General features: G+C 48.5%; 4 protein-coding genes across 8 annotated transcripts; all 4 read right to left on the bottom strand.

Moving 5' to 3' along the window:
• Positions 1 to 12,645: 12,645 nt before the first annotated feature.
• On the bottom strand, positions 12,646 to 21,094 carry COX6B1 (cytochrome c oxidase subunit 6B1). Its single transcript, XM_059999516.1, has 4 exons — positions 20,960 to 21,094; positions 19,078 to 19,194; positions 17,801 to 17,901; positions 12,646 to 13,153 (listed from the first exon to the last, which is right to left on the bottom strand). The coding sequence occupies exons 2-4, from the start codon at positions 19,181 to 19,183 to the stop codon at positions 13,100 to 13,102; spliced, it is 261 nt and encodes an 86-aa protein (XP_059855499.1). The 5' UTR covers positions 19,184 to 19,194; positions 20,960 to 21,094; the 3' UTR covers positions 12,646 to 13,099.
• A 1,990-nt stretch (positions 21,095 to 23,084) lies between these two features.
• ETV2 (ETS variant transcription factor 2) lies at positions 23,085 to 25,428 on the bottom strand. Of its 2 annotated transcripts, none has more exons than XM_059999454.1 (6): positions 25,356 to 25,428; positions 25,148 to 25,261; positions 24,818 to 24,877; positions 24,103 to 24,561; positions 23,545 to 23,657; positions 23,085 to 23,295 (listed from the first exon to the last, which is right to left on the bottom strand). In XM_059999454.1, the coding sequence occupies exons 1-6, from the start codon at positions 25,423 to 25,425 to the stop codon at positions 23,095 to 23,097; spliced, it is 1,017 nt and encodes a 338-aa protein (XP_059855437.1). In that variant the 5' UTR covers positions 25,426 to 25,428; the 3' UTR covers positions 23,085 to 23,094. The 2 variants fall into 2 exon arrangements, with proteins under 2 accessions (XP_059855437.1, XP_059855438.1); XM_059999455.1 differs by having other exon boundaries at positions 25,362 to 25,426.
• Positions 25,429 to 29,276: 3,848 nt separating this feature from the next.
• On the bottom strand, positions 29,277 to 36,822 carry RBM42 (RNA binding motif protein 42). Of its 3 annotated transcripts, none has more exons than XM_059999439.1 (10): positions 36,608 to 36,822; positions 36,228 to 36,372; positions 34,841 to 34,925; positions 34,671 to 34,745; positions 33,089 to 33,154; positions 32,836 to 32,990; positions 32,005 to 32,337; positions 31,569 to 31,686; positions 29,612 to 29,806; positions 29,277 to 29,520 (listed from the first exon to the last, which is right to left on the bottom strand). In XM_059999439.1, the coding sequence occupies exons 1-10, from the start codon at positions 36,733 to 36,735 to the stop codon at positions 29,408 to 29,410; spliced, it is 1,413 nt and encodes a 470-aa protein (XP_059855422.1). In that variant the 5' UTR covers positions 36,736 to 36,822; the 3' UTR covers positions 29,277 to 29,407. The 3 variants fall into 3 exon arrangements, with proteins under 3 accessions (XP_059855422.1, XP_059855421.1, XP_059855423.1); XM_059999438.1 differs by having other exon boundaries at positions 32,836 to 33,011; XM_059999440.1 differs by lacking the exon at positions 33,089 to 33,154.
• An 8,115-nt stretch (positions 36,823 to 44,937) lies between these two features.
• Positions 44,938 to 54,507, bottom strand: HAUS5 (HAUS augmin like complex subunit 5). 2 transcript variants are annotated; one of them, XM_059999388.1, is made up of 19 exons: positions 54,386 to 54,507; positions 53,596 to 53,658; positions 53,471 to 53,503; positions 53,314 to 53,338; positions 52,616 to 52,721; positions 52,377 to 52,536; positions 51,205 to 51,274; positions 51,031 to 51,113; positions 50,472 to 50,529; positions 50,200 to 50,324; positions 49,932 to 50,013; positions 49,700 to 49,830; positions 49,308 to 49,470; positions 49,010 to 49,090; positions 48,763 to 48,908; positions 48,391 to 48,502; positions 48,181 to 48,313; positions 46,788 to 46,920; positions 44,938 to 46,617 (listed from the first exon to the last, which is right to left on the bottom strand). In XM_059999388.1, exons 1-19 carry the CDS (start codon positions 54,481 to 54,483, stop codon positions 46,500 to 46,502), a joined length of 1,920 nt encoding a protein of 639 aa, XP_059855371.1. In that variant the 5' UTR covers positions 54,484 to 54,507; the 3' UTR covers positions 44,938 to 46,499. The 2 variants fall into 2 exon arrangements, with proteins under 2 accessions (XP_059855371.1, XP_059855372.1); XM_059999389.1 differs by lacking the exons at positions 53,314 to 53,338; positions 53,471 to 53,503; positions 53,596 to 53,658; positions 54,386 to 54,507 and adding an exon at positions 53,159 to 53,300.
• Positions 54,508 to 64,028: the final 9,521 nt, after the last annotated feature.

Consider the following 64,028-nt stretch of genomic DNA (forward strand, 5'->3'; position numbering starts at 1 on the left):
CGGGAGCAAAACAGCCACAGATAAATAAATAAATAAATGAATAATTTAAAAAATACCCAACAAACAAAAAACCCACACACATGTCCGCAATCCCAGAATTGCATCCTCTACAGGTGGCTCCACCTCTCCAAGGCTGGGAGCCCAAGGGGAGGTCTAGGCAGGGACCCAGGCAGGCAAGGGCAGCTGGATGAGGCAGGGAGGTGGGAGGAGACGAGGCAAGTGGGAGGGATGATCGGGATGCTGGTGCTCGGTCTCTGCGCTGAGGGGATGGATGGAAGGAGATGCGTGTGTGACGGGATTTTGAGATGAGTGTTCAACGAGCAAGCGGGGAGAGGAGTGTGCAAGCAAAAGGGAGGGGCACCCTGAATGGGCTTGGTGGGAGGCCCCCCCCACCATCACCACACACGCGCGGACAAAGCAGGGTCACAGCGAGGTGGAAATGTCTTCAGTTGGCGGGATCGAAGAGACCTCGGTTCAAATCCCAGTTCCGCCTACTCTGTGCCGCGCGACCTGGCGTGTGCATTTGCCCATCTGCAGAATGGGTACCATCAGACCACTTTCCTGGGCGGCGGTGGGAACTGAGGGCGGGGATATCTGCAAAGGGTGTCTTCGGGCCTGGTGTGCAGTGGGCAGCCGCGCCTCACCAGCAGTGCTCCGGAGCAGCCCACGGTCTCTCCGGTGGCGCCCCCTAGTGGCAAAAGGCTGATCCTGCAGGCGAAAAGGGTGACTTGGGCCCGGCCTTCCCCAGAACTTTTCAACCCGGAGAGCTAGGGCATTTGCTTGGTTTTCTCTCTGTGCTTTGGCTTTCCCCAGTGAGAAATGGGCAAACAAATGGAACTTAAAATTCAATCGTCAAGATATTGGCTTCGTAATAAGACTCATGAGATGTTTTCCGATTAAAATGGATAATTTGATTTTTAGTCAATCCACTATACATTTAAAATAGTTTTTCTAATAATGTATATAACCTGTCAAATACATTTTATAAGTTTTAGCTAAAGTAACTTGCAAAATAATAGGACCATGCTAATAATATGAAATATTTTTATTTTCAAATAGTTGATAACTATAAGCAATTGGAAGTTATATAAAATGTCTTTTTCATCAATGGAGGCATATGTCACCTGTTGTAAAAGGGATTCATTTTGTTCTGAAACAAGAACCCAGTGTGTTTTGATGTCAAACTTGAATTTTCACTATTCTTTCTTACTTTTATATAAGCTAGTCTTCAAAACAATAAAATTTGAAGTGCTAATTACTCAGATGCTCAGAAGGTTGATGATAAAAATCACAACGCCAAGATCTCCTAAAGATGACATATGCCTATGCTATGATCCGGCCATTTGTCCCTGGAAATTCCCCTACTTCCGTCTACCAAAGGCTGTGAGTGTATTCATAGCAGCCCCACACTGGAAACCACCCAAGTGTCCCTTAACAGGAGGATGGATAAGTCCATGATGGTACATGCATATAATGGATACTATTCAGCAACAAAAGGGAATGAACTATGGATACACGCAACCACTGGGATGAATCTCAAAAGCATTACGCTAAATGAAAAAAAAGCCACTCAAAAGACTACCACTGTATGATTCTAGATAGGAAGTTCTAGAACAGGCAAAGCCAATCTAGAATGATAAAAGTCAGGTAGTGGTTACCCTTGGGAACATGTGACTAGGCGGGGGGACAGGAAGGGGGCTTCTCTTTCTTGATTTGGACACTGGTTACACAGGGGTATTCAGATTGTGAAAATTCATCAAGCGGCACACTCACGATAAGTGCACTTTTCTGTATTTTTTTTTATTCCAATGCCTTATTCTAAAGAGGGTAGATCCTTTCAAAAGAAATATATTCAATGTGTTAAAAGTGGTGTTTTCGAACGAGGGCACATGAGATAATTTTAGACATCCCATGGACATGAGATGAAATGGCATGAAATGATACAAAATTCATATGACGAGAAGATGAGCCATTTCTAACCAGTCCTTCAGACGGTGCCATGGAGAAAGGCTCAGTAATTTCAAGCTACTGTGTCCTAAACATCTCCCCTTTCTCGCTTAGAGCAGGTTTCAACAGGCCTCAGTGTCTCACTAGAATTTAATAGTAACATATTTTCATTGTATTTATTCTTAAGATGTTTTGTTTTCCATGGGCAGTGGTGAAAGGAAAGTTTTCTCAAACTTTTTAATTATAAAATATTTCAACTGGGCTTCCCTGGTGGCGCAGTGGTTGAGAGTCCGCCTGCCGATGCAGGGGACACGGGTTCGTGCCCCGGTCCAGGAAGATCCCACATGCCGCGGAGTGGCTGGGCCCGTGAGCCATGGCCGCTGAGCCTGCGCATCCGGAGCCTGTGCTCCGCAACGGGAGAGGCCACAACAGTGAGAGGCCCGCGTACCGCAAAAAAAAAAAAAAAAAAAATTTCAACTATACAAGAAAACGTAGGGATAATGTTAACCTACACCTACATCCTTACATCCCAGCTTTGTCAAATCTAAGTATTTTCTGTATTCACTGCAGATTGTTTTCTTAAGGTGCATACATTGCAGACGGCATTTGAAGCCACCTGATCCCGCCCCAGAGACAACTTCACTACTAAATTTGGGACTCGGACTTCCCTGGTGGAGAGGTGGTTAAGAATCCTCCTGCCAATGCAGGGGACATCGGTTTGATCCCCTGGTCTGGGAAGATCCCACATGCCACGGAGCAACTAAGCCCGTGAGCCACAACTGCTGAGCCCGTGTGCCACAACTACTGAAGCCTGCACGCCTAGAGCCTGTGCTCCGCAACAAGAGAAGCCACCGCAACGAGAAGGCCGCGCAGTGCAACAAAGAGTAGCCCCAGCTCGCCGCAACTAGAGAAAGCACGCGCACAGCAATGAAGACCCAACACAGCCAAAAATAAATAAATAGATAGATAGATAGATAAATAAATCTGGGACTCATCCTCCTCCACACCCTTCCTTGTCTTCCTTTTCAGATCACAGGTGTCCTGGATTGCGTTAATCCCACACCCTCAGTTTATAGTTCATTATCCCCCACAAGATACTTCTTGATTTAATTTTTTTTTAAGTGAATGGTTTTTTTTTTAATTAATTAATTTTATTTTTGGCTGCATTGGGTCTTTGTTGCTGCACGCGGGCTTTTCTCTAGTTGCGGCGAGCGGGGGCTACTCTTTGTTGCGGTGCGCGGACTTCTCATTGCAGTGGCTTCTCTTGTTGCGGAGCACAGGCTCTAGGCGCGCGGGCTTCAGTAGTTGTGGCTCGCGGGCTTAGTTGCTCCGCGGCATGTGGAGTCTACCTGGAGCAGGGCTGGAACCTGTGTCCCCTGCACTGGCAGGCGGATTCTCAACCACTGCGCCACCAGGGAAGCCCTCTTGATTTAAATTTAATGTATTTCCTCATATCTCCATATCCTAGTCTCTTTCGGTGCCCCTCCCCCCACTGGCAAACATTCTAATATTCTCATATGTATCTTTTTTGGTTGAGTGGGTTCTTGCAAAAGGGATCCCAGTATTTCCTGCTCATGTCTTTTCTAATTGACATACCCATGATTGTGTTAAATAGCTCATCCTATTCTTACTTCTCTTGCTGAGCACCACAGTTTTATTAAGGTCCGTCCATGTGACTCCGGGCACACTGAGTCCATGGCGTCTGAGAGTTGCTTGGGGCCCTTCTGGTGTGCATCCTCCACAGTTTACTGTCTCCTCCCCAGAGAGGGCAGTCAGGCTACTTCCAACTCCCTCACCACACTACTCCCACTGGTAATAATGCTGCAATGAACCCCCTCATGCTTGGCCCGGTAGAGACTTGTGTGTCTCTTTCTTAGGGAGCAGAATTGCTGGGTCCTGGATATGTGGCAGTTTGCTTTCCACAAAGGCCGTCCCGTTCCACACTCCAACCAACAGTTCACGGGGGTTCTTGTATCCTTTCTTCAGCACCCACCCTTGATATTACTCAGTTTTCTAGTTTTTGACAAGAGTAATTCAGTGTAAAGTGGCACCTGCTGTTATTTCAATTCTCTCTTGTTTTATTACTGATGGTTTTGAGCATCTTTTCGTATGTCTGTTAGCATTCTGGGTTTCTATTCCTATGCACGCGTTCGTATTTTTAATATATATGCATATATTCATTGACAACGTATAGAATAGTTTTAGATTTTTTGGTAAACTTTACGTAAATTGTATCCTACGGTACATGCAATTGAGTTTTGCCACCGCAGCACTATGCTTTTTAGATTTATCCATCACATATGTGGCTCCACTTCATCCAGTTTTTTGCAAGAATACGTCATAGGTTGTTTCCTTTCCAAATGAATTCATTTTATCAGAGAGGATATAGAAAAGTGCCGTCAGTGGCAGCCCAGAGGTGTGCAGACTTGGCAACGCTCTGAAACCTGAAGTTTGGGTGTCAAGGTAATAGAGAAAGGCTGAAATCCCAGGTGCTCCTTTGGGTCAGCTGAGCAAGGGAGGGCCTGAAATTCACGGGTAGGGGTGTGAGAGGTGGGCATCACACCCAAGAAAGGGACGCTTCAGAGCTGGGTGGGGCCAGTGTGATGTGTGGCTGGAGGAGAAGAGAGGAAGGGAGGGAGAGGGAGAGGGAGAGAGAGAAGTCGGGGAGACAAGGACGTGGTGTGAGGTGGTGAAGCAAGGAGGAAAGCACTAGGGTGGGACAGTCAAAAGGCCTTCTTATTTCTTTCTCAGATTTACTGAGCACCAAGTATGTGATCAGGCCTGAACTAAGCATTAAGGGTCTGATGCACGTACTGAATTTTCTCATGCCCAGCCCTGTGGGGCGCGATGCTGGGAACACAGTGGCAATCAGGCTGGCTCTGTCCCTGTCATCACAAGCTCACGGAAGAATGGGGGGGGACAGACACTCACCAGAGAGTGACAACTCAGCATGGTCAGGGGGATGCTGAAGTGACCAAGGCATTGAGGGAGGAAGCACAGGCAGAAGGGTCAGCGCCACCATGGGGAAAACAAAGGAGAATGTGCGAGCCCAGAGGAAGTGCCTGAGCCAGCCCAGGGCGTACAGGAAGGCTTCCTGGAGGAAGGGACGTTGGAGGAGGAGACTGAGGCTGGCAGTTAAACAAAAGGCAGGAAAGAACATTCCTGACAGAGGGAGCGTGACATATACATACAAGGGAATATTGTTCAGGCTTCGAGAAGTAGGAAATCCTGCAATAGACGACAACATGGATGAACCTGTAGGACATGGTGCTAAGTGAAATAAGCCAGCCACAGAAGAACAAATAGTGCATAATTCCACTTATAAGAGGTGACAAAAATAGTCAAACTCATTAAAGCAGAAAGTAGAATGGTGGTTGCCAGGGGCTGGGAGGGGAGGAAAATGGGGGAATTACTAATCAATGGGTATAAAGTTTCACTTATGTAAGATCAATAAATTCTAAAGGTCTGCTGTACAACATTGTGCTTACAGTTAACCATACGATACTGTACACTTAAAAATCTGTTAAGGGGGGGCTTCCCTGGTGGCACAGTAAAGAATCCGCCTGCCAATGCAGGGGACACGGGTTCAAGTCCTGGTCCAGAAAGATCCCACATGCTGTGGAGCAACTAAGCCCGTGAGCCACAGTGACTGAGCTTGCGCTCTAGAGCCTGTGAGCCACAACTACTGAGCCTGCGTGCCACAACTACTGAAGCTCGTGTGCCTAGAGCTCATGCTCCCCAACAAGAGAAGCCACCGCAATGAGAAGCCCGCACACTGCAACGAAGAGTAGCCCCCGCTCACCGCAACTAGAGGAAGCCCGTGCGTAGCAACAAAGACCTAATGCAGACAAAATAAATAAATAAAATAAATTTATTTTAAAAAAGTAAATAAATAATCTGTTAAGGGAATTCCCTGGTGGTCCAGTGGTTAGGACTCAACGCTTTCACGGCGGAGGTCCTGGGTTCAATCCCTGGTTGGGGCACTAAGATCCCGTAAGCCGTGTGGTGCAGCTAAAAAAAAAAAACCAACTGTTAAGAGAGTAGATCTCATGTTAAGTGTCCTACACACACACACACACACACAAAGACAGTGAGAAGGAAAAATTCCTTGATGTGTCCACAGCCCAGAAAGGAGACCAATGTACCAGGAGCAAATCATATCTAGAGAGCATTTTCAACACACAGGGCACTGCTCTAAGCACTTCACATATAGTATCAGGCACTGTTCTAGGCACTTTACACATAGCATCCCATTTAATCTGCACAACAGCCCAACGAGGAAAGTGTCATTAACTTCATTTTACAGATGAGGAAACCGTGACACAGAGAGGTCAAGTAATTTGCCCAAGGCCTCAGAGCTAGTAAGTGGTAGAGCCTGCATTTGAACTGAGACAGCCTAGCTCTAGTGCCCACTCCCTTAACCACTACACTACACCATATGGCCTCTCTGGGTGATACTGACTCTGCTGGAATATTTTCTTTTTTTTTAAGCCAAGAAAACGTATTCGGGGAATTCCCTGGCAGTCCAGTGGTTAGGACTCCTCGCTTTCACTGCCAAGGGTCTGGGTTTAATCCCTGGTCGGGGAACTAAGATCCCACAAGCCACATGGTGTGGTCAAAAAAAAAGAAAGAAAAGAAAAAGAAAAAAGAAGAAAACATATTCATGCATTACTTGTACAATTTGAAAAAGTTCAAGAATATCAGATTGACAAGGAATGATTTCCAGATACTATTATTAATGGAGAAAAGCAAGGTTCAGAACACCAGGAACAGCAGGCTACTATGTTGGGTAGGCAGATAGGAGGGAGGATCTGCTTGCAAATGCATAAACTATCTTTGGAAGGACACACAAGAAACCAGTGATAGCAGTCACCTCGTTGTGGCTAGAGGACAAGGTGGGGAAATGACTGATTTTTCCTGCATATTTTTGTACCTTTGTAAAAGTTGAGAGAGTGATGTTATCAAAATGGTGAAATAGGAGTTTTTCTACCATCGTCCCCCAAAAGTGATTTTGAAAATCACTCACAGATGAGAAGTCTGGGTATCCAGCACACTGCTGGGGGAAATAAAAAATCCAAAGTTCGATGCTCTGAAGAGGAATACTGAGTTTTGCATAACTGGGGGCGGGTGGTGGAGCAGGGAGTGGCAGGGAGAAGAGCAGCCAGGGCTCTCAGAAAGCATCAAAGGGACTCGGATCCTAGTAACCACATCACAGACAGTGGGAAGACTGCGCATGAGCCACTGGGGGTGCCTCGCCTGTGGTTCCCCCACAGCTGGCCCACAGCACCTCCAGTGCTCTGCGTGCCCCATCCACACACATTCCCACCTCACGACCAGCTCCCCGTGCACACTCTTGAGGGCTGTGAGAGTGAGCCCCTGCAGATGGCTACTGAGCGCGTGCAGAAAGTCAGCCATCTGGGGGATTAGGAGAAAGCACATGAACTTGGGCATTCAGCACAGTCCTAGGGAAAGCAAACAGGAGGTTGTCAGCTTTCAGTCTGGCTTTGCAGCGTTGATAGAAGGCATACAGTCTTAAGAATTCCCCCTCAAGCGGGAACAAGAAATGATGGAGCAGGGGTATCCACAGAAAAGTCCTGAGAAAGCCTCAGAATCCCTGCCAGGGCTGATGGAAGGTATTGTTCATCTGAAGCCAGCCAGTAAGACTGAAGGAGGTGAGCAATTCTTCAAAAGCAAAGGAAGCAATGCAAGACTTCAAGGAACATGAAAAATCAAGGAAACATGACACCACCAAAGGAACACAATAATTTTCCAGTAACCAACCCCAGTGAAATGGAGATCTGTGGTGTTCCTGATGTGGAATTTTAAATAATTGTTTTAGGGAAGCTTTTCTTGAGCTACAAGAAAAGACAATTCAATGAAATCAAGAAAACAATACAGAAAATGAGAAGTTTAACAGAGACACAGAAATTATAAAAGAGAACCAAACAGTTCTGGAGCTGAAGACTACAATGAATAAACTGAAAAATGGAGTAGAAAGCATCAACATAGCTTTGATCAAGTAGAAGAAAGAATCTGTGAAGTAGAAGAAAGTTCAATTGAAATTTCCAGACAGAACAAAGAAAAATGAATGAGAACGAGTGAAGAAAGCCTGTGTGAACTATCGGATACCATTAAGAGAAATAAATTATGCATTACTGGAGTCCCAGAAGGAGAAGGGACAGAGAAAGGGGGAGAAAGCTTATTAAAAGAAAAAAATGGCTGAGAACTTCGCAAATCTGAAGAGCAATTTGGACATTCAAATTCATTAATCTCATAAGCTTCCCCCAATTTTTAAAAAATACTTTATTCCAGTACAGTTTATTTTTTTAATCTTTTTGGCTGCGTTGGGTCTTCGTTGCTGTGCTTGGCTTTTTCTAGTTGCGGCGAGTGGGGGCTACTCTTCGTTGCAGTGCGCGGGCTTCTCATTGCGGTGGCTTCTCTTGTTGCAGAGCACAGGCTCTAGGCACGCGGGCTTCAGTAGTTGTGGTGCACGGGCTTAGTTGCTCCGCGGCATGTGGGATTTTCCAGGACCAGGGATCGAACCTGTGTCCCCTGCATTGGCAGGCAGATTCTTAATCACTGCGCCACCAGGGACGTCCCTCCCCAAAAATTTCAACTAAAACACACACTCACACACACACACGCACACGCACACACACACACAAAACGTCTCCCAGACACAATAAAACTGTCTAAAATGAAAAACAAAGGCAGGATGTCAAAAGCAGCAAGAAAAAATACCCTTACCTACAAAGAAACTCTCATAAGGCTATCAGTGGATTTCTCAGCAGAAACCTTACAGGCCAGGGGAGAGTAAGATAATATATTCAAAGTGCTGAAAGAGAAAACTGCCAACCAAGAATACTTACCTGGAAAAGTTGTCCTTTAGAAATGAAGGAGAGATAAAGACTTTTCAAACAAACAAAAGGTGAGGGAATTTGTCATCACTAGAACTTCCTTACAAGAAATGCTGAAAGGAGTTCTACAAGCTGAAATGAAAGGATGCTAACTAGTAACATAAAAAGATGAAAATATAAAACACACTGGTAAAGGTAAGTATATAGTCAAATTCAAATACTCTAATACTATAATATAGTGGTGTGTTAATCACTTAACTCTAATATGAAGATTAAAGGACAAAAGTATCAAAATTAACAATAGCCAAAACAATTTGTTAATGGACACACAATATAGAGATGTTAATTGTGACATCAAAAATATAAAATGGGGGTGTACAAGGATAGTATATGTAAGTGATTTGAAGTTAGCAACTTTACTGAATTTGTTTCAGTTCTAACACTTTTTTGGTGGAGTCTTTAGGATTTTCTACATACAAGATCATATCACGTTCAAACAGAGACAATTTTACTTCTTCCTTTCTGATTTGAATGACTTTTATTTCTTTTTCTTGCGTAATTGCTTTGGCTGGGACTTTCAGTACTATGTTAATAGGAGTGGTGAGAGTGAGCACCCTTGTCTTGTTTCTGATCTTAGAGGAAAAGCTTTCAACCTTTCATCATTCAGTATGACGTTAACTATGGGCTTGCCATATATGGCCTTTATTATGTTGAGGTATGTTCTATGTGGGGTTATGCTGAGTTGAACATGATGAGGGTATACTATATCCAAATTCATATCATCACATGGATTTATTGTACCAAATTTCTCCTATTAAATCCCTTTCTACTTAATATGCCTTGAAAGGCATAGTGTTTTCTGCACTGAACCCTCTCCTATATAGATACACTAAAGGGAAACCCACAGCCACATGGACTGGCAGGGGAATAGAAGCCCCAGTTTCCTCACTTACAAAATAGGGGTCATAATCACACATGGCTTATTGAGTTGCTGGAAGATCTGTGATAAGGCAGGTAAGGTATCCAGTGGGGTAGCTTCAGAGTAGTTTTACAGCCTGCAGCTATACCCTAAGGAGGAGTGAGGTGGAAAGTCCTGTAATCAACTGAAACAAGGGAGCTGGGTGAGGAATGGTGTTGAAGCAGTCTCTGCAAGAGGAGGCGGGTGAGAAAAAATGCCTCACGGCAGCTCTTTGCAAGACTGCTTATCTCCTTTTGTTTCAGGAGGAATCACCAGGAGTTCTGTTGTGGTTCGGGTCAGACCACAACTAAGTACTGCTTATGTGGCTCATGTGGAGATGTGCAAGGTTGTCGTGGTGGAACCATTCCCCATAGTATCATCCCACAGGTCATCTGCCAGATATTTCCAGAGGACACGGCTAGTGGCCCCTCCTCTGGGGCAACCTGGCATCAGGTTGGGAAGCAATAAGGAAGATACACACAGGAAGAATTCTTGCAAAAAATACTTAATCTGCATCTAATCAAGCCTTTAGAGCCAACTTCCAGTTTATAAGAACTACAGAGGGTGGAAGAAGCTAAATGACACCATGAGGAAACAATTGGACAGATCCAGAATGGGGAACATTTTACAAGACAGCTGGCCTGGCCTCTTAAAAAATTCCACTCTTATAAGAGTGGGTGGGGTGGGGGTGGGGCTATTCTAGAACTGAAAAACTACTAGACCTAGAGATCAAATGCAGAAGGTGAACCTTGATTGGATCCTGGTATAAAAAATAAACAACAGGACTTCCCTGGTGACGCAGTGGTTAAGAATCCGCCTGCCAATGCAGGGGACAAGGGTTTGATCCCTGGCCTGGGAAGATCCCACACGTCACAGAGCAACTAAGCCCCTGCACCACAACTACTGAGCCTGCACTCTAGGGCCCGCGACCCACAACTACTGAAGCCCACGCGCCTAGAGCCCGTGCTCCGCAACAAGAGAAGCCACTGCAATGAGAAGCCTGCGCACCACAATGAAGAGTAGTCCCCGCTCACCGTAACTAGAGAAAGCCTGCGCGCAGCAACGAAGACCCAACACAGCCAAAAATAAATAAATAAAAAATAAACTAAATTTAAAAAAAACAACAGAAAAAAGATTTTGGGGTATGATTTGAGAAATATGAATATGAGATGTTAGGCAATCCGTGTTAGTTTTTCTTAGGAGTGACAACTGTAGTGAAGAAACATGGCATTTTTGAAAGATACATGCTTAAGTACTTATGAGTGAAGTTGTCAGCATGTTTGGAAAGCACTTTTAAATGATTCAGGAAAAAATTACATGTACACATATACAAAGTAGATATGACATAATAGTAACAACTGTTAAAACTAGGTGGTGGGTATAAGGGCAATTATTGTACTATTTGTCCACTTTTTCTGTATGCTTGAAAATTTTCATAATAAAATGATAAAAGAGGGAATATATATATATATATATATATATATATATACACACACACATACATATATATATATATATTTTTAAATCCCTGTCCTCACAGAAATTACATTCTAGTGGTGGGGGGACAATTATCAAGGATGAATAAATAAAATACAGGAATATTAGTGTAAATACTTAAGAAACCAAAGGGGTGAGGGCTGCAAAGTGTGTGTGTGGAGTCGAATTGGTAGGTCAAGTGGCCAGGGAAGGGCACACTAAGTTGTATTTGGGGAAGAGCTGAACGAAGGAGGGAGTGAGCTGTGTGGCTAAGCCTCGCAGACAGAGCAAGCACCAGTTGCACAGGCCTTGAGGCTGGAGCGAGCCTGGTGCGTTGACCTTCTCATTGGCTCACAGGGTTCCTGTCACAATGAAGAGGTCAGTGTGGGAGGAACTGCATGAGCAAGCGAGCAGTGGGAGAGCAAAGAGGAAATGGGAGAACCATATCAAATCCTTATCAAATCAAATAGACAAGATAAATGCTTCTAGATGTACAGGCTATCTCTATAACTGCTAATGGCGGCAGCCTCTGGGCAGGACTGGGTGACAGGGGTCAAAGGAAGTCCTATATCTTTTCACTGGACTTCCTGTTTCATTTGAAATTTTCACCATGTTTCTTTCCTATTCCTGACACATGCCAGAAGCTTCTACAGTCCCTCAAAGCTCCTAAGCATGCACTAGGCTCCTTTTTACAGCGCCCCTCCTCATGGGCGGCCATTTCAGAAGAGCCCTCCCTAGGCCCATTTTCCCTCAATACAAAAATCATCTCTCTGCTCTTTTGAACATACTTTAGATAAGTTTGTTACACAACCATCTGAGTGGTCTTGAGGAAACACCAATTTGGCCACAACATGGTACTCTAGCTGGTCACACTGTGTCAGGAGTTCCCTGTTGACAAGTTTGCGGTGGATGATATTTTGTACTGTTATTGTGTGGCAATTCCTTTGGGGACATCAAGAAAGAACATTTCTTAACTTGGCCTACTTAAATGACTTCCAATTGTCACCATGATCAACATGATTAAGAGGAGGCCTAGAAAATACGGAGAAATTACACATTGCACAGAAGACTGCTTATTAGATGATATTAAGAATGTATTAACTTTTAGATGTAATTATATGATTATGTTTAAAAGTAAACCTGTATCTTGAAGAGATACATATACTTACTTATTTCTGGATAAAATATGATCTCCAGTATTTGCTTTAAAATTACCTAGAGGGGTAATTCCTTGGTGGTCCAGTGGTTAGGACTCAGCACTTTCACTGCCAAGGGCTCGGGTTCAATCCCTGGTTGGGGAACTAAGATCCCACAAGCCACGTGGCGTGGCCAAATAAATAAATAAGTAAAAATAAAATAAAATAAAATAACCTAGAGGGAGAGGGGTGTTCACTTGTTGATAATTGTTGAAGCTAGGTGTTGAGTACATAGGAGTTTTTATTATACTATTTTCATGTGGTTCAAAACATAAGTTTTTAAAAATTATACAGATAATAAAGGAGAACATACAGATAAATTTTAGCACATACAGGAACATGAGGCTATTTTGTATAATCACTCACTCTACTGTCTGGTAAAGAAGAGGTGGTCAAAGTTTATGAAAAGAAAAATTTAAAAAAAGAAAAAAAAAACCACCCTGAATTCAGTCTCTCTTACTGGTCAAGGTACTAATTCCGCCCCAGCTTCTGGCCCCATCATCCAGCTCTTTTACATATACACAGCCTTACACTCTTCCAACGAGTATTTATTATTAGTTAAGCCATGATTCAGGACCCCAGGGTGGGGATCACTATGTACCCAGGTCCCCCTTCACCACCCTGGGGAGAAGGACGGAGGACAGAGAAGGTGGGGCGGAGCCAGTTCAGATCTTCCCAGGAAACGTGCCTTCTGCCCGGCGGTCGTCCCAGGCTGACACCTGTGGAAAGACAGCCAGTGTTACTCCCTTCCTCCACAGGGAAACCAGATGGGTGAACTTCTTTGTCTTCCCCACTTTGCCTACCTGTTCAGTCAACAAGTAACCCCAGGACCTGCTATGTGCCAGTACTGGCAACTGTTCCAGGAGCCGGGGAACCAGTAGTGACCCAGAAGGACAAGAATCACTGTCCTGAATGAGCTGACATGAACTGACCCACTGAGAGAACAAGGGGTGGGGTGAGGGGTGGGGTGGTGGTGGAGGAATAATAACAGGCAGACTCACTGCAGAGCTGTCTGTGGGGAGATGTGTGTAAAGACCTTCAAAAGTGTGACCAGGGCCTGCTTCAGGAACCCCAGAGTCAACCCTCAATGATGTCTGTCAGAACAGAAGAAAGAAGGAATACTGGGCAGCTGTGAATAAAAATGAGGCTATCTATGCTCCAGCAGGAATGCATCTCTAACGATCAAATGCACAATCAAGTGAGAAAAGGTCCAAACCGGCTACAGAGTGTGATCCTACTATTGCTCACAGATGTATGCGTACATATACAAAACGATGGACAGGCCCATATCGAACTGTTAACACTCTCCCGAAGTAACACTCTGCAACTTGTGGACCCTCTTACAGGCAGTCAGAGCACATTTATTTTTATATATACACACACATGCACATTTACATGCTATACATTAGAGGCAATGGATAAATGCCTGGATAAGGAAGACAAACTGAATCCCTGCTCCATCGCTTCCTAGCTGTAATTTCCTCATGCAAATTACTCAACCTTTCAGGGCCTCAGTTTCCAATTTTGTAAAATGCGGATACTGATAATAGTACCTATCTTTTTTTTTTTTTTTAAGCATGTTTGCCCTTATATGACATAAAGCACTTACAAAGTAGCCGGCCCATAGCAAGTGCCTACTTTATTTACACACATACACCACACATCACAAATACTCGTTACTTAAATTGGGCCATACTATACAGACTTTTTCCCCCCATACTATACAGATTGTCCTGCAACTTGCTTTTTCCATGAGTCTTAGAGCTCTTTCTGTATTCTGTCACATAGATCAAGATGAATATACCATCATTTATAACTTGTTTCTGAACGTTCCCCATTACAAACAACTCTGCAATGGTTGTCCTTGTACACAAACATTTTTATAGGATGTGTAGATGTGCAACTGCCACATCTAGAGTATGATTTTTTTCATTTTGAAAGATCCTGTCTCAGGATTGACCTTAACAGTGATTGGACCTGGGCTTCCCTGGTGGCGCAGTGGTTAAGAACCCGCCTGCCAATGTAGGGGATACAGGTTCGAGCCCTGGTCCAGGAAGATCCCACATGCCGCGCGAGCAGCAAAGCCCGTGCGCCGCAACTACTGAGCCTGCGCTCTGGAGTGCGCCAGCCACAACTACTGATCCCACATGCCACAACTACTGAAGCCCGTGCACCTAGAGCCCGTGCTCCACAATAAGAGAAGCCACCACAATGAGAAGCCCACGTGCTGCAACGAAGAGTAGCCCCTGCTTGCCGCAACTAGAGAAAGCCCGTGCACAGCAACAAAGACCCAATGCAACCAAAAATAAATAATAAATAAATTTTTAAAAAAGTGATTGGACCAATCTATAGAACCATCAACACTTAGTACTATCTTCCACTCCCCATCCCTTTTAAGTTAAAGGATCAGGCTGGTCTGATCCTCTGGCAAATTCGTCTTTGTCCAATAATCCCACTTCATGGAAAGGAAACCAAGGAAACCATTCAAATAGAAGGCAAAACATTTCCTGCAGTGGAATTGTACACTGCAGTATCATTTAAAATAGTGAAAAAAGACTGAGTCCAGCTAAAGGGGAAGGGACTATTTTTTAACTATTAAAGACAATGGCTACCCAATAATTGAGCAGGTTGTACTGACATGAAAATAGGTAAACAATGCAAGTAAAAAAGCCAAGGATAAACAGTATCTACAGTATGATCCATATCTATATTTAAAAAGTACATAGGGACTTCCCTGGTGGCGCAGTGGTTAAGAATCCGCCTGCCAATGCAGGGGACATGGGTTTGATCCCTGGTCCGGGAAGATCCCACATGCCGCGGAGCAACTAAGCCCATGCGCCACAACTACTGAGCCTGTGCTCTAGAGCCCGTGAGCCACAACTACTGAGTCTGTGTGCCTAGAGCTCATGCTCCGCAACAAGGGAAAGCACCGCAATGAGAAGCCCGTGCATCACAACGAAGAGCAGCCCCTGCTCACTGCAACTAGAGAAAGCCCACGTGCAGCAACGAAGACCCAATGCAGCCAAAGATAAATAAATAAAATAAAATAAATTAAAAAGAAAAAAGTATATAAACATACACCAACACCTACTCACACATTAGCACACAGAAAAGGAAGTGGAAGATTTATACCAAATTTCTAAGGGAAGTTAACGTCGGACTCAGAAGGGGGTGACTTAGGAGTTTTTCACTTTTTACATTATAAAAGTTTCACTTTGAAGATTTACTGTATTTTTTATGAAGAAACTAAAGATTTTTTAAAATGGGAAAATAAAAGGGAGTTCCTTGGTGGCCTAGGGGTTAGGATTCAGAGCTTTCACTGCTGTGGCCCGGGTTCAATCCCTGGTCAGGAAACTGAGATCCTGAAAGCCTCGCGATGTGGGAAAAAAAAAAAAGAAAGAAAAAGAAAAGATGATTGGAAAAAATGTTTTAAATGCTCATATAGGATAAGTGCTGGACTCCCAGCCCCACTCCTCCCCAAATACACATACTGGGATTAGAGACTAATTTTTAAAAATACACAGGAAACACCTGGAAGATGTTACAGTATTATCAGCCAGGTCAGGAGGATGAGAAACAATTTTTTGCCCCTTCCTCTATTTCTTAAGTTTCTGTGAAGTGGTTATATTGCTTATAAAAAAACAAAAACGAACGATAGCAATAACAAAACACTTATTTTTACTTCACCAAATTTCTGGAATAAAGAAGCCAGGGCTGCTGGGTATAAAGGGTGTGTTCACATCCAGCCCTCAGAAGGCAGTGACAGCAGGCACCCGAGGGGAGGAACCACAGAATCTAACGCTCCCCAGGTAAGGGCAGGCCCAGGTCCCAAAGGCTGGGGTGTGGGGCAGCACCGGGACTGGAAGCATGTTTCCTAGCACCCTGTCCAGCACTCACTTAATGCAGGCCCTGAGGCTGGAGGGCGGATATTATGGGATCATGATGTCATGGCACCCAAGATCACTCAGGGACAAGGAGAAATCCTGGGAGGGGAGAGGGTACTCAGACACTTGAGAGTGTGGCCACAGAGGTGGGAGGCAAACCAAGCAAGCTGAGGAAGAGTGCATTAAGGCAATCTGTTCTCAAGAAACAAGCCCCAAAGATGTACATCCAAACTAGAACACAATCTCCATCAAAGGGGACCAGTTAAATAAAGCATTTGTAAGGTAAGGACTTCCCTGGCGGTCCAGTGGTTGAGACTCCGCGCTTCCACTGCAGGGAGCACAGGTTCGATCCCTGGTTGGGGAACTAAGATCTCACATGCTGTGCAGCACAGCCAAAAAATTTTAAAAAAGAAAAGAAAACAACAAAAATGAATGAGGTAGATCTATACGCACTGTCATAAAAAAGGCTCAAGACACACTGATAAGTCAAAACAAGTCACAGAACAGACTATATAGTATGACCCATGCATACACAGAAAGTTCCACAGGCTTATATATGATAAATGTATATAGAGAAAGATGAATCGGTTAACAGTAGTTACCTCAGGGGAGGGGGACTGGGGAGCGAAAGGTGACGTCTGCTTTTCATTTTACTGTACTGCTCTGTGCTGTACTGTACTGTTTTATTTTTTTAAATGAGCACTATTAGTTTTGTAATAATATCATATTTTGATTTTAAGACATATGATTTTTTTCATTTTAACATCTCTGAAAATAGCATGCTTGTTACATCCATTTCTGGCATTAAAAAAAAAGATTTAAACATCTCTCAGTGTTTCTTGTAGTCGATGGGGTCTTTGACTTGATGCAATAAAGTAATATTTTATTTAAAAAAAGAGGGTATGGCAGAAAATTAAATAGTAACAACGGGTCTGGTCAGATCAGGCCTAAAAGGACTGCCTTATTGCATCCCTGTTTTTTAGAAATGCATGTGGAAGTAGGTAGGGGTGAAATGACATGTCTGGGATTTGCTTCAAAATACTTCAGCAAAGGAAAGAGGAAAAAGAAAAGGAAATGGAGGAAATGTGGAGAAATCTTGAAACTATTCAGTTTGGGTGATGGGTATATTTGGGGCGTCACTGAATTATTCTACTTTTATGTATATTTGGAAATGCTCATATGAAAAAAGGACAGGATTCCAAAAGATGGTGAGCTCCACAGGGACAGGGCATTTACTTGTAGAGTGTCTGGGTGAGACAGATCTGGTTGCCTTGGCTGAGAGCCTGGCTGGTTGAGAGAACCGGCGAAAGGAGGAAAGGGAGGTGATTCTCGGAAGAAGAAAAGGCCACATCCATGCCCAGTGTGATGCCTTGTCCTCCCTTTGCCTCTCACAGATGAGCTCCCATGAAGTCATCACACGCCCCTCTGCTAGGACCCCACCCTCACCCCAGCAACCCAAGGGCCCCAGGAGGAGGCACATACCCAGGATATGGGGCAGAGGGACTTGTACACACGCCGGTACCATTCACACACGGAGACGTCACCCCCTTTAGCAGTCATTGCCTTCTCACAGCGGTGGAAGTCTGTGAAGAATGGGGATCAGGGTCAGCCCAGACCAAGGGCTGGAACACATTTTTGATCAAAATTCACAGAAATCATTTTTACTTCACAACCAGTTACACAAATCCCCCCTACTCCCAAGTTTCACAAAGAAAGCATACCCTTACAAGTGTAGTACTCATAAGGGCTAGACACACCTCGCTAAGCTGATTTTGCAACCCCTAAAGAATGACAGTTGTACTTGAAAATTCTGGGGTCAGGAAAGATAAGGCAACCTGAGAGGTGTGTGTGGGGATTATGGAAGTCCAGAACCAGGGCAGGGGAAGGGGACAGTGGTCTCGATGCTAAGATGCTGGCATCCTGGAGAGGAAGACAGGAGGGGGATAATCTGGTTTTTAATAGTAGGAAATTAATTCAAAAATTACTCCAAGTATTACACTCCTGGGCACACTCCCTAGAGAGAAAAGCATTCACATGGACATCAAATTACATTTATAAGCATGTTTATAGCAGCACCATTCATAAGGGCCCCAAACTGGAAACCAAGCAAGTGTCCATGAATAAAATGTGGAAAACTGTACAGCAATAAAAATGAGCAAAACACACATGCCACAGCATGGATGAATCTTCAAAACTGTTGAATGAAGACATCCAAACATAAGACAACACATACAGTATTTATAAAGATCACAAAAAGGCAAACCTCACAGCGGTGATAAAACCAAAGTGTGACTGCCCTAAGTCTGCGGGGTTACATCTCTTCTGGGGAGAGTAGAGTGTTGTTTTCAAGACAGGGCGTGCAGTAGGCATGGGAGCCCAGAGGGCTGGCAGTATCTAGTTTTGTATCCAGATTATAGTTACACGGGGGATGCACTTTAGAATTATTCATTTAGCTGTACATTATGTTTTATGTACTTCCTGTACGTATGTCACATTCCATAAATACACACACACACACATCTTGGGGGAAAAAAAAAATCACTGTGGGAACCAAAGTTTGTGACCCTGGGCCAGATCTTAAGCACAGGTGGTGATGAGGGGCACAGACCCTGCGAGGTCAGATGATTAGAATAAAAGAGAAGAGGCCTGGGATGCATAGGTCCCCTGCGAGGAGCCAAGAGGCAAGCGACTTGAGGTGTGCGACCAGGGGAAGGTCAACACTGCCCCCCGCGCCCCCTGCCCCCCCATGTCCTGCTCACCCAGGTAGTTCTGCCAGCAGTTCCTCGTCTGGTTCTGGTTGGGGAAGCGGCTGTCAAAAGGAGCAGTCTGGTAGTTCTTGATTTTGGTCTTGATGTCCTCTGCCATAGTGCTGACTCCTGGAGGCAGAGAATGGGTGCTGGCAGGGGTTCTGGGGCTGGCAAGGGGCTGTCAGTCCACCCAGGCCCGGTGAGCCACAAGCCAACGCCCCTCCCGCTCAGTACACACAGAGGCGAAGGCAGGGCAAGAACACATTAAGGGTGGAAGTCACAGCAGGGTGTCTGGGGGAGTCAACTCCTTGGTAAAATCAGGCTTTATTTGTCCCAACATAACACCAGCTGACATTCACTGAGTGCTTACTATAAGCAAGGAAGCTTTATTCCTACAGTCACTCTACAAGGCAGAAACTATTACTATCACTGCTTCACAGACAAGAGACAGGGTGTTTAAGCGACTTCCCAAGGTCATTCAGCACACATGTGGTGGAGCTGCACTCTATCACTAACTTAACCTACACTGCAGAGGTTCTTAAGGTCTACTGACGCCATGAACTCCTCAGGGGTCTAATGAGTCCTTTCTCAGAATATGTTTAAATGCATTTAAAGGGGACTTCCCTGGTGGTCCAGTGGTTAAGAATCCGTCTTCCAATGCAGGGGACGGGGGTTCGAACCCTGGTCGGGGAACTAAGATCCCACCTGCCCCGGGGGCAACTAAGCCAGCACGCCACAACTAGAGAGAAGCCTGCGCACCTCAACGAAGATCCCGTGTGCCGCAACTAAGACCCGACGCAGCCAAAAAGAAAATAAATAAATAAAAACTTAAGAATGCATTTAAAAATTGCATAGGATCACAAAGAAAACCAGTTACTTGTAGCTGAGGATTTATTAACTTTCACAATTTCAAAATAATCATGCCTGAAAATGATATGTTGTGAAATCTGCAACCATAATGATCTGTAAGATGACCTATGATTTGATTGCTGACAGTCACAGATGATGCCAATACTACTAGGGCTATTGCCTCCATTCTTAACGGAAGGAAATGCTACATTTTAATTAGAAACTAGCAGAAATACAGATGTAAATTTCCCCCCATTCAAGTACTAGCACCCCTTGAATGCTACAGATTCTGTGGACCCAGGGTTAAAAACCTGTGCTGTAATCTCTCTTATGTGGTGACACACTGTTTTCATCAGAGAATCCGAGAGAAACTGCCTCTATCAGATTATTCGAGGAGTCGTGGGATTACACAGAAGTAAACAGACCAGTAATAAATTCAAGCGACCCAGGGTAGCGGTAAGGATCTGGGGCACCGGAGGAGAGTCTTTCCGGGAGCGGGGTGATGTGAACACCAGCCGCTGGGACACAGACGCGGTCGGAAGAGTTGTTTTGGAAGCGATCTCCACCCGCTTTCGGGAGGGAGGGTGGACTGCGGATGACGCTGCAGCCCCTCCAACGTCCAAGGGAGAGGAGGGGCCAGACACCAGGAAGCCAGGCTGCGGCCTAGGCAAGCCTGGGGGGTCGGGGGTCGTGAGGGGAGGGACGCCTGCGGCCTGGTGACTAAGAGCACTGCAGTCCTGGTCGCTGGCTAAACTGCATAATATCTGATCCTCAGTTGCCTGCCAGTCAAAAAGGGATAATCGCAGGCCCTATCTCATAGGGCTGGAGGGAGGATTACATGAAGCAATATAAATCGCTTGGAATGTTCCTGGCATCGAAGAACTAAATAATCGTCAGCTACGATTACTAACTGAACAGGACCCCAGGGCTCCTGGAGGTCGGCCGCCGCCGGCCGGAAACCTTATCTCGTTCTCCGGGAAGCAAGGGTCGGGCTCCACAGTCCCCCAGGCTGGGGTTCCAGGGCCCCCGAAGCCCCCACACTCACCTAAAGATGCTCCTGAAGCCCCTCGAAGCTCAATGTGACCCTTAGCAATGACGCCAGCGTCGGACCGGAAGCGGAACGAAGACCGGCCGGAAGCGGGACGAGGCAGCGCACTGGGCAGCCTTCCGCACGGCTAGAGCGCCGTCCCTGGAGCGGTTCAGGCCACGCCCATGCGAGCGAAGTCCAACCTTCCTATTGGGCTGAATGCCTGTTCATCCTCAATCCCGACCCAATCGCAAGCTTGCGTGTCACTTGGAACCGCACGGAGCTATGGCTGTGCGAGCTGTGGGCGCAGCATGGTCACCTCTCTGTCTTTACCAGGAGAAAGGAGTCTGGGTCTTGGGGCTGGTTGGAGAGTGGGCATGGGAAAAATATCCTAGCGGAAATGCTCTTATTCGTGCAAGAATTATTTATTGAATGCTTACCCTGACAAAATCCTTGCAAATGACCTACACGGTTTGGCCCCCTTTTATACTCTTATCTCCTTCTCTTAACTGCTGCGGTTCCAGGCACACTGGCCTCCTTAGCAGTTCCTTAAACGTGCAGGCTGGCTTCCCCGTAAGGGCCTTTGCACTTGCTGTCCCTTTGGCCTGGAATGCTCTTCTTGCAGTTGGCTCCCTCCATCATGTCCTGCAGGTCTTTGTTAAAATGTCACCCTATCAATGAGTCCTTCTCAGTCCAAATATTTAAAATTGCTGTCTTGTCAGTTTCTTCCCTACTTTATTTCCCCAAAGCACTTATCTTCTGACATACTGTATCCTTCCTTTTATTGTTTATCTTTTTTTGTCTCCCTCAATATATAATAGAAGCATCATAAAGGAGCAAGTTTTGTCTCATTCACCATTGTTTCTCTAGCACTTAAAACAGTTTCTGGCACATAGTATAGGTACTCTATAAATATTTGTGGAATGCGTGAATTTCTTGTGTGAATAAAGGGGGCTTCCGGGGACTGGAAGAGGAAGCTGGGAAAGAGACCTGCTTTTGCCCCTCCCCTCAGCCTGGCCTCCAAAGCTTCTCACATACTGTGCTGGGTGCAGCGTCCAGGCCTAACTGGGTTGGGGGCCACTTATGCATTCTGTGTTCATCAGCGTTGTAATTATTTGTGGAACTGCCTGTTTACATGCCTGCACCCACCCCCTTCAATGAGATCTTCCCAAAGCCCAAAGCCCTTCCCTGCTTAACCCCCTCCCTGGCTCCCCTGTGCCCTCAGGACAAAGTCCAGGCCCCTTACCATGGCCCACATAGGCAGTTCCAACTGGAGCTTTGTGGACTGAGCCGTGGTCCCCTCTCCAGCCATGCTGATGTTTTAGTTCATTGAACAGTGCTGTGAGATCTACCTCCAGGCCTTCGATTACTCTATTTCTCTGACTGGGACATTCTTTGCCTACCTGACTTTTCAAATCAGCTATTCTCTTCTCCAGGAAATTTTCCCTGACCACCCCCCTGCCCCCACCTCAAGCTAGGGCAGATCCCTCTTTTTGGTCCCCCTCTACCCCCTAGAGTTTCCCCATCCCAGCCCTGACCACTCTGGGCTGTCCCTGGCTGGTGATGGGTCTGTCTCCCCACTGGACTGTGAGCTTCCTATGGGCAAGGTCCAGGGTCGTCTTGGTCACTGCTGAGTTCCCAGCATGGCCCATAAGGGAACTACTCAGTAGGCTCTCTTCAGAGGCTCAGTCGTTCCTAGAACAGGGTAGGCTCTCCTTGGGGTCTGAGTTCTATGGCCCCCAGCTTGGAGTGGGGAAACAGAGTAGATGGTTTTGGGGCATAAGCACTAGGTCTAATTCCTTGATGGTTCCTAGCACTGGGAGGTCACACAGTAAGCCCTTTTTGGAGTCTGAGTCCTCTCTTCAAGGTGGGGACAGTAAATAAACTCGAAAGTTAGTGATTGGGTCTGATTCTTGTGCAAGTCCCAGTACAGGGCAGGCACACGGTAGGCAGGCCCAGTGGGGACTGTCTGATTCCTCTGCGTGTCCCACGACACAGTGAGCACACGGTAGGTCCCCCTGTGTGTTTCGGGATCACACGGGGCTGTGGAGGCGATGTGGGTGTGCTTGTGCACACAGGCTCCCTAGCAGACGTAGTTAGTATCCGTGGGAAGGATGCAAACAGCACGCACAACGATGCTTGACCGTGTATTTTTATTGAGTCGTTGCTCCCTGTCCGCTCTCCACGCAGTCGGGATAGACTAGGCCAGGCACGCGGCCCCCGAAGCGGTACGTGTACTTGCGCCCCCCGCTCTTGCGCACGATGTCGCGGCGGTAGTAGTAGCGCAGACCTCGGCTCAGCTTCTCGTAATTCATGCCGGGCTTCCTCTTGCGCTCGCCCCACAGCCGAGCCACCTAGGGCGGAGGCAGGGCTTAGTCTGAGGGGGCGGGAGAGGTGAGGAGTGGGAGGGGCTTGACAATAGATGGGTGGGGCGGGGTTGGGGTTCTGGTCTGTCAGCTTGGAGGTTAGGCCCGGCGGAGCGGGGCGGAGTTGAGGGCGAGGCTGAGGGCGGGCCCTAGCACTAGGCGAAGTGCTGCTGGTGGGGCTAAACTGAACACAGGGAGACCCAGGCGGGACTAAGCGGGTCTGGGAGGCTGCCCCACCTCTTTGGGGTCGCAGAGTTGGAACTCGCGGCTATTGCCCGTCCAGCGGATGCAGCTGCTACGCGCCCCGTCGTGGAGTAGCTCCAGGAGGAACTGCCACAGCTGAATGGGACCTGCGGGGTGGAGGCAAGTGAATACTCAGGTTTCCTGGCCCCAGATCATGTCGCTTCGATGACCCAGGAATCCGGATCCCCTCCTCCTCGGGGACCGAGTCCGGATTCCTCCGTCTAAGGGACCTAAGAGTTGGCCTTGGGGACCCAGGCATCGGGGCCCCCATCTTGGAGATTTAGGAGTTTGGCTGCCCCATCTTGGAGACCCAGGGATCCACATCCTCATCTCTTTCCTCTTGCCTAATGCAGGAGCCTAGGTCCTCCTCCCTTGCTCTCGGGAAGACTACCCGTGTCTTAGTCCTCTCCTCCCTGGGGACCCAACAGGAGGGCCACCGCCCCCTCCTCTCTCGAGCCCCGCCAGTTTCCCGGTCCCGCCCCCTTGGCGCCTAGGCCCCGCCTCACTAGACTCCGGCTTCGCTCCCTTGGGACAAAGTGTCTCGGACCTCACCTCGGTGGTTAGCTTTGGGGTAACAAGCCAAGGTTGCGCGGTCCGACTGCTGGCTCGGTTCGGAAGAAGTGGTGAGATCTGAAGTCTGGTACTCCTTCGAAGAGGTGGTGCAGTCCGTATGCAGCCCCGAGTCCCAGGAGATGGTATAGTCCGATCCCGCAGGCCCGCCCCACGAAATGGTAGAGTCGGCGGGCGGCTCCCCGCCGAGGCTCTTGCCCCAATAGGTGGCGCCGTCCGGGCCAACAGAATAGTCCCAGCTGGTGGAGCTGGCGGCGACCTGGGCGCCCGACCACGAGTTGGCACTTTCCGCGGAGGTGGCGCAGTTCTGGGCGGCTGCCCCTTCAGAGCCAGCCCAGAGGGCGGGACCCAGGGCCTGGGAGACGCGGCTCCAAGGGACCGAGCCGGTGCACGGCAAGTCTGTCCAGTCTCCCGACCACGGAAGAGCCTGAGGGGCGGGTTCTGTGAGGACGAACGGACCCCAAGTGAGAGGAGCCCAGGTGTCCCGATCCCTGGCCCCCTCGGGGGTTCTAGGGGTCGAAGCTCGCAGCCCTGGCGCCTGGGGCCCCACGCTCCAGGATCTCGGTCATGCCACCTTAAGGGCACAGGCGTCCCCCGTCCTATCCCCGTTCCCCCTCAAAGATCGGGGAGTCTAAACCTCTAGTCACAATGGAGGACCCCAGTCCCCTCCTCCCCCCACCTCTCCGCACACACTCACCCGCCCCCCATGGAGCTTCTGGGTACGGTAATGCGGAGCCCCAGTCCGGCTGTGGGAGCCCTGAGAGGGATAGGACGTAGCAGAGTTTAGGGGATGGTGTGCACAATGATTAGAGACTCCCCTCAGCCACTCAACCCAGTGGTCTTTATTTGTCAGGGACTGAGAGTTATTACCCCCGGCCCCTACTCACTCAGACCTGGGACTCAGGAGGCTGTCTGGGCCCCTCCTCCTTCAACCTCTGGAGTTCAAGCCCACACCCCTCTCCCCGCTCAACCCCAGGAGTCCAGGCACGCCCCCTTCCTCCCTTAGACTTAGAAGCCAGCGTCTCACCTTCCCCAGCGCTCAGGGGTCCCAGCCCACAGACACTTTTCCAACCTGTCTCCGCTGTCAGCGTGTCCCCTTGGAGTGCCAGTTCAGGGAAATAGAAGTCGAGTTCAGCTCCTTCTGCAGGCAAGAAGGTTAGAGCCCCGTCAGGGTCAGTGGAGGCGCCCACCTGAGCACCCTCCCCACACACATTGTCTCAGCCCCAGCAGCCTACCCAGACCTGACAGCCTGCTCCCCAGGGGCACTTCCTGTGCTGATGCTTCATCCCAGTTCCACAAATCCATGGCTGCTCGCTGTGAATATTCTGGGTCAGAAAAAAAAAGGGCCCAGGGTGAGCTTAGGGACCCTGGAGTCTGAGCCCCATCCCTTGCTTCACTCAGACAGAGGAGTCCGGGCCTCTGCTCCCTCCTTCCCCAGGACCCTGGATTGTTGGCCTCCAGTGTCCTTTTCTCTCAGACCAGGAGTTAAGGGCCCCCAGACACCCAGACTTCCAGTCCCCAGTTCACAGCTCACCTCTGGCAGGTCCCTCTGCCCTCAGCCGGGGGTCTCAGCCCCATTTCATACCATGCACCCCTCCCCCCAGGGGCCTGGGCAGGAGGGAATTTTCCAAGACGTCAGAGCTGGGGGTCGCAGCGGGGGTCGAGTTGCAGGGTCTGAGGCGGGGCCGAGCTGTGTCACCCCTGCCCCACTCCCCTCTGCCCCCAGAGATGGCCATCCGCCTCCATGGTAGCTTTGGCTGTCCTGCTGCAGGGGTGGCTTGGACTTGAACAGGAGCTTGGGAAACAGCGGGCTGGGAGAGACCCGGGTGAGGAGGGGTGTTTCCGGGGTGACTGGGGCGTGGGGGGGGGGCTTGGGGACTCGATCCTGTGACACGGGAGGTGGTGCGGGAGGAGAGCCTGGGGTCAGCTGGGCTGCGCCAGGCTTATCTGCAACAGGAAGGGGGATTTCCGGCCAGACCCCTGGTGGGCAGACGTCACAATCCACAGGGGGCCTGTGGGGGTAGGTTGACCTGGGATCCTCCACCAGGCCCACTTCTCCCCTTCTGAGGGCTTTGAGGGGAAGTCCTGGGGCTGCTTCCGAGGACAGTAGCAACAACAGTATGAACAATAACAACAGTGATAATAATAGCTAACATTTATTGGGGGCTCATTACATGCCACCGGCTGTGCCCTGGGCCTTTGTTTAATCCGCTTACCAGGTAGGTACTAGTCTTATCCCGATTTTATGAAAGGGGAAATTGAGGAGGAATTCCTTCCACTTTTCTTCATCTCCAGAATCCATGCCCTTCCCTGCTAATAACAGTTCAGGACAAATGGGGAAATTTGAATATGAACTGAATATGAGATATAGAATTAGTCATTTTCTTAGATGTGATGATGGTATTATGATATGAAAGCTATCTCTATAAGGAACACTGAGATATTTAGGGGTGAAGTGTTGTGTCTGTAACTTGTTTCCAATGATTCAGCAAAAAAACAAACCATGTATACTTGCGACATGTACATGCACACGTGCAATATTTGGGACACACTTATACTAAAAAATTATTTGTTGTTTGTCTTAAGTTCAAATTTAACTAGGTGCCCTGTATTTTTATTTCCTAAATCTGGCAACCCTAAACCCTGGTAGCTTGGCTTCAGAGCCTGTGCTTGTACCCATCCTGCAATATTGATAAGTAAATATTTACCATTAAAAATAACCTCTTTAGGGCTTCCCTGGTGGCGCAGTGGTTGAGAGTCCTCCTGCCGATGCAGGGGACACGGGTTCGTGTCCTGGACCGGGAAGATCCCGCATGCCGCGGAGCGGCTAGGCCTGTGAGCCATGGCCACTGAGCCTGCGCGTCCGGAGCCTGTGCTCCGCAACGGGAGAGGCCACAACAGTGAGAGGCCCGCGTACCACAGAAACAAAAACAAAAACAAAAATAACCTCTTTAATATGGGCCATTTCCAATATTCACCTAGTTCAATCACTAACCACTTGCCATTCTGGGGGTGGGAGGAGTGGGGGGCGTGGGCACTGCCCTTCATTGTTACACGAGGGAAACTGGGCCTCAACGGGAAGAGCAACTTACTAGGTCACACAGTGGGTGGTCTGGGGCTCCTGGGATTGGACCCAGCGCTGGTTGAACCACAGAGCCCTCGGGCATCACCAGTCCCTCCATCCATCTAACCCAGGGGTCTGAAAGGAGTCTCCACCTGCTGTGCCCCACCAGGCCTGGAGCCTCCTCTCCCTGAAGCTGGCCTCTCTCCTGTCTGTATGTGTCTATCTCTCCATGTCTCTCTGCCCTGGGTTGACGTCCCTGGCCCTGGGTCTCTGTTGTACCAGGCCTGACTGCAGTTAACTTTTTTTTTTTTTTTGCCACACCTCACAGCTTGTGGGATCTTAGTTCTCTGACCAGGGGTTGAACCTGCACCCTCAGAGGTGAAAGCAAGGAGTCCTAACCACTGGACCCCAGGGAATCCCCCCAAGTCTTTTCTGATGTCTCAGTCCCTCCCCACCTGTCTTTAAGTGTTTCTGTCTCTCCCTATCTCCTTATCTGTTTCCATCTCTTTCCCTCCCTGGGTTTTTTCCCCATCTGCCTTCCCATTGTACTGCCTCAGACCCACAATTCTCGTCTCTTCCTGTCTCCCTTCCCACCTCTCTGTCTCTGCTCACTACATCCCTTCCATTTTGGTCCCTCTGTCTCTCAACCCCATTGATCTTTTTCTGTCTCCCCTCAGGACTTAAATGCACACATTTAAAACCCACCTTTCTGGAATCATTCTTCTTTCCATCTCCTCCTTTGCCTGCAGTGAATAGAAGAGGGTCAGGAGTAGGGAGGGCTAGTGATGTGGGGATGGGGTTTGAGGGTTCTGGAGCTGGGTGGTCCAGCCCAGGTGGCAGGGGGCTGAAGGGTACTTCCTGCCATTGATGGGAGGCCCTCACCCCTCTAACCAGACTGGAAAATGTGACGTCAGAGGGGGCAGTAAGGGAGGAAGACAGGAACTGAGGAAATTTGACACCTTTCCTGGGTAACTGGCTTCCCTGAGAAGCCTTGGCATTGTTTCTCCCCTCCCTCCCAAGCCCTCTCCCAATCAGGGGTTCTGACGGCTATGTCCCAGGGAGGCCCTCATCCCCTCCCCATGCCATCTCCCTCCTTTGCCTGGTCACTGCTCCAGCCTCCTTCCAGAACCCCAGATTTTTCTAAAGTGCAAATCTGTGATGCTAGTCCCCTGCTTGAACTTTGTCTCAGCTTCTCAAGGCTGGCTGCTTTCAGGGTAAAGTCTAAGCTCCCAGTTTGGCATTCAAGTTCCTGCATGGACACTTCTTCAGACAGGCAGAGACAAGCGTGGAGCTGAGAAACAGGAGTTGGGGAGAGACTTACAGATGCAGAGAGAGAGAAGAGAGACTCAGAGAGATACAGACACTTAGAAAGAGACAAGAAACAGAGGGGCACTCACAGAGAAACAGAGAAGGAGGCACAGAGAAACAAAGAGATAGAGCAGAAGTTGGCTGGATTTTGGCAGAGTGAAGAAACTAGAAAACGGTCTCAGAGACCTAGAGGGTGACAACTGCAGAGACTAGGAGAGAGAAAAACAGGAAGAGAATGAGAGTCTCAGAAGTGGTCAGTGCCTTGAGGAAGCCCCTCCCTGACTCCCAGGATGGCTCCCATCCCAACCCTGATCACTCTGGGCTGTGACTGTCTGGCTACAGCCCTATCTTCTGCCACTGGACCATGAACTTGGAGGGAACAGGGCCTGTGGCTGTTTAAGTCACCATTGTGTCCCCAGCACTGTCCAGGCCCTTGATGAGAGTCTGCTGAATGGATGAAAGCCTGGAAGGTGTGAGCTCCAGAAGGGCAGGGCCCAGAAGACCCCTTATCCTGGTGCTGAGAACACAGGGTGGAGTCAGAAGACCACAGGTTTGAGCCTCTGCTTGGCTTCGGCCTTGCCCTAAGCCTCTACTTCCTCCTCTGTGGAATAGGCTGCACTGGACGTGCACTTAAGAGGTTTCAAGAAGATGTAAGGGGCATGCAGCAGGGACCGAAAAATGCCCATCTGCATGTTTGAGTAAACTTTCAAGGCTCCCCACTATTCCCAGAGTGGGGGATGCTAAGCCCTGCCCCCCAAAGAGTGCTTCCAAGCCTAGCCAAGGATGGAAATGAACGTAAATTTATTGAAACTGGTTTTGGGGAGGATGGGTGGGTGGATAGTTGAGGATTTCCCAAAGAACTGTGGGGAGGAGCCAGCGCCCGGCCGGGTGGGAGCGGGTGCCCAGCCACAGACCCTATCTCAGGCCCAATTTCTTCTTCTCCTTTTGCTTCTTGCGCACCACGTCCAGGTTCCGGTCCTTCCACATGCTCTTGCGCAGCTTGATGGGGCGTGAGCCCACATACTTCCCTGTGGGAGGGAGGGTTCATGGTCAGGCTTGGGGTCAGGCTCAGGCCAGATGCCTGCCATGCCCACTGACCCTAGGGAAGGCTGCACCCACCATTCATCTCACGCATGGCGCGCACATAGTCGCTGGGGTCCTTAAAGCTGACGAAGCCATAGCCCTTGGTTTTGCCCGTGCGCTTGTCGCGGATCACCTTAGCCTTAAGGAAGGATGGGAAGCGGCTGAAGGCTCGTGCCAAGATGTCATCATTCACCTCATTGCCCAGATCCCCACAGAAGATTCGGAAGTCATCTGGGGTTGGGAGAGAGGAGGTCAGAGGATACAGATGTCTGGCTCAGTCTTATTTAAATGACCCCACCTTCTCTGGAAACATCACCAAGCCCTCTTCCTCTGTATGCCCTGCAGTCTCTGCCTGGGGCCCTCTTGGTCATAACAGCCAATGCCTGTATAGTGTTTACCCTGTGCTAGGCTCTCTGCTAAGCACCCATGAGTTCTAGCACATCTGGCACTCCCAACAACCCTTTACACCAAGGCACAGAGAGGTCAAGTCACCCGCCCCAAGTTAATCAGGAAGCGGCAGAGCTGGGACAGGAACTCAGGCATCTGGCTCCAGAGTCCTCACTTTTAACTAACTGCCCTGCCCTGCCCCACCCCAGGGCCAGCTCTCCCATACCCTCGATGAAGCCCCTACCTTCGTCATCCCAGCCCTGGCCTGTCCTCCAAGCCCACAGCATCCTTTGGTCTCCTGAACACCTCCCCATGGACATTCCCTGGGCCCCTGACACCCACTGGCTCCCATAATGGCACCCCGGTACCACAGAATTCATCGTTCCTCAGCCCTGCTTCCTCTGCAAAGCCCACTCTAATCCCCCTTGAGTCCCTTAAACCTGAACATACTGCCTGATTCTTCTCCAAGGCCAACTTCAGCTGCCATTCCTGGACATATCCCCTGGGCTGGGCCTGAGCCTCGACCAAATGTGCTCAAGCCCAAAGAATCCCTTCCCCCGTGAGCATATACTATTACCATCCCCTTGCTGGAGATGAGGAAAATGAAGCTTGAAGGGCTAAGCGACTTGCCCAAGGTCACAGAACTAGGGCCTACAGCCTGCACTGGCCACATCTGGGCCGGCGCTGCCATGGCTCTGGCCTGGGGTGGGTAGACGGTCCCAGGGAAAGAGGCAGAAGTCAAAGACTAGGATGGGAGGCAGGCCCCTCTCCTTGGCTACCGCTGTGGCTGCCCCACAGCTCTGGTGGTGACTGAGGACACTCTCTGAGAACAAGTTAGTTTACCCCAGGCAGAAATGATCTGACAAAGGGTAGGACCTTCTACAAACCAACCAGTCTGAACACATCAAAAAACTATTATACATAAGACAAAGCAGTGGGAGGGTGACAATTCTCATTAAAAGATAATGTAGTGACACAAAACTGCATGTATTCTCATTCGGGGGAAAAACAGCTATAATATAGTTTGGGGACAACTGGGAAAATATGAATATAAACAGAATATGAGATGCCACAGAATTATTGTTAATTTTCTTAGATGTGTTAATTGTGTAATGATATGAAAGAAAATATCACTTTTCTTAGGAGATGAATACTGAGGTATTTAGTAGTGAAGTGATAACGTCATTTATAATTTACTTCAAATGACTGAGCAAAAACCAAAAAAAGATACAAACACATGGAGAGTTAAAGTGAATACAGCAAAGTGTTAATCGCTGAATCTAGGTGGTAGATATATAGTTGTTAACTGTGCAGTTCAGTATTAAAATTTTTCATAAAAAGTTAGGAGACAAAAGAATGCTCTTTCACTTTTAGCAAGCCAGGCCCCTCATGAATGAAACAGAGGCCAGAAGGTCCTAGGTGCCAATCCCCTCCACCAAGTTCTGTTCAGTGGCCGGGCAAGGGCCCGCCCCCCAAGTGTCCTAGTCTGGCTCTCCCCGGGGTGGGCTAACCCACTCTGTAGGTGGGCCCTACAGAGAGGTGTGCAGTTACCTGGGTTGCCTTCCCTTGGTGGAGCAGCACAGATCCCGCACTCGAGCCCACTTACCTGCATCCCACTCCAGCAGGCTGGGGTCCTCCCAGCTGCTCCCAGCTGCTGTGCGAATGCAGCGTTTCAATTTCTCTGGCTTTCCTTTCTTCTTGTCCTCACCTAGAGGCTCTGGGACCTGCAGAGGAAAGGGATGGGGTGCAAAGGGCTTGATGCTGGAGTCTGCTGGACCCATATGCCCTCTTCATGTTCCACCACTTTCCTCTGCCCACCCGGTCCTCCCGCCTCCATAGCTGGGGCACTGGATGTGCTGCTGGGTGTCAGATGTGTGTGTCTGCCTCCCTCTTCCCCATGTCCTCCCAACCCCTCCAATTTCCTGGGTCCCTCCTACCTCCACAGATAGAAGATGACATGTGTTTCTGCGTGAAGAAGCCCCTGGGCTCCTGTCTGCCCAATCAGCCCTTTCTGTGCCCCCACTGCTCTGCTCCCTGCCTACCTCAAGAGCCATGAGGCCAGGGGGTGGTTCAGGCCGAGGGGGCCGGGGTCTCGGACGCAGGGACAGGAGCTCAGGAATGCGCAGCGGGGGCAGTAGGCCTCGCACAACTTCCAGTGGCAGGGGCAGTGGCTCAGGCTCGGGCAGAGGCATGGCCAGGGCCAGTGGCAGGCTGGGCCCAATGACTGCAGGGCCAGCTGGGGTGCCCCCTGCCCCCACAGCCACCGCTGCGCCAGCCTCCTCCAGCCCGGCCGCTGCTGCCACCACAGCCTCCTCCTTCTCTTTCAGGCCCAACCCCAGGCCGAGGCCCAGCTCTCGGGGTGCTGCTGGCTCTTCCTGTAGGAAAAAGGAGGGCATGAGGGGGGCCAGATCACAGGCTCAGACCTCACTCACTACCACCTCCATCCTGTACAACAGAGCAAGGGCCTGGGCACCAGAGAGCAGGCAAGAGATACCTAGACAGGGAAAGGAGTCTCTAGTTAGAGACAAACACAGGGATAGAGAAACACAGGCAGAGAGACAGACAGACATAGGGACAAAAAAAGACATGAAGACAGAAAAACAGAGACAATCAAAGGAAAAATAGAGATACAGAGAGAGAAGTACACCTGTAACTTGTGTTTTCTCTCTATACTTTCCTTATAGAAAGAAAAAAACAGAAAGATATGGCCACAGAAGGAAAGAGGGAAAGACAGAGACAAAGTCAGAGAGTGAGAAGGCAGAGACATGAAAAGCCACAGGAAAGGCGGACTTGGTGGACACAGCCCACCGGGCCAGGATGAGGGCCTCCCTGCCCACTGCACCTCTGACCCTCAGTTCCCTGTACACACTCACCAGAGGAGGCCTCAGAGCAGCCATGGAGCCAAGAGGGGGCCCTGGGGCCCGAGCCATCGGTGGCAGCATCATAGGTGGTCCAGGGGGGCCAGGCAGAGGGGGGCCCACGAGGGCCTGGTGAGGGGGCCGCAGAGCCATAGGGCGGGGGCCACCTGCTGTGGAAGAAAGAGCAGAATCTGTCAGGGTGTTAGTGGGGAAATCGGAGGGCTTGGGGAGGAGTTACGTGGCAGGATGATGACCCTGGCCCCCTCACCTGCTCTCTGTAGCACGTGAGGGATGAAGGCTGGATGCAGAATAGGGGCCCTCTGGGGGGCCGCAGCTGTGGGAGAGATGGGGGTGTGTGTCAAGGGGGACTGGGGCACTTGGGGCAAGGTGTGTGCTTGTGGGTACTCTCAGAACCAAGAGATCTGGAGAAGAGCCTGGGGAGCCTTCTGGGAGATGCAGGGTTCTTTTCATTTGTTCATTCAGCAAAAACTTACCACTGATGATTTCCTCTGGGCCTGGCCCTGTCCTGTGCAATGCTAGGGACACACCAAAGACCAAGGGCTCTAAGGGAGCTCCTGGTCCAGAGCAGGAGAGAGCAGACCTATCACCAGAGTGACAGCCAGAGAGATCAGGGCTGGGATGGGGGAAAGCCCAGGCAGAGTGATGGAGGCTGGGAGTGGGGAGCCCGGGAAGCAGTGGGAGCTCAGAAGACCTATGCCGGGGGGACTAGAGAAGGCTTCCTGGAGAAAGGGACCTGTAAGCTGAGACCCAAAGGATAATGAAGAGTTGGTCAGGCAAAGGGTGAGTTTGGAAATATTACTAGCAAGGAGAACATTTATAAACAAAAATGTTTCCCTTTTCAGTTTAGTGTAATCGTAATAGAGGATGTTAGAGTTGGACAGCATCATAGGAGAATGGTCAAGAGGTCAGTAGGCGTCCAAGCAGTCTTGTTGGCTGAACCGTGTATGTCCTCTGGAGGGCACTGGGGAGCCACAGCAGGGTTGGAAGCTGGGCAGGGGACTATGTCAGATATGCACTTTGATCAAAACCATACTAAAGTGTAGGAGGTGTTAAACCTTCTCAGATATCAGATAAAAAAGTGTAACAGGATTTAAGTAGCACAATTAACAAGTACAATCTAATAGAGATCACACCAGAACTTTACAGAACACATACCCTTTTCATACACATAAGGAAATACTAATGTCACAAAAATTGTGTGTATAAAGGTCATCTCAACAACACAAAGTAGGAGTGAGTGACCTGTGGAGAGGATAGATTTTAGTTGATTTTGGTTAGCTTGATTTGGGTTTAGTTGATAGGTTTTGGAAGATTAAAGTTGGGCGACAATGAGCAGGGGAGAGAAGGGATCTCAACAAGAGCCCTGCTGGTATATCCCAGCAATGTTTGGGGCTCCTGAGGAGGAAATGCGGATCTCTCTCTGCAAGGGGCTGGGTGATATAGGGTCTTGACTGACAGGTGAGGAGCACAGGTGCTTGTTTGATGGTTTGTTCATCCCATCAACAGAGAGCACGTAATACTTACTAGCTGGCACAGACCTTATATTTTAGAGAAAGCAAAAGATGATAAACATAATAAATAAATTGTACAACTGTTCTAAAGCATGAAGTGCTATGAAGAAACATAGCAAAGCGTAAGGATTAGGAGTGACAGTAAGGGGGTTGGTTTGCAGTGATCAAGCGAAGCCTTACTAATGCGAAACTGACAAAGTACACGATCAGGTTTATGCTTTAGAAAGACAATGACATCATGGGGATGAAATGGAGAGGGTGAAGTAGTTGAAACAAGAGTGCTTGGTGGAATGTGGGATTTCCTGGCCCCAGACCTACCTGCTCGCCGCAGGAACATGGCTTCTCGAGCCTCTGGACTGTCCAGGTGACTCCGATCACCAGGACCAAAGCCAACTGTTGGGAGGGGAGAGATGAGGATAGTTGGAGGAAAGTCCCAGGCATCCCTTTTTCACTACCTTGCCTCCCTCGCTCCACCACTCCTTACTTACCTGGGCCCACAAAAGGTGGGCCACCCACCATGGGAGGAACCACTGTGGCTGCAGCGGCTGCTCGGGCCTCCAGAGTCTGTTGGACCTGTTGGAGAGGAGGCTTGGGTGAGAGGCCTGATTCAGTGCCCCCAAGCTGCCCTGGCAGGCTCACCTGGGAGGCCGAGGGTTTCATTCTTTGCACTCTGTGGCTATCTATCAAACTTTAGGTCTCGGCTAAAACATCACTTTTCAGAGAGGCTTTTGGGACCACACTAGCCGAAGGTGTCCTTAGCCCCTCCCAGTTGCAACTTCTCTCATCATCCTGTTTCATCTTCCCCAAAGCACTTAGCACTACCTGAAATTATGTCTAGCGTGTCCTCCTTCTCTCTCATGCCACCACCCTGGTCCAAGCCACCATTATCTCTTGCCTAGAGTATTATGGTAGCCTCTTCCTCAGACTCCTTGACTCTGCCCTGGCCCCCTATAGTCTGTCCTCCAAACACAGCCAGAGTGACCCTGGTGACATCTAAGTTGGATCACATCACCTCACTGCTCAAAACCCTTCAACTGCTTCCCATCTCAGAGTAAAAACCAAGGTCCTTGTGATGACCAACAAGGTCCTACTAGATCTGTCTCTACCACCTCTCTGTGCTGTTCTTCTCCCACCCTCTCCCTTGCTCACTGCATTCCAGCCACACTATTCTCCCTGCTGGTCCTTGAACATGTCAGGTATGCACCTACCTCATGGCCTTTGCATTGGCAGTTCTCTCTGCTGGGAATACTCTTCCCCCAGATATCTGCCTGGTTCCCTCAATCATGCCCTTTATATCTGCGTAAATGTCACCTCCTCAGAAAGGCCTTTCCTGATCGCGCTGATAAACCTCTGCCTTTCTTACTCTACTTTGACCTGTCTCTCAGTAGTAAAATGTAAACTCCAAAAAGGTAGTGATTGTTTTTCTGTTTTGTTCTCTGCTATATGCCTAATGTCTAGAATAGTACCTAGTGCAGAAAAGGCACTGGAAAATTATCTGTTGAGAGAATGAACAAGTTTCATTTACTTGTTCTCTTTTTAGTAGTCTCTCTCTTCACTACTCATATATACTTAGCTATAAAACACTTGAATGTGACTAATGATACTGAGGAACTATTTAATTTTAGTATGAATTTTAAATAAATACAGAACATTTCCATCATTGTAGAAAGTTCTACTGACCAACATGATCTAGAATAAAAGCTCCCAAAGGGCAGAAATATTGTTTGTCTTAGTCACTACTGTGTCCTCAATGCCCGGCACCTGAAATATTTGTCACACTAATTAATCAACAAGCCAACATGTTAATAGCTCTCTGTATACAAACACTGTGTTCAGAGGCAACGTGCTCTATTATATGCGTTAGTTCAGCCGTACCTGCTGGTATGTGTTGGTGGCGATAATTGGGCGGATCACAGGAGCTGCTGGGACTTGCATTGCTTCTACCGTGGGGACGGTGGGCACCGCAGGCACAGCAGTTGGGATTCCTGTAACCGGAGCCCCCAGAACTTCCTGCTCAAACCTGGGGTGGGGGCAGGACAGACACCACAGCTCAGGACCTTGCACCAATTCTGGAACGCTGGGTACATCGCGACAGCGCCTTCACCCCTGCCAAGCTCTCCTTCTTACTCCCGCCCCCACAATCCCGAAAGTCCCATTTCCCCAAGATAGAGCCATCTGTCGGGCCTATCGTGGCCTGGAGGGTCCAGGGCTCTGGCTGTGGGACGGCTCTTATCGCGCCCTGTCGCGGGCCTTACAGGGCCATCTCCGCCTCCATCTCCTTCAAGCGTTCCTCGCCGCTCTTGCCCGGGATGCCAGCACCAGGGCCCGGGACCACAGGTCCTCCTGCACCCGGGAGTCCCGGGGCTGGCCCCGCCCCGGCCATCGCTGCTGCCGTCGCTGTCGCCACTACTACCGCCTCAACTCAGTCGCCTCCGCCGGTTCCGCTGTGTACTCCCTGGCTTCGTCAGGGTGGGCGCCAGCGGATGACGTCTCAGCGAGAGTGACGGGCGCCGGTACATGACATAATGCGCCAACGGGGCTCGTCAACGGGGATCTAAGGCCAATGAGAACCCGGCCACACCCGAAGGGCCCGCCCCAAGGAGGAGTATAGGCCAATCAGAGTGCCGGAAAAACGAGTTTTACGGAAGACTCTGAGTCTATGAGAGTGCAGCCGAGCGAGACCACCACGCCTACATGAAGGAACACGGGCTAATGAAAGTACTGTAAAGTCAGTTGTCCCAGTTCCTGAAGTGGAAACTTGATCTTTAAGAACTCAGGAAAGTTCGGAGGTCCCACCCTTGCCGCCGCGAGGCCCGTTCCGGAAGTTTTAAAACACACTGAAATCCGAATGATCCCAGGGCAGGACGAGGCTGGGTATAGCTGGGGGCCGTGGTCGCCCACTCTGGGGTAGACGGACACGCTACCAGACAGTGAGTCCCAGAAAAAACAGGGACATGATGTGGGAAGCTCAGATGAGGTGCCTGACTCAGGCTTCCTAGAGGAGGTGACGTCTGAAAACTTCTGCTGGATGAAAATGAGAGAGATTCTGGGTAGGAGGAATACAGTTCATGCAAAGGCCGAGAGACAGTAGTCAAGTGCGTCACCTCATAAGGTCACGCGTATAGTTTCGGTGTCTGTGCTTTCTAGGGATACAGCTGACCCCTCCTTTTTTTTTTTTTAGTCCTCAAAATGTTTTATGAATATTTTCAAAAATACACAACAGTAGGGAGAATGAACATCCACGTACCTCTCAACAATTACTAATATTCTACCCTTCTTGTTTCGTCTATACTTCTTTTATTTTTTTGCTTTACATTATAGCAAATTCCAGACGTCTATCAATTCACCCATAATAGCTTCATGATGTCTCTCTAACATAAGGAGTATTTAAAAGGAAACAAAACAAAACAAAAACAGCATTTTCACACCCAAGAAAATGGGTATCTTAGTATCATCTAACACCCAGACTGAGTTCAATTTTCTCTGCCTCAAAATGTCTTTATACTGGGGACTTCCCTGGTGGCTCAGTGGTTAAGAATCCGCCTGCCAATGCAGGGGACACGGGTTTGAGCCCTGGTCTGGGACGATCCCACATGCCGTGGAGCAACAAAGCCCGTGAGCCACAACTACTGAGCCTGCGCTCTAGAGCCCGCGAGCCACGACTACTGAAGACTGTACACCACAACTACTGAAGCCCTCTCGCCTAGAGCCTGTGCTCTGCAGCAAGAGGAGCCACTGCAATGAGAAGCCCGTGCACCGCAACAAGGAGCAGCCCCCGCTTGCCGCAACTAGAGAAAGCCCGCGTGCAGCGACGAAGACCCAACGCAGCCAAAATAAATAAATAGTAAAAACAAAAACAAAACTTAATGTTACCGCTTGCCTTGGTTTCTTGAAGCTCCAGTTTGAATCAGCATAAATGAATGCTTTGTTAAAATACTTTGTTTGCTTCTGTGTTAGAGATGTTATAAGAATAGGATGCCTTAAAAAATTATTAACTAGAGTCCACACTTTATTCAATTTTCCTAGTGTTTACCTAATCTCTTTTCTGTTTAAGCATCCCATCCAGGATAACACATAACATTTAGTTGCCTTGTTTCGTTAGGCTCTTCTTGCCAGTGACAATTTCCTACTCTTTCTTTTTCATGACTTTGATAGTTTTGAGTACTGGTCACGTATTTTGTAGAATGTTCCTCATTTGGTATCTGTCTGATGTTTTTCTCATTATTAGGCTGGGGTTATGCTTTTTTTGGGCGGGGGAGGGAGACCACAGAGGTAAAGTGCAATTTTCATCATATCATACCAAGGCTACATACTATCAACATGAATTATTATTGTTAACTTTGATCTCCTGAAGTAGCACTTGTCAGATTTCTTTATTATAAAATTACTTTTTAAAAACTCCCTGGGGGCTTCCCTGGTGGCGCAGTGGTTAAGAATCCACCTGACAATGCAGGGGACACGGGTTCGAGCCCTGGTCCAGGAAGATCCCACATGCCGCGGAGCAACGAAGCCCATGAGCCACAACTACTGAGCTCACGTGCTGCATCTACTGAAGCCCGCGCGCTCTAGAGCCCGTGCTCCGCAACGAGAGAAGCCACCGCAATGAGCAGCCCACGTACTGCAACGAAGAGTAGCCCCCGCTCGCGGCAACTAGAGAAAGCCGCGCGCAGCTATGAAGACCCAACATAGCCAAAAATAATAAATAAATAAAAATTAAAAAATAAAATAAAATAAAATAAAAACTCCCTGGGCTTCCCTGGTGGCGCAGTTGTTAAGAATCTGCCTGCCAGCTCATGCAGCTCAATATCAAAAAAACAAACAACCCAATCCAAAAATGGCCAGAAGACCTAAATAGACATTTCTCCAAAGAAGATATAGAGATTGCCAACAAACACATAAAAGGATGCTCAACATCACTAATCATTAGAGAAATGCAAATCAAAACTACAATGAGGTATCACCTCACACCGGTCAGAATGGCCATCATCAAAAAATCTACAAACAATAAATGCTGGAGAGGCCATCATCAAAAAATCTACAAACAATAAATGCAAGAGAGGAACCCTCTTGCACTATTGGTGGGCGTGTAAGCTGATAAAACCACTATGGAGAACAGTATGGAGTTTCCTTAAATAACTAAAAATAGAACTACCATATGACCTAGCAATCCGCTACTGGGCATATACCCTGAGAAAACCATAATTCAAAAAGAGTCATGTCCACAATGTTCATTGCAGCACTATTTACAATAGCCAGGACATGGAAACAACCTAAGTGTCCATCGACAGATGAATGGGTAAAGAAGATGTGGCACACGCATACAATGGAATATTATTCAGCCATAAAACGAAACGAAATTGAGTTATTTGTAGTGAGGTGGATGGACCTAGAGTCTGTCATACAGAGTGAAGTAAGTCAGAAAGAGAAAAACAAATACCATATGCTAACACATATATATGGCATCTAAAAAAAAAAAAAAAAAAAAAAAGGTTCTGATGATCCTAGGGGCAGGACAGGAATAAAGACGCAGATGTAGGGAATGGACTTGAGGGACACAGGGAAGGAGAAGGTTAAGCTGGGACGAGTGAGAGAGTAGCATTGACATATACATACTACCAAATGTAAAATAGATAGCTAGTGGGAAGCAGCTGCTTAGCACATGGAGATCAGCTCGGTGCTTTGTGACCATCTAGAGGGTTGGGATAGGGAGGGTGGGAGGGAGATGCAAGAGGAAGGGAATATGGGGATATATATATATGCATATAGCTGATTCACTTTTTTATACAGCAGAAACTAACACAACATTGTAAACCAATTATACTTCAATAAAGATGTTAAAAAAAAAAAAAAAAAAAGAATCCGCCTGCCAGTGCAGGGTACACGGGTTTGAGCCCTGGTCCAGGAAGATCCCACATGCCGCGGAGCATCTAAGCCCGTGCGCCACAACTACTGAGCCTGCGCTCTAGAAACCGCGAGCCACAACTACTGAGCCCGCGTGCTTAGAGCCCGTGCTCCTCAACAAGAGAAGCCACCGCAAATGAGAAGCCCACGCACTGCAATAAAGAGTAGCCCCCGCTCGCCGCAACTAGAGAAAAGCCCGCGCACAGCAACGAAGACCCAACCCAGCCAAAAATAAACAAACAAACAAATAAATAAATTTATAAAAAATAAATTAAAAACTCTCTTTTTATGCTCTTTGGAAAGAATTTACTATGCACAGCCCATACTTAAGGGGTGGAGTAGTTAAGTTCCACCTCCGTGAGAGTGAGATATCTACATAAATTATTTGGAATTCTTTTGCACAAGGGATGTCTATTGTACCCCCTTTATTTCGTTATTAAATCACTTGTATCAGTATGGACTCATGGATATTCTATACTTTCAGTTATTATACAATTACACTTTAGTTATTTTGTTGCTCAAATTGTTCCAGCTTTTAAAATCCTATTAAAGTCTTTTTTTTAACCTGAAAATTTCCCATCTCCTGCCTTTTTCTTCCTCCCCCTTTTCTTTCTCTTTCTCCCCCCACCCTCTCTTTTTTTTGTCTTCTATTTGCTGCAGAAACTGATCAATTGTCCTATAGGACGTCTCACATTTTGGATTTAACTAATTATGTTGTTTCACTTGTTCCTCGCTGCCTCCTCTCCCTTGCTTATTTATTGCAGTAACAGAAGCTTGATTAGATTTAGGTTTAATTTGGTAAAAGAATACTTAAGAGGTAATCCTGCTGTATCTCATCAGGAGCACATGGTATCTGGTTGTACTCCTTTGGTGATGCCAAGATTGACCAGCAGTGTCATCCTGTTCCATCCATTTTAAAAAGCTCAATCAATCTTTCCATTAATAGTTTTAGCAGCACTTGATCATCATTACCTGTATCTATTACTTATTAACATATAGAAGATAGTGGTTTTCGAATTTTATCATTCTCTCTGAAATTATTAGTGACTTCTATAAACGTCCTCCTTATCAGGAATTGGGTTACTTTTTCACATACAGGAAAGAAGACAGAAAATGCTTGATTCTTTCTCTATTTTATATTGGGGGGGGGGAAAGAAATGAGTTGGTTACTAACACCCTTCAAAGGTGACCAGCGAGGAATGTGTGTGTGAATATCAATATGAACTGACATTTTCAAACATATTTATGTGCTTCAAGTCATTGCAGTCATTCTTTTTATTAAATATTTATTATTTATTTATTTATTTATATTTAATTTATTTTTTTGGCTGCATCGGGTCTTAGTTGTGGCATGTGGGATCTTCACTGAGGCATGCAGGATCTTTTGTTGCGGCGCGCGGGCTCTTCCTTGTGGTGTGCGGGCTTCTCTCTAGTTGTGGCATGCGGGTTTTCTCTCTCTAGTTGGGGCACACGGGCTCCAGGGCACGTGGGCTCTGTAGTTGGGGCGCATGGGTTCCAGAGCGCGTGGGCTCTGTAGTTTGTGGCACACGGGCTCTAGTTGAGGCGCGTGGGCTCTATAGTTGTGACACGCGGGCTTAGTTGCCTGCGGCGTGTGGGATCTTTGTTCAAACCCGCGTCCCCTGCATTGCAAGGCGGATTCTTTATCACTGGACCACCAGGGAAGTCCCCATTGAAGTCATTCTAATTGCTGCTCAAAATGTCCCATCTTTAGCCAGTGGCAACGCCTTCATACAGACTCCTGAGTCCTTTTGACTCAATCCCAGTAGTTTTGGAGGACGTCCTTGCTCTCTGGTACAAAATGCTTCATACTCATTTTGCGCATTTCCTGCCCCAGACCTAGAATCAGCTATTTCCCCAAGGATCCCTGGTTCCTTTGAGTCAGAAATGGTATTTAGAGGCCACAGCCTGGGCACTAGGTTGCTCATTGTTACTGCGTTGTCATATGTAGAGCTTTTCCGTGGACTTAGCTAGGGAAATATATATATATAATACATATTTATATATATTTATTATACGTATTATATATATAGTTTAGAAAGAGAAAACCCCATGAGTTCATTCTAATATTTCCAATTCAAATGAAAGATTACAGGGTATTACTTCTTTGATTTTATATTTGTATCTCTTTTCTTCTTTTTTTAAAAAATATTTATTTATTTATTTGGCTGTGCCGGGTCTTAGTTGCGGCAGGTGGGGTCTTCACCGCCACGTGCGGGATCCTCAGCTGTGGCATGTGGGATCTTTTAGCTGCAGCATGAGGGATTTTTAGTTGTGGCATGCGAACTCCCAGCTGCCGCATGTGGGATCTAGTTCCCTGACCAGGGAGCAAACCTAGGCCCCCTGTACTAGGAGCCCAGAGTCCTAGCCACGGGACCACCAGGGAAGTCTCGTGTATCTCTTTTCATTTGCATTAAAAACTTAGTCCCCAGTAACATTAGCATAGCTACATATTTGCTTTAGTCTAATATATAATTTCAAAATATATGATGTTGGGTCTCAAAATTTTAAACTGTATTTTACCAAAATAAAAAAAATCAGTATTATTATGAACAATAAGACTATTTGAAAGTAGGTTGCAGACATCATCCTTAATACTTCAACACACATTCTCTAAGAACATTCTCCCACTTAACCACGATACCATTATCACACCAAAGAAATTTTATAAAGATACAGTATTATCCAATATACCAATCTCTCATTTCTCATATTCAAATTTCCCCAGTTGACTCAAAAATGTACTTTCGCGGGACTTCCCTGGTGGCGCAGTCGTTAAGAATCCGCCTGCCAATGCAGGGGACACGGGTTTGAGCCCTGGTTTGGGAAGATCCCACAAGCCGCGGAGCAACTAAGCCCGTGCGCCACAACTACTGAGCCTGCACTCTGGAGCCCCCAAGCCACAACTACTGAAGCCCACACGCCTAGAGCCCGTGCTCCGCAACAAGAGAAGCCACTGCAATGAAGAGTAGCCCCTGCTCGCCGCAACCAGAGAAAGCCCGCCTGCAGCAATGAAGACCCAACGCACCCAAAAATAAATTTAAAAAAAATTTTTAATGTACTTTCGGGACTTCCCAGGTGGTCCAGTGGCTGACTCTCACTCCCAATGCGGGGGGACCCAGGTTTAATCCCTGGTCAGGGAACTAGATCCCACATGCCACAACTAAGACCTGGTGCAGCCAAATAAATATTAAAAAACAACCCCAAACCCCACAAAAAACAACACTCCAAACCAAAAAATAACCCCAAAATGTACTTTCAAACGCAAATGCTTAAAAAAACTTAAAACACCCCACCCTGATTCAATCAAGATTTTACATTGCATTTGGTTGTCCTGTCTCTTTTAATCTAAAACAATACCCACTGTACCCCCACTGACTTTCTGAAGAATATGATCTAGTTGTTTTGTCCAAGGTCGCACAACTTTTATTTCACCCAGAATGTCTTTGGGATAGATTCCTATAAGTAGCATTGTCTGGGCAAAGAGTAAATGCTTATATCGTTTTCTTTTAATTAAAAAAATTTTTATTATTATTTTTGGGGTTTTATTAATTTTATTTATTTATTTTGGCTGCGTTGGGTCTTCGTGGCTGCGCGCGGGCTTTCTCTAGTTGCAGCGAGCGGGGACTACTCTTCGTTGTGGTGTGCGGGCTTCTTATCGCGGTGGCTTCTCTTGTTGCAGAGAACGGGCTCTAAGCGCGCGGGCTTCAGTAGTTGCAGCACGCGGGCTCAGTAGCTGTGTCTCACAGGCTCTAGAGTGCAGGCTCAGTAGTTGTGGCGCACGGGCTTAGTTGCTCCGCGGCATATGGAATCTTCCTGGACCAGGGCTCGAACCCATGTCCCCCACATTGGCAGGCGGATTCTTAACCACTGCACCACCAGGGAAGTCCAATAAATGCTTATAGAGTTTTTCTGGAGATGATCCCACAGATATTCCATATTGCACATCCACTGATGTATCAGAGTGCTGTTTCCCATAGCCTTACCAACAGAGGGAGCTGCCAAAATTACAGGTTTCCTTTTTCCCAGTCTGGTAGGTGAGAAATGTATCAAAGTGGGGTTTTAATTTGCTTTTCTCTTAGAGAGTTTGAGCATATTTTCTGAGAACTGTCCATTCATATATTTTGCCCATTTTTCTATGGACTTGGAATTTTTCTTTTCCACTTTGACACTACACACACACACACACACACACTTTTATGTTATAAACTGAGAACATTTCCCCCCAATTTGTCATTTCTTCTTAGTTTTTTTTTTTTTTTTTTTTGCGGTACACGGGCCTCTCACTGTTGTGGCCTCTCCCGTTGTGGAGCACAGGCTCCGGACGCGCAGGCTCAGCGGCCATGGCTTACGGGCCCAGCTGCTCCGTGGCATGTGGGATCTTCCTGGACCGGGGCGCGAACCCGTGTCCCCTGCATCGGTAGGCGGACTCTCAACCCCTGTGCCACCAGGGAAGCCCTGCTTTTTTTTTTTAAACCAAGTAAAAGTTTCTTTTATTTTTTTTGTCAGTACTTCCCCTTACTGCATCTGGATTTCAAATCATATTTTGGAAAGTTTGTCCAACTTCTAGTTTATAGAGGAATTCACCTACATGGAGCTCACATTTTGTTTGAGGACAATAAAAGATAAAGTAAAACAGTATGTTAGAAGATGTGCTATGGAGAAATATTGAGCAAGGATGGGGGTAAGGACCCTCTTGTTCAGTAGGGGGGTGGCTCGGAGCTGAGATGAAAAGGAGGGGGGACACTAAGGTGGCACATAGGAAGGCAAATGTGTAAAGACTGGGAAAGAGTAGCCAGGGATAGGAGGAGAACTGGGAGAGTGAGGGTGCTCTGGAGGCCAAGAGAGGAGTTATGGGAAGGGAGGTGGAAAATCAGGTTTAAAATCTCAAAGATGTCAAATATCCCTAATTTGTAAACTAACTGCAACCCCAATAAAACCCCCATCTATGTTTGTATTTCTTCTGGAACCAGGCAAATTGGGTATAAAGTTCACTTCATTTGGGAGAAAAACCTAGCAAGAGACAGGGACACATTGAAAAATAAGAGCAAGACGGCAATCAGCCATTTCAGGTACTAAGACGTATTACACAGCCTTTATAATTAAAACACTGTGGGGATGGCACACAAGCGTCAGACAGACAGTGGACTTGGAGAGAACACAGATGCAGCCAAATTAACCGTGGAAACTTAGTGTATGAAAAGGTGGCATCTCAAGTCACCTAAAACTACTTTATAAAGTTTAGGGATGTAAAGTTTTACTTTATAAGTTGAAGATAATTCACAGCGAAATGCTACAATCTAATCAGTACAGCTAGATTAGTTCTGAAAAATCTATACACCTGTTTAACCCCACCACCTTCAATGTACAACATATTCCCAGCTCGAGAAAGTTTGTCTCCTCCTTGGTTGATCCCTGCCACCCAGCCCTCCTTCAGAGGCAATCACTGCTCTGAATGAGAATTTTAATAAATGATAGTGAGATATATTTAAAATAAGATAAAATTGAATCCATTTAGATAAATTCCAAATGGCTCAGAGATTTAAAATTTACATTTACAAAAGAAATTGTATAAAACCAGAAGGCAATGTCATCTCTTAAACCCTCCCCTCTTCCAGCAGATGCACTGCCTCCTCAGCCCTCACACCAACACATCTGAACGCAGGGCCTTTGCATGTGCTGTAGTCTTCCCCTCTGCAAGCCTTCCTCAGATACCCATGTACTTCCTTCTCTCTCTACCTTTACAGAGTGTCACCTTTGCTGTCTAGCCCTCTATTTAAAAATCACACCACTACAACCGCTTTTTCTCCACAGCAGTTCTTCCACATACTAAATATTTTGCTTACTTATTTTGTCAGTGGTCTGTTCTCCTGTCCTAGAATGACAACTCCCTGAAGGCTGGGACTTCTGTCCATTTTTTTGTGCTGGATCCTCAGTATTTAAAGCAGGTGCTTGATTACTTTTTGTTGAGGGTAAAAGTGACGAGGAGAGCTTCAGGTAGGGTGGGGCACACAGTACCCCATTCTCTTGGCTTTAGTGGGATGATAGGACAGTGGCAAGGCAACTGAGAGGAAAAACAGAAGAGCCTGTGAAGGGGGACGGCAGGTGTGGGTAGAGACAATGGGCTGACGCATCCAGGCAATGCTTTCTTCCGAAAGTCTTATTAAGGGAAGTGAAGTGTTGGGGTGAACAAATGCGAAGCTCTGGACTTCTCTTTGAGCCACGTCTTCATCTGCACAGCTGCTGCAGGGCGCCTTGGGCCTGGATCCAGCGCAGCTGCCACTGGGGCAGGGACAGGCCTTGGCAGAGCTCCCCGGAGAGGGCGGCTTGTCCTGGCTGCTCCCACCTGGAGAAGGGGGATGGCATGAGAGGGAAGGCCTGGACCTCCAGACCTTCTCTGGCCTCCGCTCAGCACCATGCTCTGCTTGTCATCAGCCCCCCCACCCCCACCCCCGCCCGGTCTAAGTTCTGCCTGTTCCACCAGTCAGCCCCCACCTCATCGTGCCCCCCTCTCACCAGTCCCCCACAACTCCCTGCAGCTCGGGGATTCGCTTCAGTGCTTGTTTCAGCAGGTTCTCCAGGCGCTTCAGAGCCTGCCCCAGGTTCTCTTTCTGCTCCTTTTCCTGGGATGCCCAGATCTGCAGCAGCTCTGCAGGTTAGAAACCCGGGGGGCAGCAATGAATCCTCTGGCTCCCTGGTGCCTTGCAGCCATTGGGTCACCAAGTCTCCAATCATCTAGCCTTCACCTGAGCATCTCTCCTAATCCTCTCTCTCCTCCCAGGTCCTCTTACCACGTGCAAGCCCACCATACCTGAGGCGTCATTCTGAATGCCTTCCTCCTTCCCCCTGATGGTCCCTCGATCTCCATGGCCCAACCCTCAGTGTCCTCCCTGCTTCCTTACTTGTCCCCCAGCCTTCCTCCTTGGGCCCAAACCTCAGCCTCTTACCGGTCCATCCTTCACATGGCAGCGAGAGTGATCTCACAGCCTAAACCTGATCCTTTCCCTCTCCTGCTTGGAACCCTGCAAGGCTCCCCAGAGCCCCAAGACAGAGCCCAGGCTCTCAGCCTCGTACTTGAGGGGTGCATCATGTGACCTCTGCTTACTACTCCTGAGCAAAACCTCACCTGTCTCCCAGGGCCCACTGGAGACACCATCTTTCCTCCTGGACAGCTCTCACCTCTTTCCCCATTGAGCTCTCAGTGCCAGCACATGGCACATACCCAGCGAGTGCTTGCTGAGTGAATCCAGGAATAAATGACTTTTCTGAGTTTCAGCTTCCTCTCTGTAAACTGGGGTCTTATGCTCCCTTCCCTTATGGTAAGGACTGGAAGACACTGTGCATGTGCAGATAACAGTGACTAGAATCACACCAGAGACACAGAGTGCTTACTGCAGCCAGGCACGGCTCAATACCCTGTTTGGGTCACCTGACTGAATCTTTCCAACAACTCTGTAAGGTATTATGATTATGCTTATTCCACTGAGGAGGAAGCTGAGGCACAGGGAGATCACGCAGCAAGGAAGAGGTGGGGCTGAGAAGAGAATCCAGGTAGTTTAACTACGCAGCCCACTTTCTAACTGCTCAAGTATACGACTGTTTGGTGATGGATGAGTATTTGGCAATTCAATGAGCAGTGCTGCCTCATGGTTAGGAGCACAGACCCATGTTAGACGGCCTGGACTCAAATCCCAGCTTGGCTGTCTGGGCAGCTACCAAGCCTTCTGCTTCTCAGTTCTCTCCTCTGTAAAACGGAGAGAACCCCTGGGCTGCTGTGCAGATGAAACTAGTGAGCATGCTCAAAGCACTCAGCACACTGTATAAGCAGTGGGTGTTTGTGATTTCTCCTGGACGCTGATGGTCCTGGGAAGGGGCTGGGATGCTGGATAAGGAAGCAGGGCAGGCCTACCCCGGGTGGATGGTCCTGGCGGCAGGCTGGTCTTCATGTGGAGCAGATACCAGCATCGGAGACTTCGCTGGTCCTGGAGGAACAGAAGGTCCTGGCGAAGAGAGGCAGCCTTCGGAAGGAGCAGCTCCGGAGCCTGGAGGAAGGGGGAAGGACAGTCACCTGGGGTGGGGGTAGAGGTGGGAAGACGGGTCCTAAGGGACACGCACTCACCTTCCCTGCGGGCAGCCCCAATGTGTGGCTCAATACTATGAGGCTGGAGCCTCTTGGGGATGCAGGATGCAGCTGGTGGATGGATGGCAGGACCGTAGGGAGGGGCTGCAACCTGTGGGGGAAAATCCAGGTTGGGTGGGGCACTGAGAGGGAGGCTTGGATTCCAGAGGCTCTGGGGGCTGGGAGCTGGACTCAGGAGGCCCAGGAACTTGGAGGTGGGTCTGAGGACTAGGATTCCAGAATGGGGCTGAGGACCTGAAGGTGAGGTCTGGCAGCTCGGGAACACTGGGAGGACTGGAATTGATTTTGTGGAGTGGGCCCAAGGAGCAACAGTCATCCATGGCAGGGGACATAGTGATGGCCCAGTCTCACCCTCCAGGGCTGTGCCGCAGCAGGGTGCCCAGCAGAAGATGGGGCAGATGCTGGGCTCCCTCCTCTAGACAGCGAAGCAGCTCCTGGCTCTGTGGTGCCACCATCTCAGATGTGGGGACCACTTTTTGCCGAACCAAAGCTAGCACCTGTGGGGAAGGAAAGGGATGGGAAGGGCAATGTGAGGCCGCTTAGCCCCCTCCCTAGGAGACCCAGCCCTACCCAGAATTTGCCCCAACTCCCATCTCACCTCCCCAGGGCTCCGGCACAGGCTCGTCTTGCTGGCTGAGTTGCCCTTGATGAGCAGGCGGACCTGTTCCTGTGTCTCCTCCTAGGCAACAGAGAGGTCACGGAGATGGGCTGCTTTTCCTTGTCACCTTCCAGCCTCTGCCCTTGCTCACCCCTTTGCACAGGTCCTGATTCCTCTTGGGAGTCTCACCCTGGCCCCCTCCCCTCACCAGGAGGCCCAGTTCTGGATCTTAAGGGTCCCAGCCTCACTCCAGCCCTCCACCAGGCCCTGCCACTTCTCCCGGAGTCCCGCCTCTCACCACCAGTTGGCGCCAGTGCAAGATCCTCTGCTGTTTGGCCTGTAGCTCCTGGAGCAGAAGCTGCCGCTGCCCAGCAGCCTCCTCCAGCTCCTGGCTCATGGCATGCAGGGCCTTGAGTTCTGCCCGCAGGGCAGAGCTCCGGAGCCCCAGCAGCAAGGCCTGCCTGGGGCACGAGTAGAAAAGAGCAAAGGAGAAGGAAGGTGACTAAGACTCACCACAGAGGAGGGATATCAGATCTGCAAGGATGCACAAGGAGCCGTAGCACAGGGAGACAAACCAGAAGAGCAAGCAGGGATGCATAAACAGGAGCCACAGGTGCAGAAAAAGTCCAATAACCTGAAACCTCTGGGAGAGAGATGGCCTAGAGGCCTCTGTCCATGGAGACCCCTCACCTCTCGCTGGATCCCATGGTACATCTCTCCATCTGCTCCATCAGGCCTTGGAGGTGCCGGGTCAGGATTTGATGGTCCTCCAGGAGGGGGCCCCGCTGGGTGACCAGCGCAGCCACAGACTGCCAGCCCTCCTGGAGCGAGGCACAGAGTCAGGGTGGGCATGGTCCCTGGCGTTGGGGGCTGGGGGAGGGGATCGAGTGGGTTGCGAAGGGGATGGAGTCCTGGGGGTCACCTGGATGAGATGCACCATGGACGGCAGGGCCTGGCTAGAGTCGGGCTGGTCTGGGGCCTGGGAGCCGAGAGTAGGGGCCGAGCTGCAGAGAGAGGAGACCTGTCCCCTTGCCTGGGCCCTTGGGGGTAACCAATGTCAGCCCACCTGCCAGATTGGTTACTGGGTTTCAGTTCCACCCCCATCAGCAGGTCACCCTGCCTGGTCCTGACCTGTCCCAATTTCCTCAGCCCACTGCCCTGCTCTGACTGTGGGAGCACTCACGCCACACCTGGCTAGCTCTGTATCTTGGAGCTCATCCACGGTGCACAGGGACTGGATCTCTGCCTCCCGCTCTGCAGCCAGATGCTCCAAGGCAGCCAGGATGTGGCCCGGAGGGTGGTTTGTCAGCAGTGACTGGTGAGGAGAGGAGTGAGGTCAGGGCAGGAGGGAGGAGGGCTACGAGCTGGGACCCATGGAGAAGGGGAAGGATCACGAGTTAGGTCCTGGCACCCTGAGGTTTACATGGGGCAGAGGGTGTGTCCTTTTTGAGAGCCCCCTCACCTCCACTGAGCTAAGCCACTGCTGGTAGGAAGTTCCAAAGAGATCATCTCGAGGGGTTCTGTGGAGTTGGGGAAGGGGACAGAGAATGTTACAGAACACATCAACTCACCCTCTAATGATCACCACCACCCTATAGGGTAGGGGTTGTCATTGTCCCCATTTTAAGGATTGGAAACCAGGCTCTTTCTCTACACCTGTCAGACTTGAGTTCCCCACTTAATATCAACTCGCTGGTCTTGGGCCCCTTCACGTGTGCTGTTTACCTGGAACACCCTCTCAACCTTTTACTCTCCTCACCAGAGAACCCGTCCTGTCTCCTTAGCTGGGTAAGGCATTTCATTTGGGTTCCCTGCGCCTCTCATGCCTCCCCACCCTCTGACAGCCCTAACTACCTGGGTTGTCACTGTCTATGATGGTCTGTTTCCCTCTTTTCCCAGCCTGGGAGCCCTGTCAAGGCAGGGCCTGGGCTAACAGAGCCCGGAGGCCCAACGTCTGTAACAAGTGACTACCCCCAAAGCCCAGGTTCTTTGCAGGGTCTCGGGGGTTGAGGGATACTCACGGAATGCTGCCTCCCTTGGCCCGAGGCATCAGGAGCTTCTGCAGGAACTGGGTCCGGAGGCTGCAGGCTGTTCGGACATCACCCTGTGAAGAAGGGAGTGTAGCTTGAGGAGGGCCCAAAGGTCCACTGAACCCCAGGCTCCCCATCTTTTCCCCCATGGCTCAGGATTCTTACCAGGACCACAGGCTCCAGGCTCAGGGCTGCTGATGTCAAGGGTCCAAAGTTTATATCCACTTTGGCCTTCCTGGAGAGAGAAGTGCAGTTGGGGATGAGGTTCCTGGGAAGAGGGAGCTGGCAGCACAGATGTCTGTGTCCCCTCTCGCTGCCAGCAAAGCTAGCCTTGATCTCAGAGGCCAACCCCAAATTAGACCACTGTCATCTCCTGGCTAGATGACTGCATTAACCTCCTTATCGGTCTCCCTGCTCTTGCCCACTGCAGTCTGCTCTCTACCCAGTAGTCAATGATCCTATTAAAACCTCATACAGATCATGTCACTGTTTTGCTCAAAACCCTTGAAAGCAATGTGATGTGGCCCCATTACACTCAGAAAAGCAACAATGGGTATTAGAACTCTTCTAAGCACTCCGCGTGATTTGACTCACTCAATTATCATACCTACCCTATAGAGTAGGTATTAATATTATCCCCATTCTATAGAACTTAGAAACTGAGGCACAAAGAAGTTAAATACTTTGCCCAAAGTCACACAGCTGTAAGTGGCTGAGCCAGGCCATGAATCCAGCCTGAGAATAAAATTCCAATGCCTCCATGGCGCTCTGTCCACCTCTCCAACCTACCACCTCACGCTCTCCCTCTTGCCTACGAAACTTAAGCTGAACTGGCCTCTTGGCTGTTCTTCCCACATGCCAAGCTCAGGGCTCTGCTTCTGCTGTTCCTCTCCATGGAAATTCCTCCCCCAACTCAAATGTTACCTCCTCAAAGAGGCCTTCTCTGACCATCATACCTAGGGCAGGATGTCCCTCTCCCTTTCTATCATATCACCTTTTCTTCATAGCGCTCATCTCTACCTATGATTACAGGGTTTGTCTCCGAGTTTACCACCTGTCTCCTCTGCATCACAGTGTGAGGTCCATGAGGGCAGGACTGTCCCGTTTACCGTTTTTTCCCCCGCACCGGTGTTCTAGATATATAGCTGGCACTATTCTAGACACTGGAAATACAGGTGGCTGAGATGACAAAACTTCCTGGTCTCATGGATGTTAAATCTTAAGGAGTGGAGCTCAGAATTCTGGAACCCAAGAAGCGTTCAGGGCAGAGCACTGGGTCTTTAAGAATGTGTCTACCCAGCCTGGCGAGGGCTGCTCCCTGGACACCTGAGGCTTACCTCTCTATGTCCTGCAAATGCTTGAGCTGATTCTGCAGCTGCTGCATGGGACCTTGGAGCCCACGCTGCTGTCTTTGCATGGCCCCAGCTTGGGCCCGGAGGAGGAGAGCACGACGCTGGGTGTCTTGCACGCTCTGCAGGGCCTGCTCCATGGCCATGTCTGTGAGAGGAACAGGGGCGGCCATCAGTACTTTCCTTAACCTTGTTCTGCTGCCCATCTGTCCAGCCCCATGGGTCACCCTGAGCCTCAGTCTCTCGCTCCAACAGCTCCAGGCTCTGGTCTAACTCCAGGATCTCTGCCCGCAGGTGGGCAACAGCGGCTTCCAGCTTCAACTTCCGACGGGCCTGGTGGAATCAGGTACAGGGTCAGATGCATGGCCTGGCTGGGGCTCGGCCTGGCCTGACTGCCCTGTGTGGAGCAGCAGTCTCTTACCTGCCCACTTAGGTGGCAGAGGGTTTTCCCTAGGCAGTTTTGGTGCCTGAACTTCTAGGACCAGAAGAGCACTATGGTACTATCCTGTCCCCCTCCTTCCTCCTGGGATTGCCTCATCTAGCCTCCCACCCTGTTTCTTGTCTCTGTCCCAGTCCTCATCTCCCCACTGAGCCCCACACCTGGGAGTCCTGAGGTCTCCTGGAAGCCTCCCCCGCCCCAGATGTCACCTGGGCACCATGCACACATTGGGTCCCATATTGGTCTCAGTATCTCTCCCAAACCAGTCTCTTCTCCCAACCTCACCAGCTTTGATGCCCCATATCCATGTCCCCCCAACCACAGCTCATACCTTCTCCCCCTAGACTGTAAGCCCTGTGAGTGCAGGGATCAGGGCTGTTTTGTGACACAGTGACCCTAGCATCACCCAGCACAAGGCTGGGGCTAGAGCAGGTCTACAAATCCTCTTTTTGGATGAAAGAAAATCTTGCAGCACGTGCTTCTCACCTCTGGACTGTCCTGGTGGCCATACCTGAGGAAGTGAGGCCAGAGTTAGGGGATGACAGGGACTTCCAGGGGTAGATGGGAGGCTGAGGCTGTGGGTGGGGACATGGCTTGAGGGGGCTGGGGAAGACAGGAGGGGACAGCTTTGAGGACCAGTTACCAGAGCAAGTTTCCCCGGATCTTCTTGACATTCCTATAGTGGAGAGGTAGGAAGAAGGGGAGTTACTGTAGGACTCGCCTAGGTCCCCTCCCCTGCCACAGCTTCCCTCATGCAGCCAGGCTCACCTCTGGCTGTGCACATGCCGCAAGACGTAGGCCCAGATATCGGCCCCCTGGCCCAGACACAGCCTGTGGGAACAGTATGTAAGGGGATGCCTGGGACGTCACACAGGGTGGAGGATGTTCATTCGCAGGGTGGTGGGGGGTAAGGTCTTTACTAGGGAATTCTCACCTCTTGGGGGAGGGAGGGTCCATACTTTTGGGGGTAAGGTATTCCCTCCTGGGGAGTTCTCAGTCACTGAGAGGGTGGGCTTCTCACTGGGTGTAGGGGTATTCTCATTCCATGGTGGAGTGCTCCCTTTCTCCAGTCACTTCCAGAGGTGGGGGTGAGGGCTATACTGCCTGGAAGGGCTCTCTCATTATCAGCTGTGGGTCATCACTCCTATACATTCAATCTTCAGTGGGGTGATCTTTGCTGACTCCAGAGGGTCCTCACTGGCTGGGCTGGGGTGTGTGGTGGGTGATGAAGTGCTGCAGGGACAGCCTTACTCTGGAGATCCAATTTCCCCACCGGGAGGGGGCATTCATTACTAACTCACTGGTGCAAGGGACCTCACTCTGGGCGGCCTCACAGGATGGGCGCGGGAGTGTTGGAGTCACCGCCAGGACGTCCTCACACAGTTCAGGATTCTCTGCCTGGATTTGCTACTCGGGGGGCGGGGGCGCCCTCAAGGGTTATTCTCACTCGGGCAGAGGGGGATGGGGAGGGCGGCGCGTCTTAGATGAAGATGTGGTTCTCACTCCCCGGGACTCTATCTCCAGGGTGGGGAGTCGTCACTCCTAGAGAGGTCCTCACCTGCGCAGCGTCGACTCCGGGGCCCGGGCGGCCACGGGCGCCTCCATCTCTTCCGCCGCCCAGCAGCCCAGTTCCCGCGCTTGCTGCGCTAACTCCATGACAGCGGCTCAGCCAACGCCTCCCGCCCCTTCTTCAAGTGTGGCTTCCGCCTCTGACGTCACGAGTGCGCCGGAAGTGACGCCATCGATCGCCAGACAGGCAGGGGCTTTCCGGCTCTGCAAGATGTCAGAGCCGGTCTACGTTTCTCATGCTTGAGGGTCCGGTCCCTTTGAGTGGAGATGAAAGGGGCGTGGAGAAACGGTGGGGCCCGCTAGCCTTCTGCGTCCTCCTTCCTACTACCATCTGTTCCCTAAGAGACAAAAGGTCCCCAATGCCTCCCTTCATTTTCTTGACAAAATGGGACTTTCATCCCAGAAGGATGAGAATCAGGCGAGGAGATGCCAAATTTACTGCTTTTTGGTTTCAGAAACAGGGTGTCAGGTCTGAGTGAGGGATAGAGGGCAGATGGCATGACCCTAATATCTCTCTGGCATGCTTTCTTCTAGGTATTCGTTCGTCCGTACCATTCTGTAACATTCGTGAGCTGACCCTGTGCTGGGGACACCCCGGTGGCTGAGACAGCCCCAGTCTCAGCTACTCGAGCCCCAGTCTCAGCTACTCGAGCCCCAGCTACTGGAGCTACCAGTTCAGTGAGGGACACAGACGCATCACCAGGTAGGGATGGTAGAACATAAGCAGCAGGGGTGGGTCAATTTGGGACACAAGGAATGTGAGAGGTCTATGGAGTGCCCCAGAAAGCACTGGATACTAGGGCTGGAGTTCTGGAGAGCCCACTCAATCTCAGACATGGCCCTGAGAAATGGCAACATTCAGGGACTTTTCATTCAATATGATTCATCACTGTCCTCAGTGTCCTGTACAGAGCCTGACGCTCTAAATAGTTGTTGAAGAAACAAATGGCAGGAAAGGTGGTGGGGGTGAGACTAAAGCTGGGAACGCTGGGAGGAGGATGGAGCAGGATGAAGGGAGGAAGGGGTTGAGGACAGTGCTGGACCACTGTAGGGCTGTGGAGAAGAGAGGAGACTGAGTGGATGGGTCATGTGAGGTTGACTGGCTGTTGAGGGTTGAGATCCAGGGCTCTAGGCTGGGGATTAGGTGGAACAGACCTTGAAATGGGGAGGTGAGAGAAGGGGCAGCTTTGGGGGAGATGCTGATAACAATGTGAGACTCTGTGGGTGTGAGGACACCCACAGAGGGGACATCCAAGGGTCAGCCGAGCCTCTAGTCCAGGGAAAGGGGGACCATGATGTCACCACTAAATAGCAGATTTCGGGGAGAAGCTGAGTTCAGCTTCAAATTCTTCATAAGGGCTGAGATGCAGAAGAGGGTGCCAGGGGCTGATGTAATCCAGATGGGCTTCCTGGAAGAAAGACTAGCAGCTGCTACTCCACCATCCTGATTTCTCAACTTTCCATTTCTTTCAAGCATCTCCACCCTTCCAACCTCTGTGGGATGTTTTGCTGTTAAAAAAAAAAAGAAAATCAATTAGACAGCATGTTTGCCAAGGGCCTCTGAGCTTTTCAAGGGACTTTAGAAAGTACTGGCTGTTAAAGGAATGAAAAGACAAGTCACAGACTGGGAGAAAGTATTTGCAAAACACATATCTGATTATTGATGAGTATCCAAAATATGCAAAGAACTCTTAAAACTCAACCATAAGAAAATAAATAATCCAATTTAAAAATGGACGAAAGTTATGAAGTGGTGTCTCACCAAAGATGATATACAGATAAATGCAAATAAGCATACGAAAAGTTGTTCAACATTCTAGGTCCTCAGCGAGCTGCACATTAAAACAATAATGGGTTACCTCTACATACCTATTAGAATGTCTAAAATCCAAGACAATGACAACACCAAATGCTGCTGAGGATGTGGAGCAATAGGAGCTCTCATTCATGGCTGGTGGGAACGCAAAATGATAAAGCCGCTTTGGAAGACAATCTGAAAAGGCCATATGCTGTATGATTGCAACTGTGTGGCATTGTGGAAAAGGCAAAACTATAGAGATCAGTAAAAAGATGGTAGTGGCCAGTGGGTGGGGGGTAAGGAGGAAAAGGTGGAACACAAAGGGTGATTTTTTTAGGAGGGGGAAACTATTTTGTATGATACTGTAATGATGGATATGTCATATTATGCATTTGTAAAAAGCCATAGAACTGTACAACACAGAGTGAGCCCTAACGTAAGGTATGGATTCTGGTTAGGAATAATGTTTCACTCTTGATCAGCAATAGTAACAAAGGTACCATCCTCCTGCAAGATGGTAATAATAGGGGAAAATGTGTGTGGAGGGAGGAGACGTAGATGGGAACTTTATTTTTTGTGTGGTTTTTCTCTAAGCATAAGACTTCTCACAAAAAAATAGTCTATTAAACAAAAGAATTGGCCGAAAGCTGGAATATTGTTTAATGAATATCTATAACCATAAACTAATGGCAGTTAATCAGATGCACCTTGACTCAAGCTATATAATTATAAAAGGATTCTTTATCTGTTTTGGATAAAAAATTAAAGGCAAATAAGGAATAATTGCCAGCAGTTTCCCCTCCAGCTCTAAAAAAAGCCAATAGGGATTATTAGGCACATCCTCTCAAGACACCGAAGAGAGAGCAGAGCTGGTCATGTGACCATCTCCCCAGCAACCACTAACCATCTTCTCCCCACTCTCCTCCAGTCTCTGTGTGGTGGCTTTGTAATGTGTCCACTTGACTAGGTTGAATGAGCTATTTCCTAGAATCACCTTCTGTGTCCAGTTATGATGGGATGGAAGAGATTCTTGGGCAAGATTTGGAGGGGAGAAGTGAAGCAGCTGCCCTTTTGTAGATCACACAGGTTGTCACTGGCTGGCTGCTGGCTCATCATGTTTGCATAGGGCAGCAGCCAGGCCAGCAATTGTTTCACCTTCTCCTGGCTCTTCCTTCAACTTCTCCAACTCCTGGGCCATACGTGTGTTGAGCTCCAGCTTCTTCTGTGGCTGCTCATACCAACAAGGTCAGAGGCAAGCTTGTTCCAGCTTGTCCTAGCTTCCCCCCATTTTACATCTGTCTTCCCTTCCTAACAACAGCCTGCCCTGTGCACTTCGAGTGCCAGCATCTGACACTAAGACAACAATATTAAGGATTGCTTAATGACTCCACCAATTGTATAAAATCAAATCCCTGTTTATCTATCGATTGATCTATCTATCTGATATATCTCCCCTAGTGGTTCAGCCTCTCTGATTGAACCCTGATACAAGGAGGATACCGAGGCCAGGGCATGGAACCAGGGCAGGGGATGATAGGACTGAAGCACTGCAGGGGGCTGGTGGAAGTAGTGATCAGGCTGAACTTATCAGGGAACTTATCCTTAGGTTAAGACCTTTCCAGAGAGGAAAGCAATGTTCTCATTGGGACAGTACCTGTCAAGACTCCCTCCCTCTCACATCTGAGCTTTTATTCCTGTTGTGCCCCCCCAACTCAATTACCCTTCTTTCTTATCTTCAAAGGCTACCTCCTCCTCATCCTTTAGATCTTCCCCCCTTTATTTATTTAAAATTTGAATTGTAGGGAATTCCCTGGCTGTCCCGTGGTTAGGACTCCATGCTCTCACTGCCAAGGGCCTGGGTTCAGTCCCTGGTTGGGGAACTGAAATCCCACAAACTGCACAGCACGGCAAGAAAAAAACAAATTGAATTATAATTAACATGCACTATTATGTTAGTTTCAGGTATAATGATTTGATATTATTATACATTATGAAATGATCATTACAATAAGTCCAGTTACTATCTTTCACCATACAAAGTTGTTACGGTATTATTGGCTAGATTCCATATGTTGTACATTACACCCCCATGACTTATTTATTTTATAGCAGGAAGTTTGTATCTCTTAATCCCTTTCACTTATTTCATCTGTTCCCCCACCAGGTCCCACTGGGGACCACCATTTTGTTCTCTGTATCTAAGAATCTGTTTTTGTTTTGTTTTGTTTGTTCATGTGTTTTGTTTGTAAAAATTCCACATAAAAGTGAAATCATAGTGTTTGTTTTTCTCTGATTTATTTCACTTAGCATAATACCCTGCAGGTTAATGCATGTTGCTGCAAATGGTAGGAATTCATTTTTTTTAATAATTTATTTTTGGCTGTGTTGGGTCTTCGTTGCTGCACATGGGCTATCTCTAGTTGCGGTGAGCAGAGGCTACTCTTTGTTGCAGTACGCGTGCTTCTCATTGTGGTGGCTTCTCTTGTTGCGGAGCACGGGCTGTAGGTGCACGGGCTTCAATAGTTGTGGCCCGCGGGCTCAGTAGTTGTGGCTCGCGGGCTGTAGAGCAGAGGCTCAGTAGTTGTGGCACGTGGGCTTCGTTGCCTTGTGGCATGTGGCATCTTCCCAGAGCAGGGCTTGAACCCATGTCCCCTGCATTGACAGGCGGATTCTTAACCACTGTGCCACCAGGGGAGTCCCTGACCCACTTTTAAAATTGGGTTGTTTGCTTTTTTGATATTGAATTGTATGAGTTCTTTGTATATTTTGGATATCAACCCCATGTTGGTTATATTGTTTTGCAAATATCTTCTTTCATTCAGTAGTTTGCCTTTTTGTTTTTATGGTGGATTCCTTTGTTGTGCAAAGCTTTTTAGTTTGATGTAGTCCCATTTGTTTATTTTTGCTTTTGTTTCCCTTGCCTCGGGAGACATCAAAAATAATATTGCTGACTGATGTCAAGAGTGTACTGTCTATGTTTTCTTCTAGGTGTTTTATGATTTCAGGTCTTACATTTAAGTCTTTAATCCATTTTGAGTTTATTTTTATATATGGTATAAGAAAGTGGTCATTTTCATTCCTTTGCATGTAGCTGTACAATTTTTCCATCATTTATCGAAGAGACTGTGTTTTCCCCATTGTATTTTCTTGCCTCCTTTGTTGTAGATTAATTGACCATATGAGGGTGGATTTATTTCTGTGCTCTCTGTTTTGTTCCATTGATATGTGTCTGTTTTTCTACCAGCACCATACTGTTTTTTGTTGTTGTTGTTGTTGTTTTGCGGTACGCAGGCCTCTCACTGTTGTGGCCTCTCCCGTTGCGGAGCACAGGCTCCGGACGCGCAGGCCCAGCAGCCATGGCTCACGGGCCCAGCCCCTCCGCGGCATGCGGGATCCTCCTGGACCAGGGCACGAACCCACGTCCCCTGCATCAGCAGGCGGACTCTCAACCACTGCGCCACCAGGGAAGCTCACCAGTGGAGCTTTAATGGCTATTTAGGGAGACGTGAGAGATTAGAAACTAAAGGAGCTGAATGTGTGCAATTGGGTTTTCCTGCCTGCCAGTTTTCCCCATAAGATTTTTCTGAATTCTTGCCAAAATGAGTAGCTGGGGTTGGATTAGAAAGTTTGCCTCACTGGAAGGAGAAGCAATAAACATGATAAGCATGTTTATAGAACATGACAATTTGATTCTAAAGCGTGTGGCAGGGGTAGGGATAAGTCAGAAGATTGGGATTGACATATACACACTACTTTATATAAAACAGATAACTAATAAGGACCTACTGTATAGCACAGGGAACTCTACTCAATATTCTGTAATGGCCTATATGGGAAAAGAGTCTAAAAAAGAGTAGATATATGTATATGTATAACTAACCCACTTTACTGTACACCTGAAACTAACACAACATTGTAAATCAACTATACTCCAATAAAATAAAATAAAACGTATGGGGAAAATCAAAGCCTCTAGAAGAGCTACAACAATCTTGAAGAAGAACATGGTTGGGGGTTTACACTATATAACTTTCAATGCTTACTGTAAGACCTACAGTATGACGGTGTGATATTGGTATAAATATAGACAAAGAGACCAGTGAAGCAAAACAACGAGTGCAGACATAGACTAACATGTACACAGTCACTTGGTTTAAGACAAAGGTGCCAGTTTAATACAATGGGGTCAGGAAAGTCTTGTCAATTAATGCTAATGAAACTGTGTATCAATATAGTGAGAAAATGAATCTTGAATCCTTCCTTACTTCATACCACATCACTTTTTGCATAATGTCAACCTACAACTGTGCTGTCCAGGGTGCTAGCTATGAAATTAATTCAGGATGGATCACAGACCTAGATATGAAAGCTAAAACTATAAAACTTCTATGAGAAAACACAAGAGAGTATTTTTTATAACCTTTGGATAGGTAGACAAAGATTTACTAAAGAAGACTCAAAAAAGCCTAAGCATAATATTTAAAATAATTGGACTTTATTAAAAGTTAACACTTCTTCTTGTGAAGACACCACTAAGAATGTGAAAAGTTGTCACAAATTGAAAGAAAATATTTGCAAAAAGAGAAAAGCGAGCAGTTCAACATTTTTAATGAACAAAAACATGAACATGCATTTCACAAAATATAATTTCTACATGGCCATAGCATGTGCAGGGTGATTAACATCCTTCGTCGTTAGGGAAATTCAAACCGAAATTAAAAAGACTGTTGTCAACAAATTTTAGCAAGAATGTAGGAATCCATCTGTATTCATTGGTTGCAAGAAGAAAACCAATTCTTTTACAGAACAAGAAGCACAGAGTAGCACTGAGCTGAAACAAATAGACTGCCAGATATTTCTCCAGCAAAGATAGGTTTATTTGGGATCAGCAGAGAATTGCAGTTGGGGTCTGCGACCATGGTGAGCCATGTGCAAGTCCCCGAAATGCAAGGGAAGGGGGACACTTTTAAGTGGGGAAAAGGAAGTTGGGAAGGCTATAGTAAACAAAGAGCTGAGGGCTTTTCATTGACTGAATCCTTGTCAGGAAAGAAGAGGCATCTTTCTTCTTCCTGTTGGGCTCTGCTATTGATTCAGGGCACAGGAGCGCCCCCTTCTGGTCTTCTAGCTCTACTCGATTAAGATTTATTTTTACTAATTTTTACAGTAGGCAGGCAGGCTCCAGGCACAAGTACCCAGCTCTGTTTTCAGCTTTTCTCCTAGTCCTGCCCTTATACCTGGTTTTGTGGACAAAGAAGACTCTAGATTGTGTAATCTAAGGGAACTTCAGAAGTTGGGTGAGCCCCTGGGGGGAGCATGAGGCGGCACAGCCCTTGAAGTTCACTTTTGCTTGCTGACATGCCACCAAGCAATGGCTCTGGGTAGTGTTGCACAGTAAACCCTTAGTGGTTAGAGGGAGCGATGGTCTCCCTGGGATGTAGCCCACTGGCCAAGAGACACATGACCACCAGCCATGGGATCCACCAGGCAAGAAATACACCAGCCAAGGAACTCTCAGCCATGGAAGGGGGTTCTCATTCTTATTGGCCTGTGTTGGTGATTTCTCTGGTATGAGATAAGGAGCACCGTAGGGCAGTATGATTTCTGCCTACACGACCCCTACACCTTCCAGCTTCCATGCTTGCAGAGACTGAGGAGGGTGACTGCCTAAGACGTGAAGGGCATCGCTGAGTCCATCATCTTAGGAGATCAACACACACATGCACAGACAGGTACAGACACACTCAGGTCCCACGTGGCTTGTTCCTGGCTGAGGTTTCCTGGCGCCTTCTCTCTGCCGAATGCTCTCCCTTTCCATATCCAAATCCCACCATGTCCAAGGGACCCAGGGGTCAGGGCACTGCCTCATTCTCTGTAAGAATGAAACTGCCAGGCTCTGTCCTCAGGCAAAACAGAAGCCTTCTGCCTTCCACTCTCCAGTCTGCTCAGGGCAGCCGGAGCAACCCCACAACCTAAATCAGATTCTCTCCCTCCTTGGCTTAAACCCTCCATGTTCCCATGGCTCTTGGGATCAAACCCAAATCCCTCACCCAGGTGTTCAGGCTCTGCCTTGGTCTGTTCCTCTCCTCTTGCCTCCACACTCTAACCACACTGCCTTTGTTTCTGTTTCTGGATCACACAACTCTCTTTCCCACCTCAGGACCTTTGCACTTGCCATTCCCCCTGCCTGGAACTCTTTCACCCTGATCTTCTCATGGCTAGCCCCTCATCCAGGCTTGGATGTCCTCTCCCCAGACAGGTCTTGCTTGACCTCCTCACTCCCCATTTCACCTCGTGTCACCCTCCTGGGTCCCTATCCCTTATGTCCTAGTTATTCCCCATAGCCCTTGGTCCTCTCTGAAATCATTTAGTTTATTTATTCAGGTTTTCCCTGTACATCTCCCCATCTACCCCATGGACTGCGAACTCCGGGAGGGCTGTGGCTTTGTCTCTCTTGGTTGCCACTTGGCCTTCAAGAGCAGAGCACTGCCTGGTGCACTGTAGGCTTCCAATATTTCCATGTTAAAAAAATTTACATACTGCCCTTTGCCTATTAAAGAATCAACCCAGAATGTACTAGCCAGTACTTGAGGCCCACCCACTTCATTCACTGAGTCAATCAGGAGTTCAAATTGGGAACAACAACAAAAGCAAATAGTTGAGACTTTCCTGGTGGCGCAGTGGTTAAGAATCTATCTGCCAATGCAGGGCACATGGATTCGAGCCCTGGTCCGGGAAGACCCCACATGCCACGCAGTAACTAAACCCATGCGCTTCAACTACTGAGCCTGCGCTCTAGAGCCCGCGAGCCGCAACTACTGAAGCCCGCGCGCCTAGAGCCCGTGCTCCGCAATAAGAGAAGCCACGATAAGTCCGCCACTGCAACGAAGAGTAGCCCCCCGCTCTCTGCAACTAGAGAAAGCCCGCGCGCAGCAACAAAGACCCAACACAGCTAAAACTAAGTAACTAAATTTCTTTAAAAAGGCAAATAGTTGAAACCCCACATCTTTGTTCATTGAATCAGTCAAGAGGACAGGCAGAGAACAGGGGTGGGGGGGCGTGCCTAAGTAATGCTTCCTTAGTACATTGAACCAACCAGAATCTGGATCTAAATGCTTGAGGCACCGCCCTCCCAGCATCCTCCGTATCAGGGCAGCCAATCACAATAAAGTGGTAACCAAAAGAGGCCGCGCCGCTGTGACTCAACTCGCCAGGGCAGCCCCAGGACGAGGATGAGTGAGCGGACAGCTGTGGCATTAACTGCGGATGCTGATCGGGAAATAGTGGGGAGTTTAAGGGAACAGGGAGGGAGTCAGGAGAGGACAGCCAGAGCTAATATGGGATAGACAGGGGGATGATGGGTGTCTGAGTGTCCAGGAGGAAACTGTAGGGTCGCAGGAATGTTTTTTGGGAAAGGGAAGGGATTTGTGTGGGAAAGAGGCTGGAGGTTAGAAAAGAATGGGAAAAGGTTATGGGAGACAAAGAGAAGATTATAGGGGTCCAGGAGAGGGTTACATGGGATAAGGAGGTTCTTGTGGGACAGGGAGAGGGTTAGGAAAGGACCAAGGGGAGGTTATGGAGTCTCAAGAAGGGGTTCTGGGGGAGACAGGAAGGGATTTATATGAAAAAATGGAAGGGTGTATAGAGGCAGGGGAGTGTAGGACAGAGAAGTCATAGGAGGGGGTTATGGGGAACAGGGAATTATGGGGGACAGGGAGGTTATGGGAGGATGCATGGGTTATGGGAGGTGTTATGACGGACAGGAAGAGAGTTACAGGATCAGGGAGAGGAGTGAAGCAGGACTAGGGCAGAGTTACAGGATGGGGAATATGAGCTA

Source organism: Delphinus delphis, chromosome 20, assembly GCF_949987515.2.
Source record: "Delphinus delphis chromosome 20, mDelDel1.2, whole genome shotgun sequence".
In the NCBI taxonomy this organism is placed as follows: Eukaryota; Metazoa; Chordata; class Mammalia; order Artiodactyla; family Delphinidae; genus Delphinus; species Delphinus delphis.

Excerpts from the sequence above, each read along its gene's own strand:
- RBM42 (XM_059999438.1), bottom strand. The coding sequence starts at position 36,735 with ATGGCCGGGGCGGGGCCAGCCCCGGGACTCCCGGGTGCAGGAGGACCT. Across the intron at positions 34,746-34,840 it reads CCCACCTTTTGTGGGCCCAG|TTGGCTTTGGTCCTGGTGAT; the intron begins GTAAGTAAGGAG and ends CCCTCCCAACAG. Across the intron at positions 29,807-31,568 it reads CCTGCTGGAGTGGGATGCAG|ATGACTTCCGAATCTTCTGT; the intron begins GTAAGTGGGCTC and ends TCCCAACCCCAG.
- ETV2 (XM_059999454.1), bottom strand. The coding sequence starts at position 25,425 with ATGGATTTGTGGAACTGGGATGAAGCATCAGCACAGGAAGTGCCCCTG. Across the intron at positions 24,562-24,817 it reads AGAAGCTCCATGGGGGGCGG|AACCCGCCCCTCAGGCTCTT; the intron begins GTGAGTGTGTGC and ends TCGTCCTCACAG. Across the intron at positions 23,658-24,102 it reads CCCCAAAGCTAACCACCGAG|GTCCCATTCAGCTGTGGCAG; the intron begins GTGAGGTCCGAG and ends TCCACCCCGCAG.
- COX6B1 (XM_059999516.1), bottom strand. The coding sequence starts at position 19,183 with ATGGCAGAGGACATCAAGACCAAAATCAAGAACTACCAGACTGCTCCT. Across the intron at positions 17,902-19,077 it reads CTGCTGGCAGAACTACCTGG|ACTTCCACCGCTGTGAGAAG; the intron begins GTGAGCAGGACA and ends CATTCTTCACAG. Across the intron at positions 13,154-17,800 it reads CCCTCTGCCCCATATCCTGG|GTGTCAGCCTGGGACGACCG; the intron begins GTATGTGCCTCC and ends GTCTTTCCACAG.
- HAUS5 (XM_059999388.1), bottom strand. The coding sequence starts at position 54,483 with ATGGAGTTAGCGCAGCAAGCGCGGGAACTGGGCTGCTGGGCGGCGGAA. Across the intron at positions 53,504-53,595 it reads CGGCATGTGCACAGCCAGAG|GAATGTCAAGAAGATCCGGG; the intron begins GTGAGCCTGGCT and ends TCTCCACTATAG. Across the intron at positions 46,921-48,180 it reads GCCAGGACCATCCACCCGGG|AGCTGCTGCAGATCTGGGCA; the intron begins GTAGGCCTGCCC and ends TCTAACCTGCAG.